This window comes from Urtica dioica, chromosome 5 (assembly GCF_054948205.1).
Source record: "Urtica dioica subsp. dioica isolate 48M chromosome 5, U.dioica_male_clone48M_v1_H2, whole genome shotgun sequence".
In the NCBI taxonomy this organism is placed as follows: domain Eukaryota; kingdom Viridiplantae; phylum Streptophyta; class Magnoliopsida; order Rosales; family Urticaceae; genus Urtica; species Urtica dioica.
This window is the reverse complement of record NC_142760.1, coordinates 11,526,300-11,598,388: the sequence shown is the minus strand read 5'-3', so window position 1 is coordinate 11,598,388 and position 72,089 is coordinate 11,526,300. Positions and strand designations below refer to the sequence as shown.

The following is a 72,089-nucleotide window of genomic DNA, read 5'->3' as shown; positions in this document are numbered from 1 at the left end:
TGATTCATTCAACATAAGTTAGAGATTGAGAGACTCTCTCTCTAGACATTGTTGGCCGAATTCCTCTCTCTCTCTCTCTAGTTTATTTTCGATTTTTTCTTGTCTTGGCACCTAGGTCCTCACTCGACCTAGCGTTTAGCTCTGCGACTTCGAGACTCGTTCTTAAGTCGTAGCGTTTAAAAGTGCCCACTCACTGATTCCTTCTTTTCGAGTGATTTAGTGATAGAAACTTTCGTGGTTGCTCGAGGTGCCGAGGAAAGAAAGAGAGACGTGCTGCGAGGGGAGACGAGCGTTGCAAACTTTCCACAAGCTTCTTCAAAGTTCAAGCTTCAAGAAAGGTTAGTAAACTTCTAGCTCATATTGGTTTTTAATTACATGTACTTGCACTTGTCTAGGTTAGTAAAAATTGTTTTACTTGTAAAAGAAAATTTTTAAAATTCCGCCGCTTACCGAAGCGTTAATTATTTTCTCAAACCCTAGATCGATTCCAACAATCGACTCATAGTTTTATGACCCTTGGTAATGTAGATAAGGGAAAAGTTGGTAAACGGGAAAACGAGAATGAAGACCGAGACCGAGCGCGTATTGCCTTGACCTATGGGCTATGGGGTTCCTTAATCGGGGGTTAGTATCTTCTGTTTAATTTCAGGATTGAGGTAAGCATGATGCAATTTATACGTAGTGACTTCGAGACATAAGAAGTTAAATGGTTTGTTCTTATCTTGTCTCTATAAGTGCGCTGATCAGTTCAGTACCTTCAGAAGATACCTAGAAGAACTATAGAGTCTCAAACTCTCAATGTCCCATAACCAGACATCTTAGATTCTCCTACCAATCGTACTGAGATCAATAGTCTTTTGATCCTTAGATTGTGAATATATTGTTTTAAGCAAATCATGAAGAGTTTGTTCATGCAAAATCTAAATTTGTCTCTTCATGTGTTGTTAGGTTTGTTTATGGACTAAAGACAAAGGTTTTATCATAAAGCTTCAGACAAGGAAGAATGAATGAATGTTCCAAATTTTATCAATAAACAAGCAATTACAAGCAAGAGTCTTCGTGAGACTTTATTACATCAAATGTACATAAGTAAAGACTACAACTCTTTTTGTGGGCACAATTGACAGCAATATTTACAGTTGTAGAGAAGCTTGAGGATGCCTCTTTGACTTTCCTTGAGCGGTAAAAGGGGACATGTCGTGTCATTGACCTTGGACCATCCAAACTGTCCTTGACCGGCGTCTCAAGGGGCCGACCAGAGCCTCTCCGGCTAGCGTCACAGCTGAGTGTCCAAGGCCCGACCTTGTGACCACACATAGGCCAAAATGGAACGAGAATCTCCAATCCTAAGCTCTACGCAAATGGTCGATACTCCAGCTTTTAAGTTCGCTCCACTTATCTGTATGTTCGCTCTAGCAATTTGTGTGTTCCTGAGAAAGAAAGAACATATGGGCTATTGGGGCCTGGAGACAATGCCTTTGATGCGCACTCCAACCTTCAACACTAGTATGATTACGTCGGGGACATAAGAATTCTCGAGAGATATATCTTAGCAAGAAGTGTGATTTTGGATGAGTGTATATGTAGAGAATGTTTGTTACTTCCCCTCTCACTGAGAGGGGATATTTATAGTTTTAGAGAAGATTGAGGATGCCTCTTTGACTTGCCTTGGGAAGAAAAATGGACTTTCCATGTGACTGAACTAGGACCGGTCGGACTGCCCTTGACCGGTGTGTCAAGTGGCTGGCCAGAGCCTATCCGGCTGGCGTGATAAATGACTGACCAGAGAATGACTGGCCGGGTGGCAGGAGGCCGATCAAGGGTTGCCTATCTAGGTGGCAAGGACCAATCAAGGCTGGCCTGACCGGTGTGTCAACAGGCCGACTAGAGTCTACTTGTCCGGGTGGCAAATGACCGACTAGGGTCTGCTTGGCCATGTGGCAACTGGCTAGTCAGGGTCTGCCTAACCGGGTGGCAGGAGGCCGGCCAGGGGTTGCATGTCCGGGTGGCAAGAGGTCGGCCAGGGTCTGCATGGTCGGGTGGTAGTTGACCGGTCAAACTCTCTTGACTGATTTTAACTAATTTTTCTGGATACAATGATTCATTCTTTTTTTTTCGGCGGGTAATATACTTGATATTACATATTCCACCGTTGATATTTTAATTCTTTTACTGTTATATCCGGGCAGATATACGTATCGGTGTGATGTTGTTATTAAAAAATGTTTAATAAGAAAAAATAAATCCAAATTTTTAAAGAAAAATAAAAATTGAAAATGTAAGGAAAAATTACCATTGTCTTCCACTCATGCTTTTAAAATATTCATGGAGTAATCATTTCTTTTTTTTCGGACAAAAATACCATTGTCTTCCAAATCTGCTCAACAACTATTGAAATTTGATTAACAGTTTTTTAAATCTAGTTAACAGCTATTAAAATTTGGTACAAAATATTAGTATATTGAAATCTGCTTAATAATAATTGAAATCCAGTTAACAGTTATTGAAATCTGATTATCAGTTACTAATGATAAAATGGACACTTCAAAAATTAAAACGGTTATTTACAAAATAAAAAAAAATGGTCAGCGGTTAATATTAATTTGTTTTATTTATTTATGAAAAACAGCTATTGAAGTCTATTTCCACTTAATATACTGAGATTGCCCGTACTTCTTAAAGCCCCAAAAAATTATTAAAAAGCCTAAAAGAAATACCCTTCTTCTTCTTCACTCTTGTGTTGTTTTCTTATACTTCTTGTTCTTGTTGAAGTAGGGACACATAACATTGCCCTGTTATGATTTTAAAAGACTTTTGGCTACTTACAGAAGGGGAATTGTAATCTGAATGACTCAAAGGAAAAAAAAAACCAACTAGTCCGGCCAAGAAGGGTCTCGCCAAAGTACCATCATTGAGAATCGCCAATCCAAACAACTCGATCATCCAAACCAAACAGTATTCTTTTTTAACCCGTCCCATTAAAATCCGAACAAATTTGCGTTGTAACCAATCACCGCAAGTGTTTCGGATTTGTTTGGTTTTTTATAGTCATGAGATTGGGTTGAACCAAACCAACCCGATGCCGTTAGATTAAAAAAAAAAATTAAAAAAATGTTTATCAATGTAAAATAAAATAAAAATACACCATATTAATGAAAATATAAATGCATTTTTTAATTAATTAATTATTCTATAGGTGTATTTTCATGCTCGCGACAGTTGGCAAAGAGATAATACAAATACTTGATGATAAAGATCTTTTTAATTTTTTTTTAATGGAGTGAAATTTGAGAGAAGACATGATTTATTTATTCTTAGTATCTGCATGGTTTTTGTTGATAATTTGATTCAACGATTCTATTTTGTACTTTTGTTGTGAAAAATTAATAACTCGAACAAACCAACATAAGCCACCCTAAATTAACCAAACCAAACCAAACCAAACCGACTGTTATCGGCTTGGTTTGGTTTCAATTAAGGATTGAAATACCATTACCGATACCGTACCGGAACTCATATTTTGTTGGGTTACCGGGAGATACCAATGGTTTACCGGGGTATCCAGTGAGGGTAAGGATAAACAGTACCGATGAAGTTACCGTTACCGACGTGGTTTATCGAAAAATACCGGATTTACAGAGGGGTATCCAATGAACACATCATTATATAATTTTTTTTTTAAACATAGGATAAAAATGTAAATAGTCTACAATATTTTCATTACAATACATCACGTTTTACACTTCAACATACCCATTGTTGCAATCAACCCTCTATTATTTAAGACTCACGATCATGAGCTTAAAATTTCAAAATTTTCAAAGGTCGGCCCACGATCATTGGCTGAAATTTTTAAAAATTTAAAAAATTGACCCATTTTTTTTTAATTTAAAAAAAATTGACTTGGTTTTCGTGGTTTCGGTAACCGATCCGGTTACCGGCAGTTTTTTCAGTATCTAGCGGTTTTGTTCATATCGCTACCAGTAAGTGCCAAAAACCGGCATACTTGCCGATTTTCTTCCGGTAACCTCGGTATTTCAATCCTTTTCAATACCATAAACGGTTTGGATTGAGTTATAAAAATGAAAAATCGAAAATTTCGGGTCGGGACATAAAACGTATAAACCCGAATAACTCAACCCTATGTACATGCTTAGTATTAACCTACTTGCAGAGTTGCCGAGCCATCTCCTTGCCGAGTGTAAAACTCGTAGTAAACAAGATTCATTATTCAAGCAACCTACTAATATTTTGCTTTCAACTGTCCAAGACCGAGATGGATGCTCTTAAATTCGGGATTGACTAACATCCCGAGATCTTCATTAACTTTTGGTACATGAGGCTCCAACAGGACCCCGTGAAAAATGAGCACAAACTTGAATAGAAGATTCAGTTGGAAACAAAACACTAATTCTAGAAAAAGGAAGGTGAGAAACAACCTTCTCCGAAGAGTATTAAAAAAAATTCATCTAATGCTCTTCTAATATAAAATTGCAGAGCGTTGTGCTGCAGAGAGATACAAGTATTAAAAAATAAAATTATATGTCAAAATCTCTCCAAAAAGGAAGCGAAGACCTCAATCACCAATAGTCTCCGCAAGAGCACGAACCGTCTCTGAAATGGTGGAACCGGTTCGCATCCCTGACCACGATAACCCTCCCCGTTATATTCGACATGAACTTAGTCGCATTATGGCAATCCAAACAAACCCGGAGATTCTTGATGATCCTGATCGTGGTCCCGGGCTCAGTCACGATGAGACCAAAGGCTATGGCCAGTTTCTCGCTGTGAACCTTCACCGAGAGCTCCTTCTCTTCTTCCTCCACGTCGTGCAGAGCAGAATCCGTCTCTGCCTGATACCCGGCCTCCCTCATCTTCCCCGTCAGCTTGTCCAGCTTCTCGTATATCTCCCTCTCTCTCGGATGGCTCCGATCACCGGCGGTGAAGAGGTGAGTCGTCTCTCCGATCTCGATCAGAGTCACTCCCGGGGTTTTCCCAAGCGTAACACTCCTAACCGAGGCGGCTTTCGGAAAGTTATTCTCGGTCGAGTAGATATTGGACAAGAGGACTTGGTACCCTGCATTTCCTGGGTCGAGCTCGAAAATCTTCTCGGAAGCCAACCCGGCGAGCCTCGTGTTCTTGTGGGTCATGCAGGCAGCGAGGAGAGAGCCCCAGACCACCACGCCGGGCTGGACCGGCATCTCCGCAATGAACTCGCGGGCCTCGTCCAAAAGCCCGGCCCGGCCCAAGATGTCGACCACACAAGCGTAGTGCTCGGGAAGAGGTTCGATCCCGTGGTCGTTGACCATCGACTTGAAGACTTCTCTTCCAGGTGTCACTAGCCCCGAGTGGCTGCACGCGTGGAGGACCGAGAGGAATGTGACTCTGTTCGGGGCAGCGGTTCCCGAGCAAGACATCCGGTTGAAGAGCCGAAGCGCCTCGTATCCCTCGCCGTGGAGGCCGTACCCTCCGATCATCGCGTTCCACGTCACCACGCTCTTCTCCTCTTCCTCCATCGACTCGAATAGATCCCGGGCCTCGGAGATGGACCCGCATTTCGCGTACATGTCGATCAGAGCGGTCTTGACGAACACATTGAAGTCGAGGCTCTGGGTCGCGATTAGGCGGTGGACCCACTTCCCAAGGGCGAGGGTCCCGAGCTGAGCGCAGGCCGAGAGGACCGTCGTGACAGTTGTCGGATTCGGGGTCAGGCCCGGAGTCATCTCATGGAACAGAGCGATGGCTTCCTTTGTGAGGCCGTTCTGGGCGTAGCCGGAGATCATGGCGTTCCACGACGCGAGGCTCCTCGTCTCTTCCGGAGATTCGTCGAAGACCCGCCTTGCGGTCTCGAGGTCGTTGAGGCGGGAGTGGAACGTGACGAGCGCGGTCGAGACCGCCGGGTCGGAGATGAGCCCTGTTTTCACCCCGAAGGAGTGGATCGAGCTCGATAATCGGACGTGACCAAACGGAGACGAGATGGGGATAAGGCTCATGATTGTGCTCCGGTTCGGCCTCATCCCCGATGTGAGGACCTTCTTGAAGAGCCTCACCGCGGATCCAGTTTTGTTGTTTAGAGTGCACCCGGAGATCATCGCGTTGCAGCTGATCAAATCTGGCTGGTGAATCTCCCCGAACAAAGTCCTCGCCAATGAGATTTCCCCGCATTTCGCATACATCGACGCTAAACCCGTGAGAACAAAAGCGCCGCTGTCAAATCCCGTCTTCACAGCAAGAGAGTGAATCGCCGAGCCGAGTCGAGAATCACCCGACTCAACCACCGCAGGAAGGACCGCTGCAAAGCTCCTCGAATCAAACCCCTCGCTGGAACCCACCATTCCGACGAAAACCCGTAAGGCATCCATTGAACGCCCATTCTTAACAAGCCCGGAAATAACTGCGTTGTATAGGACTCTGTCTCTGTGAGGCAATCTATCAAACACCTTGCGTGCATACTCAGGATTGTAAAATTTATAGTAAAGATCCACAAGCGCAGACCCAACAAACAAATCCCGACCGTACCCATCAACAATTATATGCGCATGAAGCAATGCGCCGTGTTTGGAATCCCTCAGTCCTGAAGCCGCGGAGACAGCGAAAGCGTAAGTGAAGTGGTCAGGATTCAGACGCGCTCTGGTTCGGAGGTGAGCGTAGAGAGAGACTGAGGAGGAAGGAAGGCCGTTGGATGAGAAGGCTTTGATAAGGACGTTGAAGAGGAAAAGGTCGGGGCTTTGGACGGAGAAGAAGAGGTCCGTGGCGGCGCGGATAGCCGAGAAGTCGGAGAGCTTTTGGGCAAGCTTGGCGATAAAGGAGAGGTCGTTGCCGAGGCCGTGGACGACGCACTGCGCGTGGGTTCGAAAGAGGTCAGAAAGGCTCGCCGCGCGGGTCAGAAGGCCGATCAGGGAGCTTCGGCTTGGGGCTCTCGCCGCGAACATCTGAGTTTTTCTTATATAACTTTTTTTGCGACCCTCACGACGACTGTATTGGTTTTGGCGGGTTTTAATTATTTTTTTTTTCATGTAGGATCGTACCAAAAACTAAATAATATTATTTAATATATAATAATTAAAGCAATTAATAAATTCGAATAAATTAAAAAGACGTTCTTATTCGAAACGCCTTGTGATCTTCAACCAATTAAGTTATATTGTTATAATTATATGAGATTTGTTAATAACTAGCCTATAGTTAGAGAGGATATTAAAATAGTAGCCAATCTATTAGTTTATTTAGCTAAATAGCCAATATTACACGTAGTACCAAAAATGCCCTTTTCTTTAACTTCATTTTCTCTGCCCGATCTCGCTAAAGATCATGGGAAGGACCGCTTCATCAGCTCCAATGGATCGTAGTTTCGAATCAGGACGAACCCTCCCATGATCGCCGAGGCGATGTTGTCCGTGTGGTATCCCGACACTTTCTCCTCCGATTTCAGCCCCGCCGCCACCAGATCTTCCAGCCCTAGCTTTCCGCCGAACATCTCGCTGACGACCACGGCGGCGGCGGTGGCGCTCGCGGCGCTGGATCCGAGGCCGCTTCCCAGCGGGAGGCGTTTCTCGAGCGTCAGGGAGAGCCCCACGGAGCGGACGCCGAGTGACTTCATCACCTCGATGGCGGCGATTCCCACGCAGTCCCACAGCGGGTTTCGGCTAAGCTTGGCGGCGTGGTCGCCGCTGATTCTGGCTATGGAGACCTCGCCGGGGTGGACCTTCGGGTCCACGGTGAGGGAGACGAAGTCGCCGAGGCAGTCCACGGCGCAGCCACCAAGTCCCCACTCTCCTCCAGCCGGCGTGCCTCCAAGCTCAAGCTCAAGATCGTCGCGCGCCTCGTCCTCACGATTCCTAGATCTAGATCTAGGAATCGCGCCCGATCTGGTGCGCTCGCTCGTGGTCGCTCGGTTCTGCACTTCCCAGCCCTCGCCGGACACGATCTCCTTCGCTCGCGCCACCAATCGCTCCGACGCGGCTTGCTCCCTGCCTTCGCCTGTCATCGGTTCCGTCGCGCGCACTCCCGATCGCCCCAGTGCGACTCGCTCGCGAGTTTCTCTCTCCGGCGCGGCTCGATCGCCGGTCTCCACTTCTGGCGGAATGGGGTGCTTGGCTTGTAGAACTCGCTCCACAGGTTTTGTGAGTTGGGTGAATTTCTCATCTGAAACGCGTTGAAGTTCCATCCCCACTTCGGCGTCGGCGATCGTCGCCACTGCCTCCTCCGCCACCAACCTGGCGGCTCCAGAGCTGGAGCCAATGGTCAAGCCTTGGATAACCTCGTCGAGCTGCTGGCCGTGGCGATCGCCGGTGCGGTCGAAGCGCTCGTCGGCGGCGAATCTCGTGTTGTGGACGTCCGCCAAGATATGCGCCTGGAGTGGTCCCCGGAAGAATTGATCGATAGCGCGAGTGTTCAACCGTATTTTTATATAAATAATTTATCATTGACTTTTTTTTGGCACCGTCGATTTTCATGATAAAATTATGAGAAGAGCGATATAACAGTAAATCAGATTTATTGTTATATTTGATTTACTGTCGGATTTTTAGTCATCGATTGTTCACGGAAATAATTAGTAAATCATATTTACTGTTAGATTAACTAGTCATATTTACTATAGAAACGAATGATTTACTCAATGGTTAATATGATTTACTGTCGGATTGTTATTCATCGATTGTTCACGGAAATAATTAGTAAATTGTATTTACTATTAGATTAATTAGTACTCATCTCTGATATTTTTCCTGTTAGATTAACTACAAAATGTTATGGTAAATAAAATTTACTTTTGTTCTTGTTACGGTAAATAATATTTACTGTTCTTCTTATTACGGTAAATAAAATTTATTTTTTTCTTGTTACGGTAAATAATAATTACTATTGTTCTTTTTACGGTAAATAAGATTTACTATTATTCTTGTTACGACAAATAAGATTTAATGTAGTTTTTGTTATTGTTAATTAGATTTACTAATTTTTTTGTTATGGATGATATTATTTATTATGATAGTTAATAATATTAACCTAAGGATATAATTGGAATATTGGAATGTTGTCATGATAAATTGGCTATTTTCCTAAATATGTTAATAGTTTGGCTATAATTTTAACAAAAAATTGGCTACGTAAGCCACCTAAACTATAGGAATTGTAAATTAGCCAACCTTTGGTAAATAATTTGTAAATAGCCAACTTGCATACGTGGCAGCCTATTAACTACCTAAAATATATGTTTGGTTGTGTTAAATAAGGCTTTTATTAATTTGTTAATAAGTTTACTTGGCTATTTACAAGAAATTAACCAAAGGTGTGCTATATCTCAATCCACTATATCCGTGTGGTTATATAACTTAATAACCCTAATTTTAAAGTAGGGGTGTCATTTTGGCTAGTTCTTTAGCCGGCCCTCATTATATTATATAATTAATTATTTATTTTATCAAACAAAATATTATAAATTTTCATAATAAAATATATAAATTATCTATAACCTAAAGTAATAGTTAAATGTTTCATATAATATTTGATCATTTAACATCATTGAGAATATTATAAAATGGATAAAACATTGCAAATTTCATATTAGTTAATGTTTGACGATATTTTAAAAATTTAAATAATATTATTTATATGTATTTAGTTATTTTTTAATATAATAAAATAAGATATATCAATTAAATGATTTTGCATATTTTTAATTTATTTCAATTAATAATAAGGTAATGTAGCTAAATAACTAAAATACTTTGTATACGGTCTTTTGGAAAGACTCGACAAAATATATGATGATGTCGTTTCTGAGCCTCAACAATCAAGAAAAAAAATTGTTTGTTTCGATTTGATTTAACTATGTGGAGCCCAGAGAGATTTCGTAGAAGAAAAAGGGTATTAAATATAGATAATAATAATTACAAATAATTAATTTAACTTCAAGGATTTTATTAAGTTACGATCTCAAGTACACTGGACGCGCTCGATTGACTATGAGGACAATCAACAAGCTCAAGAATACCGAGAGAGAGAGAGAGAGAGAGAGTATGCGGTAATAGGTTCAGGCGACGTGCAAATTTTCTCAAAAGGAGAGGATTTATACTAAGTCGAGATGCGATATCCTGTTGGTGATTATGCACCCATTTAATTATACGGAAAAAAATTTAATTACGCTACTTAGCTAATTAATTGAGGTTATATATCAAAATCTAATTTTGCTTAATTAATTTAATCATGAGAGCATATATGTCAAGCAACTAATTTAAAGAGACGAGTTATAGAAAACTTATGGGTTTCTCCTTAAGCTTTCTGAATCGAGATATCCTCGAGCTCCTCGTCTTCTTCTATTCTCGTCTCAGCCTCTTAGCATCGTCTTCAACGATCAGAGCTTCGAGATGTCCCTGAAACTCACGGGATCTCCTTCTTTACTCATCAATGATACCTTAGTTTTCCAAAACGTAATCTCCGGACGAACAAGAATAACGTGTGGACCACACTCTAAATCTCACTACAACTCTGATTTATGATTTCAGATCGTACCGTGTTTATGAGAAGAATTACGAGGGAGAGGGAGAGAAAGAGAATTTCGTCCACCTCAATGTGTGATGGGCGAAATTTTGCTTCTGCAAATTGTTATATTTTGCTTTATTTTATACCTCTATTTATAGTGGTATAAATGAGATATTCTAGGAATCTCCTAGATATATTTTATTCTTCTTTATTCTTTTCTACTTTGTAGTTAAACATGAACCGTTGAATCTTGACTACAAATCCTACTTTTTCTCCCATCCATCAGATCAGAATCTAGGATATTATATTTTCTTATTTTTCTCCTATATTTAAGGAATCTAGATATTTGAGAATAATGATGACAATATCTTATTTCCTTATTTAATGGAGAGAATATCTTCCAGTATTATTCTCCTAGATATTAGGAAATTAATTATGAGAGAAAATAAAAGACAACATCTTATTTTCTTATTTAATGGAGAGAGAATATCTCTACCATTATTATTCTATGTTTTATTTAATTAGTTTCCTAATTATTTTCATAAATCTAGCAACTAATTCAATAGATACTTACAGTGTCGATAAGTCCCAACTTAAAATTCAATATTGATTGGTACTGGACCAAGGAATTTCGAATTTTACAGTGTCCATAAGGCCCAACTTAAAATTCAATTAATTATTTACTTGATCCATAAATAAATAATTAATTCCACAATAAATATTTAATTCGTCAAATAGACAAATTTCCAAATGAATGTTGTTAAACAATTTACAGCTATGAGATTGTAATAATAATATGCATTATTACAAGAGAGTTCTTATTCGTCTTTATCGAAGCCGAATCAGTGACTATGGACCTAGTAATAGAAGCTTAACAAACACGATAAAAAAGACGAAAAAGTCATTTATCTTTTTTCCATCGATTCGTCTAATCTTGGTCAAATACTCCACCATGTAAGCCAAGACTGAACTCTCCTTCATACTAGAATTATATGTACTCATCGTGACTAGTGTCCACTGATCTAGTCAGTTCGTGATCAAGATCCTTTAGGTTCAACCGGTATTGAGAAAGGTCAATTATTCTATTATACATTTCTTGCTACATATATACGCTAAGCACCGTTGCTTCCCCGGCGAAAAATTCTACCAAACGTTACTTACTTCGAAAGTGCTAGCAATCTATCGGTTCTAAAATCACCCTTAGGTAAGTGAACATTTACCTTCTTTCAGGAAGGCTGAATTCTGTATCTGTCAACCACTATCTTCTCATATTATATTCCGAATTCCCAAGATATAAGTTTAATTAGCGTATCAGTAACCAAGCGACATCGGCTAGTGCGTCGTAACGGTACTTAAACGACACATCTACAACCAAAGTCTCTCTGGTCGTATACTTACCAAAAGTGCAGAATGCTCCCACAAAGGGATCATCCTTCACGCGTGTTCCACATATATGACTTTAGATATGGCTTTCCAAGTGTCTATCACTCATCGACCATGTTTTAACTCACCGCCCAAACTCAAGGTGCCCAGCACGTAGGGATGGCAATTTCGTGTTCGTGTCGTAATCGTGTCGTGTTAATCGTGTTTGTATAAATAATTGCTAGAACCAAATCCGACCATTTATTAATCGTGTTTGAAATCTATATCCAAATCCGACCATTTATTTTTTTTACAGATCCATAACCGTTTAAATTAAACCGTTTAATAGTCGTGTTAAATGGGTATTTAATCGTGTTTAGACATTCGGACTCAATTAGTTGCGATATAATTATAAAAAAACATAAGTCATAAGATCAGAATTGTACTAACTTCCGATACATTGACACTGTTTGTTCAACTGATTTAGAATCACAATCCATTTATAACCTGTAAAAAAATAAAAATAAAAACACTTACACCAAAAACAAACACACTTTAAACTCAAGCCAAAATCAGAAGTTCAACAATGCCCAAGACCAGAAGTTCAACAACACCGAAAATCAAAAGTTCAACAAGTACATAATCAATACCCAAATTCACATTCACACATTCAACAAATACACTATGAGTGACTCTCTAACCAATACTCATACGATTTAAAGAAACTGAATATGATACGTTATAATGAGACTATAGTTATTGCGACTGTCAATTATAAATTATGATTTTGCAATATGAATTTAATTGAGTTGAAATCAAACAAAATTGAATATGATACATTATTATGAGATGATAGTTATTGTGATTGTGAATTGAATTGAATTAAAATCACATAAAATTGAATATGATACGTTAATTATGAGATGATAGTTATTGTGATTGTAAATTGTAATTGTTCGATATGAATTGAATTGAAATAAAATAAAATTGAATGTGATACGCTATTATGAGACTACAGTTATTGTGGCTGTCAATTTCAAATTGTTATTTTTCAATATGAATTTAATTGAAATCCAATAAAATTGAATATAATACGTTATTATGAGATGATAGTTATTGTGATTGTGAAAGAAACTTTTCGATATGAATTGAAATAAAACAAAATTGAATATGATACGTTATTATGAGACTATAGTAATTATGATTGTTCGAAATGAATTGGGATTCTTATTGCTCCTGTTAAGTCAATTGGTATACTATTGACTATATGCTATCATACGTGAATTGATATTTATACGAATATACTTTATTTATTACATCATGTTTTCTAATATCTATTTTATGTTTATAAGTATAATTTTATGTTTATATTTATAAATTTATAATTTTACATAAATAATATTAATCGTGTTTAAATGGATCGTAATCGTGCTATTACTCGTAATCGTGTTAATTGGATCATATTCGTGCGGGTCGTAATCGTGTTTCGTGTCGACCATTTAATAATCGTGTTAATCGGTTTTTTATCGTGCCATAATCGGGTCGTTTTGAACCATTATTCAATCGTGTTAGCGTGTTCGATCCAATTAAGAACCGACCCATTCATTGAGATCCAAATCCGCTTTAAATCGTGTCGTAACCGTTTCGTGTTTCGTGTCCGGACCAAATTGCCACCCCTACCAGCACGTGATTCAGTTTTAAATGAAGGCTATGGAAGATAGTTGTTATTGATTCTGATTTCAGAACTCAACCCACTAATCATATGATGCTAATAAAATAGACTTCTTATCTAATTCTGTAATCATTCATGTTTATTATCTCCAGGTGGGCAATATTCCAAACATATCCTTAGAGACACATGTTGGTAAGTTCGTTTTTCATTATCTCATCTGCTGTCACGTTGCCTTCTCGTTTGAACAGGCTTGGTAGAAGTCGTCAAACCTCCGGGTTTCAAGGCGAAGTCCCATCTTTCGCGTTGACTTTGACTACGTCATAGTCTCTAGCGAAAATGTTGAATTCGTAAATGAATTTGGGCTATAGCCCAAATAACTTATTAAATTATTTTTAAATAATTTAATCAAACGATGAAAATTAAGTATAATTAAATAACTATTTAATCGGTGGCGTGTAAATAGGCTTCATGGGTATTGGGTTGGGCGGCCCAATATCAAATTTCATTAATGGGCTGAACTTTACCTCAACAATTAACTACATAAAATGTACGAATATAACCTTTCACACGTTGCCTTATGTAAACATAAAAAATAAAAAATAAATTATATTAAATGTTGTCAGTGGTTTTCGAAAATTATTAAATTCCTCGTGGCTTACGAAGAATCCCGCATCGAATTTCGAATTCGAAGGTCCAACGGGCAGGGCCACGAAAAAGCCCATTAAGGCCCACTTAAAACGAGCCCACTCTCGCCTGCGTCGTAACCACGCACAACGTAGGATGCGCGCCCCGCGCTATATCATAGAAGGTGCACGCGCGGTTGCTCCCGCTCCCCGCGCATCCTACGTTGGGCGGCGCGCGCGCTCCTAGAAGCACCTAGCGCGTATGCCTCAAAAAGGAGGTGCGCATACCAAAAGGCGCACCGTGCCCCATGACTGGCGTGGCGCGCCATAGCCCAGGCGCGCACACGGTCTGCTCTCGCGCCACGCGCTCACCATATTCCACCGCGAGCTCCTCGAAGTGCGTCTAGAAGCCTCCACATCCACTAAAAATACCTCATTCTTAGTGAGGGAGATTGACATAATCATTCATCACCAAGATTACTCGCTCTTAGAGTTCTAAAATGCTATCAGGGACTTTTTGCACACAATTCCTCTAATCGAGCGCTTAATCTCCCGGGATTCTCTACTGAGAATCTCCTTCATCTCCAATGCACATAGGCTGCGCCCAGAATTCTCCACTGAGAATCTCCCTCGTCTCCAAAAGAGAAAACACACATTCTCTTTCGGGTCACTTGATTGTAGAGTCCGGAGACGTCGCCGATGACTCCTTTCTGCTCCGTCTCCTTTGTCGAGCACACCCTTCAAGCTCCGGGCCTCAAACAACGTATACACACGCATTGAACTAACTCATGACTTTATCCGAAACTCGGGTACGTAGACAGCTCACAAGGAGTGCAGTCACCCCCATTCTTTCCTCATGGAATGCCTTCGAGCTAGGAGAACGACACTCGAGACTTTCGAGTTTCCACACTTAGCTCCGATGCGGCCACTTGGTCTGGCCTTGGGTCGAACTACCCGAAGCTTTCCACATTGTCAATTTTCGTCGACAATATTTTGGCGCTAGAAAGAGGGTACTTCCCGACTTAAACGACCCGAAATCCCCTCCAATCACCATATTTTCTTCTTCTAAAATTTCAATTTTCTCAGACATGAGAAAACATGAACAATCAAATCCACAATACATCTGACAAAGACGAGAACTCTTGCCCTGAAAGTGCCCGGTACAATCTGCGCCCTCTGGCTCAGAGGAACAATGACTTGCCTTCAAACGATATCAGAAGTCTAATCCTGGAGCAAGACCAGCGAGACTCTCGCATTGTCGAGCTTGGGGAAAGCCTCCATCGACTGACGAACCACCTCGCAAGACAATGAACCGATATAGCCACCATCGAGGGACTCATCGGCTTGGCATGGCAGGATCACAACTTCTTTTGCTCGGGAGGCTCCGAAGATGGACACACGAATGTTCACGCAAACGGAGACATTCATGGTCACACTCACTCTTGCACGGACGAGAGCGAGGACATAGCCGACTCCAACGCTCGGGGTCTCGATCATGACATCCCCGATGTTGGGGAAGGCACTAACAGGTGCACTGTTCAACGTGAATCCCGTAGCCTTACGATTTCATTGATTTCAGGGACACGAATGAACTGGGTCCAAACCGCGGCCCGTGGGCACACTAGCGCCACAATTCTGGAACAACGGAATAGTAATCAAGAACTGTCCCCTCGTCGTCTACGACTTGAGGAAACACCTCCGTCCTTCAGAGAAGCTCGGAAAGCCAGCTTACTTCTGAAAACGGGGCTGCAGAGACGGCGGCCAGACTCAGTCGAAATAACGCCGCACCACCTCGTACGACACCAGTCAACTAGGCTTCTAACGAAAAAGGGCAAGACGGTCTCCCTGCAACACATGCAGATGTGGTTACCATGCTCCATGACTTCAGAAACAAGGTCCACAACCTCGTAGCTGTGCAAAACATAAACACACAGGTCCGGGGAATGATGGAACTTACAGCTTCCCCGTTCACAGCAGACATCCTCAATGAGGAATTCCCGGTCAACTTTCGTATGCCGGATCTCCAGCGCTACGAAGGAAAAACAGATCCCCTTCACCACATCCAACAATATCGAATATGGATGGCCTTGAAGTGACATTCGCCGAAAATCTTATGCCAGGCATTCAACGTCACCCTAGGCGGACCCGTCTTCAAGTGGTTTGGAAACCTGAGGTTCGGGTCGATTAACTCGTTCCGGGTGCTGCAGAGATCTTTCCTCACTCGCTTCAGCGGATCCCATGAGAGAATGCTTGGGAAAGCTCACTTGAGATCCCTTAAGCAAAGAAAAGGAGAATCCCTCCGCGCATACCTTGTTAGATACACAGAAGAGTCTAACAGAGTAGACAACTACGAGGAAGGAGACACTATCACGACTATCCTCAAGTGGCTGCAAATGGGGAACTTCCTCAGCTCACTCGTCAACCGAGAACTACGAACAATGGCCGAACTCTTGACCCGCGCAGAAAAATATATGTCATTAGAGGACTTCATTCAAAGCCGAAAATCCCACGACGACCGTCGCAGGGAAGATGAAGACTCTAACAACTGCGACTTGAGGAGAAAGAGAGCTAAGCCTGATGACAACCCTCATACACCTTCGAGCCAGCCTCGAGACAAATTCCGCAACAACGTGCATTATACGTCGCTGAACACGTAGCTGAAAAAATTCTCGACCTAAGGTGCGAAAAATTTCATAATCCCATTCCGATGAAAGCCAGTGCGCATCGCAATATGACCAAGTACTGCGCGTTCCACAAGGACCACAGTCACTTGACATCCGTATGCAAATAGCTAAGGAGACAAATCAAAGACCTCATCCAAGCAAGGGAGCTAAAAGAGCTCGTGCTTGAGATGCTCGTCGATGTCAACGCCTCCGCATGCCAATAGGCCACATTGGTTCGCCAAGCACCACTCAACATCGTCACCTAGACATCTAAATGGTGTTATTTATTTTCTCACTTTCAATAAATTCATGTCTCGAGACGAGACATTGTGATCCCACATGGAAATTAAGTGAAATCTATACGGATTAATATATATCAAATTCCCCATTTTATAGATAAAGGTAGACACGATCCCACGCGCTAGCTTGTACGCCCCGCATTACTCTATCTCGCAATGACGCTTCTTGTCACAAATGACTAAGCGATTGCGCTTCTTGGCCCAGACGCCTAAGTGATCCCGTGCGCTAGCTTGTACACACCGCGCTACTCTACCTCGCGATGACGCTTCTTGTCACAAACGACTAAGCGATTGCGCTTCTTGGCCCAAACGCCTAAGAAATCCCAAACGTAGTTTGTATGTCCCGCGCTACTCTATCTTGCGATGACGCTTCTTGTCACAAACGACTAAGCTATTGCGCTTTTTGGCCCAAACGCCTAAGCGATCCGCGCGTTAGCTTGTACTCCTTGCGCTACTCTATCCGAGTGTTAGCTTGTATGCCATGCGCTACTCTATCCCGTGATGACGCTTCTTGTCACAAACGACTAAGCGATTGCGCTTCTTGGCCCAAACCTCTAAGCGATCTGCGCGTTAGCTTGTACTCCATGCGCTACTCTATCTCGCGATGACGACGCTTCTTGTCATGAACGACTAAACGATTGCGCTTCTTGGCCCAAACGCCTAAGCGATCCCGGGTTAGCTTGTACGCTCCGCGCTACTCTATCCGCGGTGATGCTTCTTGTCAAAAACGACTAAGTGATTTCCCTTCTTGGACCATACGCTAAGCGATCTCATGTTAACTTGTACGTCCCGTGCTACTATATCCGTGATGACACTTCATGTCACAAACGACTTCACGATTGTGCTTCTTGGACCAAACGCCTAAACGATCCCGCGTTAACTTATACACCCCCGCGCTACTCGCGATGACGCTTCTTGTCACAAACGACTAAGAGATTGCGCTTATTGGCCCAAATTCCTAAGCGATCCCGTGAGTTAGCTTATACGTCTTGCGCTACTCTATCCTACGATGACGCTTCTTATCTCAAACGACTAAGCAATTTCCCTTCTTTGCAAAAACGCCTAAGCGAGCCCGTGCGTTAGCTTGTAAAGCCTTCGCTACTTTATCCGCGATGATACTTCTTGTCTCAAATGACTAAGCGATTGTGCTTCTTGTCCTAAGCGACTACGGTTCTTGGCCCTAACGCCTAAGCGATCCAACGCGTTAGCTTGTACGCTATGCGCTACTCTAGCCAAAGACGCTCCAAGAAGCACAACAAAAATGTCTAACGACGACACGCTAACCAAAAGACGAAGACTCAAGACAGCAAAATTCCCTCAAACAGCCTGGAAGATTTTGAAAGTCCGCCACTCGGAGTTCTCCAACAAACAAACTTGGGGCTAATGTTATCGGTGGTTTTTGAAAATTAATAAATCCCTCGTGACTTAAAAAGAGTCCCGCATTGAATTCCAAATTCGAAGGCCCAACGGGCCGGGCCACGAAAAATCCCATTAAGGCCAACTTAAAACGGGCCCAAGGCTACCACGCACAACGTAGGATGCGCGTCCCATGCCAAAGCACAAAAGGCGCACACACGGTATGCTCCCGCTCCCCGCGCTCGACGTGCGCGCATGCGACCTGCTCCCGTACCCCGCGCACGCGGTCTGCTCCTGATCTCCGTGCTCGACATGCGTGGGGAGCAGGCTCCTAGAAGCCCCTGTGCGCCCACCTCAGAAAGGAGGTACGCCCGCCTAAAAAAGGAGGCGTCCGCACGCCCGACAATTCGACGCACCGCGCCTAACAAGTGGCGCAGTGCGCAGACTTGAAGGCGCGCACGCTATAGCATAGGCGCGCACGCAGCCGGCTCCCATGACCCGCGCTCGCCAAATTCCACTGAGCGCTCATGGAAGTGCGTCCAGAGGCGCTCCCAGGCCTCCACATCCACTATAAAGCTTTGTGAGGGAGAAAGACACATTCATTCCTCCTCAAGATTACTTGCTCTTAGAGTTCTGAAACGTTGCAAGACACTTTATGCACACAGTTTCTCTAATCAAACGCTTAATCTCCCGCGCATGACTGCGCTCGGGAGTCTCTACTGAGAATCGCCCTCATCTCTTACATACGGCTCTACTAAGAATCTCCCTCATCTCCCGCTCACGGCTCCGCCTGGGATTCTCTACTGAGAATCTCCTTCATCTCCAATGTACACGGCTGGGCCCGAAATTCTCCATTGAGAATCTCCCTCGTCCACAAAAGAGAAAACACACATTCTCTTTCGGGTCACTCGATTCAAGAGTCTCGACGTCGCCGAGGACCTCCACGCTCCCTCTCCTCTGTCAAGCACACCATCTAGGCTCCGCACCTCAAACAACGTATACACAAGCATTGAACTACGTCATGACTTGATCCCGCAACTTGGGTACATAGGCAGCTCACAAGAAGCACATTCACCCTCCATTCACCCATTTTGTCCTCAAGAAATGCCTCCGGACTAGGGGAACGACACTCGATACTTTCGAGTTCCCACACTTGGCTAGAGTGCGGCCACTTGGTCCGGCCTTGGGTCAAACCGCCCGAAGCTTTTCACGTTGTCGATTTTCTTCGACAACATTAAACGTCAATAGTACAAAGTTTGCGCTATTTATTTGACATTGAACTGAATTTAAGTTAATTTATACTACCTTGTTTAGTTTTGTACATTGATTTTAATTTGCACTTAAAACGTTATGGATAGCAAAATCAGAAATAATTGATTATAAAGTATACATGTAAAAATGTAGGTAAAATAAAACAATTAAGAAAAGTTGGGTATTTTACAATTTGTAATTCTTAAGTGGCTTATTGCAAGTAAATTTTCTCAATAACACGAGTTTTAATTTTACACAATATACTGTTAAGATGGTGATATCCGAAGGCTAATTTATCAATTTTTTGTTTGAATGACTTTTTAATGTAATTTCTCAAACGACATTTTAAATGGACAGTTCAAATGGCCAGTTTGAATGTCCAATTTATAGTGGAACAGTTTGGATGAGATGACCAGTTCAGATGGTGAGCCAAACAAACCCTTTGTTCTTTCAGCCAAATCAAACACTAGATATCTTCTCAATAATAATATACTCTTTTAGTTAGAAGCAGAGATTTACCTTCATTGTAAATAAATTCAACTCTATTCTTTAAGATACTATTTTTATCAACAACAATTACAATAACAACCCCAACAAATCAGCTATGAAATTCAAGATTTCATAATTTCGTGATCTGTCGGTCACGGAGTTTGAAAATTTCGTATTCGATAATATTACATTCTTTTTAGAACTCATTTAGTAATAGACGTGTCAAATTTTGCTTTATGGTTGATTTTAGTAAAGTGTTATGAGATTGGTAATATTCATGTCAATACCCCATATTTTTATGGGAAAGGCCTCAACTAGTAGTAATTTTGATAATTTAGACCAAATTAGTAGCAATTATATTTTTCGACACTTTTAGTAGTAATTGTAGACTTATATATCTACAATTTTTGTTAATTGTAGAATTGTAAGTTTATGACAACTGTATACTTTTATATCTATAGTTACTACTAAAAGTGTCCAAAAACATAATTGCTACTATTTTTATCCAAATTATCAAAATTGCTACTAGTTGAGACCATTTCCCTAGTTTTATTGACAATGTTAAACTTTGGCTATTTTCTTTCAAGGTCCATTAGAGATATATTCATATTTACACTATGAAATTTTTATTTAGCCAACATTTTGTTAGTATTTGGTAAATAGTCACATCCAAGTATTTACACTTAAACTGGTGTAAATATCGCACCTTTTTATTTCAATGAAATGGCAAACTAAAAATGTCACGTCATATTTATGAATATTTACCAAACTTTGACAACCAAGCATGTCAACCAACCCTTTTTTTTCTTCCTTAAATGACAACTCTATCTCGGACGAACGTGAAAGAAAATCCCAAGCATGGTTCAGGAGTCAGGCCATGATTTATCTGCAACAAGTTCTCCAAACAGGGATATTATATAACCTGGTTATGCAAAAATACTAACTGTGAAATGTCGATGCAGCGACACATAGTACATAGTATATGTATTTAAACTTTGTCATTGTAAAATACAACTTTTGGAAGGCTATAATAATCAAGCAAGTTTTTCAAAGACGGTTTAATTATTCAACAACTTTGAGTAACATGGATATTAGGGTCTTTTAGACTTGCATTTACTTGATAAGAATGCCTACATTCAAACTAGAAATCCAAAATAAAATGAGCTCAAAATATTGCCTGTAATTTGATCTTTAAAGACTCACATATTTACCCAAATGCACAATATGACCGAAACTTATTTATGGGTTAATAGTGGCCTGTATAGTGTATTCGATTCACAAACCTGTGTAACATGTGTCGATAGTTAAAATTCTCCGAGAATTACTAATTCTCGCAAGAACAAAAGAAAGGACCCAGAGAGCTTCAACGTCACCAGAAGTCACCGCAAGAACACGTCCCATCTTTAAACAAATGGTAACGCACAGAGTCTCGCACAAGTATCTCTCTTTGCGTGATCTTCGAGATGTATTTAGTGGCACTGTGACAATCACCACAGACCCTGAGGTTTTTTACCACCCTTATCGGAAGCCCTGCCGGCACAAAAATCAACCCGAAAGCAATGGCGAGCCTCTCGCTGTGATAGTTGAGCGACTTTCTCTTCTCGGAATCTTCGATGTCGTGAAGAATGTAGCTCATGTCAGGCTCATAACCCTCCGCCAACATTTTCTTGTGCAGCATTTCGAGCTTGTCATATATTTGATCAGAAAACGGACTCGACCGGTCATCGGCCGAGAAAACATGGACTCTTCCTTTGTACTTAATCCAACTAAATCCAGGTTCTTTTCTCACACCCTTGTTTCTCATGCCTCTTCTCAATTCGGCTACTTTATCCCATTCCCCTTTTGAAGCGTAAATGCTCGAGAGCAAAACATAGCTTGCGGGATTTTGGGGCTCCAATTCGAGGAGAGACTCGGCGGCCCATTTTCCAATCTCCAAATTCTGTTTGTTCCTGCACGAACTCAGCAACGTGACCCACCCGAACACGTCGGGTTTTCGAGGCATTTTGGATATGAACTCCCTCGCTTCTTCTAACCTCCCGGCTCGGCTCAGAAGGTCGATCATGCAGGTGTAGTGATCCGAGACCGGTGTGATTCCATGGTCTATCACCATCGATTCGAAGTACCAACGTCCTTTTTCGACCATCCCCGACCGGCTACAAGCCGAGATCATTCCGATAAAAGTAACCCCATCGGGTTTTAACCCATGTGATAACATCCTCTCGAAAAGCTCGATCGTCTCTTTGGCCTTTCCAAACTGGGCGTACCCGGAGACCAGAGCGGTCCAAGAAACCTCGTCCCGGATTGGCATTTCGTCGAAAAGCCTGTGGGCTTCGAATATGCTCCCGCATTTCCCATACAAAGTGACGAGTGCATTCGAGACCGTCATGAACGAGGAAAGACCAGAGACCGTGGCCCGGCCATGGAACTGAGCGCCTTCTTCCAAGCTTGCGAGGTTTGCACAGGAGCTTATCACGCTCCCGAGGGTAAAATCGTCCGGTTCAACTCCATTCCTCTCCATTTCCAGAAAGACTCGAACGGCCTCTTCAGATAGCCCGTTCTGGCCGTACCCGACAACCAACGAGGTCCACGAGACCACATTCTTCTTTCGCATTCTCTCAAAGACCGATTCCGCATACTTCACGCTCTTGCATTTGCAATACATGTCGACGAGAGCGCTTCCCACAAAGACGCTGCCTTTTTCTCTCTCCTGAGTCTTCACAATAAAGCCGTGGATTTGCTTTCCCTGTGGCAAAGCCGAGAGCCCACCGCAAGCCATCAACGCGCTCCCGAACGTGAATTGATCCATGATCAAACCCTGTTGACCCATCTTCCGAAACTCACCAATGGCCTCTTTAAACAGACCGTTCTGCGTCAAACCCGTGACCATGGTGGTCCACGAGATCGAGTCCTTTTCTGGCATCCCATCGAAGAAATGCCCCGCATCTCCAATCATCCCGCTACGTAGAAGCCCAGAAAGCATAGTGTTGTAAACAACGAGATTCTTCTCTGACAACTGTGCGAAAACTCGCTTGGCTTCCCTTATGAGCCCGGATTTCGAGTACATATTCACGAGAGGACCAACAACGAACGAGTAAAGCTCAAACCCGAGTTTCACTACTTGCCCGTGAACTTGCCTCCCCAGGTCAACACAGCCCTCGCTGGACGCCATAGAAAGCACGGTCGAGAATGTGATACGGTTAAGATTAGCCACTCCGTTTTCCAGCATTGAACAGTACGCTTTGACCGAGTCGTTGACCGAGCCAGACGACGAATAACCGGAAATGAGGACGTTCCAGGACACTCCGTCTCGGCTCGGCATTCGATCGAAGACGCTTTGCATTTCGGTGAGACGACCTGATTTGGAATAGGCGCAGAGAATGGTATTCCACGAAAAGAGGTTTCGTAGGGGCATTTCGTCGAACACCTGGCGTGCGTATCTGAGGTTCCGCAGTTTTCCATAGGCGTCGATGAGTCTGTTGAAGAGAAACGTTTCGGGCTCGGGGACGGTCCTGATTACACGGCAGTGGAGTTTTTTGAGCAGCGTTTGGTTCTGTGTTTCACAGCAGAGTTTGAGCAAGCCGCTATAGTAGTTCGAATGACGCCAAGCCATGGAAACCGAAATAAAATTGCACTCGATTTTAAGGTTTAACAGACGTTCATGGCTCGAGAAGGGAAAACGACACGTCGTTTAAAATTTAACAATGTTTTATTCTTTCTTTCAATATAATAAGAAAATCGATACTTTTGCCTTTTTTTTAGTTACTAGTTGCTGTGCCATGCCCCGCATGGCATTGATTTACTTATATTTTGTATCTATAACCATTATTGATAATTTTGATTGGCATATGTTATAAAAATTAATTTAGTGAAAAATAATATAATCTCCCAAAAAAAAAATATATAATATAATATGTGTGAAAACTTAAATGTCTTTAAATTATGATATTTTCACTTAATATATAGTAAGTTAGAATTAAAATTTAAAATTTATTTTAAGTACAATAATAAAGAGCAGTAAATTTATACAAATAAGAGGTAAGAAATTGATAAATCAAAATGGGAAAAATCCATAAATCTTTGATTAGAGAGTATAATTTATAGTGATATAGTTATTGTGTAGTATATTATAGATTGAGAAGTTGATTATTTTGTGTTTTCAAGAAATATATAAAAGTGTGACTGATTAAATGTCTGCGTTCAACATTCATTTCAAGAGCAGAGTGTTTTGATACGGCAGGTAAATGATTTTTGCAACGTTTTCCTTCGTCTCATATCCAACATGCGACGCCTGTTTTGACGAGCGCACCAAGTGCCATACTTTCTTTGGAGTCACAGTGTATTTTTGCTGATATCCTTTTGCATAGTATAACGAGAGTCGTTCGGTGTAGTAGTGTCATGTTCGGATAGATGAGTAATAGAATGATTAATTTGAATACTATTGTCGTCAATAAGATGAAATAACTTGTTTGGTTCTGCCATTGAGAATAGTAGACAACCTTTTCTGAACACTCCTGAAGTAGTTGACGAAGCCGAATTTCTTAAAAGATGATCGTATTTAATTATTGTGCGTCAAAGAGAATTAATGGCCCTGTAATGTAATTTATTTTTAAGACCCAAAGCCAAAAGACATGTCTTTCAGATATGAATAACATCAAAATTAGGACGGTAAAAAAAATCACCTCATTGGAGATATTGTCGACAAACATCAACTTCATTTCAAATGAGCATCTTCCATTAACTTAACCCATCATGGATATCTGTAGTGAAATTAAAACATAATCAAATTTCATACTACAAAACCAACATATTAATACAGAATTGTGTACTAAATTTAAGCCAGCGGTGAAATAACAAGACTTATTTTTTTGTTTTTTTTTTCCTTTTGAAATAGCTATAATTGTGTTAGCGTTCTTTATCCTTAAAAAGCATTGCAGAGTTTGAGTCATGTGAAAATAATACTTGTTTACTGTAAATGTATTAATCGCATAATTTATAAATTGTAAAACTTAGATATGTAAAAATTACCTATTTCTTTCCTTATCCAATTATCTCAGCCCATTCAATTATTTTGGAGGTAGCATCTTTGGTAGACAAACTATTAATATCAAGTTCAGATATTGAACTCGAAGAATTTACAACTACGCATTCATTTGAAAAGCTTTTCTAGGGTCATAAAGTTTTTTCATCTGATGTCACAACCCATCGAACCGGGATATCATGAGCAGTTACCGCCATGATTGATCTCGTTCCATAACTGCATGAGCGACTAAATCATACTTGAGAGTTATAACTAAATATTCTTTTCTAGCAATAACATAAAAGTAAATATGGTACACTATTACATTATAAATAACAAATTTTTTTTCGTTTCAACTACATAATCTACAATCCATATAGGTATTGATTCGTTGTTAATTGGATTTCTAGCATAACTATTAAAGACCCTAGTTGAAATTGAAGTTAAATGTTATGAATGTCATTTAAATCATGGGAACATGAGTTTTTAACTGAAGTAATATAGTTGGCGAATAGATTATTAACGGAAGGAGTTGGCTGAAAAATAAAATTATTAATAACCTGAACTATGTTATCTACCTTGGTCATCTACAACAACAGTGCAGGGTATGATCTAAGTCTCAGTGGTAAAGCTAAAAAAAAACGTAGACATCAAAATTTACCAAGTACCTGAGCATCCCTTGTGTCAATTGTACCTTTGGGCGTAGCCTCAGTTGTATGGCCTTCCTAATATCCTAGAGTTACACACATAAAAATAAAATGATGAAAAACAATTTGAATATAAAAATAAACCCCAATATACTCATGTGTAAGGTTATATAAGATTTCAACGTTCATGAAAAAGTTACTCTTTAATGACCAAGGGTTTTTTTTTTTTTTTTTTAATAAAATATTGATTTCATCATTCAATATAAAATCTGTTTATATTTAAAAGGGAAAATGAGTTACCACAACTGTGTACACATTTTATCAAACACCTCGTGAGCGTTCATGAACAAGTTAAATTCGAGTTTTAAACTAAGTGATTGAAATTCACAAATTCCAAGCTTAATGTACAAGAATCTCAGAAAACCTATTTTAGTGAAAGCAAATCCAAGAAAAATCACCAAATAGCCCTCTGACTAAAGAATAGTACCGTAAACAATGAACGAAACTCATGAAGAACACAAATTTTTTATACCTCTTTCTGTATTTCAAAGTTCGTCCTCTTTCTTTCCCTTCCCTCCTTCTTCTTCTTTTCTATGGCTCCGCTCTTTATCTGGCGTTCTTGCTCTCGCTCGTCCTCTTAATTCGTCGTCTCTTGGTCTGTGGTCTAAGTCTATTTTTTAAGTGGAAAAACGAAAACAAAAACTGTATAAAAACTTAATAAAAACAGTAGTGACGTGGCACACGGAAACGTAAAAAAACTTACGAAACGTATTGACATACGCTCTTTTATAGTATGTTAAAGATGTGCATCTATTTCCTATTCCAAGATTATTTTCAAGTCAATGCATTTTTTAGCGTAAAATTATATGTAAACATGTAATGTGAAAAATATGCACTGGACATAGAAGTCTATCACACTAAAAATATATAACGTTAATGCTATTTTTAAATTTTAACAAATGTTTTGTTACCAATTATTAAATTTTAACAAATGTTTTGTTACAAAAATATACAACTTACACTCCAATTTTTAAACACAATTGACCACAGTCTCGCCGAGTCTCTAATTTATTTTTCTAAAAAAATGATGAAATTATTGTTTATTAAAAATTGTACGCAATCCTTAACCCAAGGAAGTTGGTTTGTGTATACAACATTCTTCCTTTGAGTATTTATTATTAATCTTAGAAAATGTCTTTAATATTGAAGGTGTATTTATAAGTTTTCTTTGTATGTGGACTAAGAATGTTCAACATAATTCATTTGTACACAACTAGACAATCATCGATGTAGTTGATTCTTCAGTGATGAGGACATAGCAGTTGGCGGAAGCTCCGAGGTTTAAAGTTGTTGACGATGTTGTTGGAACTTGTACTCACCGTAGTAGAAAAGATAGTCTTATACTTGTATCCTGCCTGAGTATGGCAGCAGTTAGTCTCATGGTAAACTTGACATCGATTTTGGCGAGCGACGTAGTCGAATCGGTGCTTTGGAGGGAAGGAGGATTTGGGAGAGGAAGAGTTGGACGACATAGATCTTGTGATGGCAAAGCAATGATCAGAGACATGGATGGTTGGAGGGTGTAACTTGTTTTGCAATTCTTGACATGCAGATCCCTTATATTATAGAGGTACATTGGAAGAAAGGGTAGTTTAGAAAGGTTCACTTTTGGGGAGAGCTTGGCGGACAAACCATGTCACTCAGTTAGTTTAGAATGTTTACAGGGGTTCACCAACGGTGGAGACGCGTGTGGCACAGACATGAGGCCCAATCTTGTAACAAGTTTTGACAAGGGCACGTTTGATCTACATGGTTGTGAGACGCTCTTTATGGTGGTGTCTTTTCCGAGTATCTCAAAGCTTTCAATGGCTATTGCCTAGCAAAATCTGTTTGTGACTTTTATTTTTGGTATAAAATTTTGTTTTGTGCAACCATTTATTTGGACGTTTGTTGCTTCTTCTTCTTCTGTAAGATCATCAACAACTATCACTATTAACAAAAGGCTTCAATTTCTTATCTTCGACTCTAATATTTCCCCAATTATGAAATGAATCATCTTTGTTCACACATCCATCCTTGATATCAAACTCTTTTTCATGCCGCGTTCTTCTTCATACTTGTTTATATTCATTAATAATCCAAGAATAACCTGAATCGATCTCTTACACATTTTCGGATCGATCCACTCTAAAAACCCACATCCATTGAAATTCTGCGAGTTTCATTCAGTCAATCGAAGAATTGAGAGGAAGAATTTAAACATGTCGACTCCACAACAACATACCTTACCATTGAGAACAGCCAAAAACCTGTGTCCCAGGTTCTCATTAGTCCATGTTGTATATTTAGAACTCGGGACTCCGTAAGAACAACCCGGCCCTTGACGATCTTGGCCCGAAGACTGGACTTCATTGTTGGTTCCAAGTTGAGATCGACTTCGCGATTTGCTACTCCTAGACCTACTCGCATCCATTTATATCAAAGGAAATTGCTCGAATTTAATAATTCCCTAAGGAAATTGCTTGGATTTAGAAGCCCTAGGTCGAGAACAGGAAGATAATCGAATTTGATTTCCCCCAATAGTCTCCCCTTTCATTTATTATTAGTCTAGTAAACTATCTAAATCGTGCTTCACTTTTCCAATAGTAAACTATCTAAATGCATGACAAAAAACAAACTCACCAAAACCAGCACATAAAAAATCGTGCTTGTAAAGCTCTTTCTTTTCCATTTCTTAAACCTTGGCATCTACAGTGTTTCCAAATACTTCAATATCTCTCTTTTTTTCCATTTTCTTTTTAGTTGAATACAAAAGAATTACATATGGGGGAAGCATAGAGCCACTAGCTCTATGCTCTGTCAAGATATAAAAAGATTGATTAAAAGAGGATAACATGGAGTTACAACAAAAATTAGGGTAGTAAAAGAATAATACTAAGAACTCAATTTACATTCACAGTGAATCGAGACACCGCCGTTTATATAGTGGAATAGGTTGAATTGGCCAGTGAGATTTAATTAAATATGTCTTGGTTGTTGCCACCATTGGCTGGTCCAATTTCCCAGTTCGTCTTTGATTTGTATCAGATGTGTACTTAGACTATATTCCTCTGCCTGGTTTGGAGGGAAAATGGCGATCAAGATAAAACAATACACCAATGAGAACAAGATACCGAATAAAACCAAAGGCATATTTACAGAGTAGTTTACATGGCAAGATATTTACCTGCATGGCTTCTGTTGAAGATAGTAGCGATTCACATTCGTTAAGCATCGATTTCTCTCGTGCTGCCACGACAGCAAGTTCCGAGACCAAGCTGTTCATACTTTCGACCTATAAGTTATCCCAAATGAGAGTACAGACAGCGAGACAGAGAATTGTTAACATCAGAATGATATGTTGCCCATATAAGCGCCTTGATCCGGGGGAAAAAAAAAACTGAAATGTTATAATGAGAGAAAAAAAAAAACAAAGAAAGCTCACCCTTGGAAGCAAAGAACAAGTAGAGGAAGCCATTGCCTGCATTACGTCAACAGCTGAGCAAATAGCGACCTTCAAAGAATCAATATCTGCCTGAAAAAAATAAAAAATAAAAAAATTAAAGTGGGAAAAGTAAGTGGGAGGCCGAGAATTTTCTACCCAAAAGAATGAAATAAAAGTGACCCGAACATACATACCCTTGCGCCTCCAGTTACCGGAAGACGGAGAGTGCTTGCCTCCAAATCTTCAACCGCCCCCGATAACGAAGCGATGTGATCTCTCTCTACCAACGCCCAATCGTCAAGGTAATCCATCTAAATATCATCATCCCACGAAGAAAGGTCTTTTAGGAACATGAGCATCATCACATTTTGATGAAGAGTGAAAAATAATGGGTCTGTGATCGAGGTATGACTTACTTGGTCGTTCAAAACCGAGTTGAGCTTAAGCTCAAGCTTCATTTGCTGGAGACTGATCCTTTTCCTGATCACGGAATCCCATAGACCAAGCGTAGCACTCCAGACGTTAAACAGAGTTCTCTGCGCCATCACATATATATTAGAACTAAAAATTGAACCAATGCAAACAACACAGTTTTAGGGAAAATTTAGGATGACTTTAATATTGGTGTTCTTAAGAAAGCTTGAACGACTTCGGTGTCGTTTTTCATTATACATAGATTATCTTTCCAATAGAGTTTATTCCAAATATATAACGGAAACAGAAAAGGTAATGAACTCGGAAAAATCCTACCTCGGCGGTAACTTTCTGAAGATAAAGAACTCTGCGGGAACGGGCATTGGCGAACCTCCATTGCAGATTTCTGTTGTAAAGCAAGCGAAGCTGATGAGCGTCCTCGATGTAGCCCGAGGCCTTCTTGCTCTTCTTGAAATCGGCGATGAAGCTGAGCACGGAGTTCGAGCTGGCGGGCTGACTCGAGGACGGCCTTATCCGAGACGGGCTGGACCCTCTGCCGGGCGGCGGCGAGGCCGGCCTCGAACGAGACGGACTCAGCCCTCTCGACATCATCATCACCGGAGCCCTGCTCGGAGACGCCGGCCGCGACAAGCTTGGGGAGACGAGCTTGCTGTAATCGCTCTCACCGAACCCATTCTCGAGCGACACAATCTTCGAGGCCTCGCTGGAGGCTCGTCGGAGCGAAGAGACGCCGAGGGGCGTGGCGAGGCTTCTGGCAGACCTGTCTCCGAGATCTACGCTCCGTGTGAGCGAGCTCGACGAGAGCTTCGCGTTCCCGGCTCGGCTCGGCCACCGGTGCTGGTCGATGAGCCGGGCGTGGGACCCGTCAATGACCGGCCGGGAATTCTCCGACTGCTTCATCGGACTCCTCTTCCTCTCCGGTGTTGGCTTCCTCGGGCTGCTTCCCTGAGCCACGTTCGACGAGGACGGTCTTAAGGTCCGCTCCGAGAGGGCGTTCCCGGTCGGAGCTCTCTCCTTTTTGCTGACCGGGATCGAGATCGAGTCCGACTGGAACGACACGCTCAAGCTTCGCATCGTCGACGGCCACAGACTCTCCGGCGCCCTTCCGCCGCCGGAAGCCGCCCTACGGCCGTCCGCCGACGAGTCCTGCACCGGAGTGGACGGGCAGGCCGCCGGAGTAGGCGGCGTGGCGGGCCGTCTCCGGTCGACGGAAACCGATCGTTTCGCCGCCGTGGGAGAGGAGTTCGGGCCCGACCGAGTGAGATTTGGTGACGGGAATCGCCGCGGCGTCGCCGCGGCGGCGGAGGGAGATTTATATCTAGAAGGAACTTCTCTTGTCCGGTGACGAGTCGGAGGGACGACATTGTTCTTCTCCGCCGGAGCTAACGGTGGTCTTGGGGTCTCCACGGCCGTGTGCTGCTTCCGAAACGCCAGCTCCGATTTACATACATCCATTCACGAAGCCACACAACATTGAACGCATAAATAGACTTAGATCATCAATCGCTTTACACAGCACACGCATATATCTCTGATTGCAGCGAAATATTTTTTTCTTTCTATTTCCGTTTTGAATCTCCGTGATAAATCTGCGACAGAATGCACAAGAATAAAAGAAGTGAGACGGTATGGATGAGAAAGGAAGAAGAAGGGAAAAAAAAAGCAGGCATTATGAATAAAGAATAGAAAAGCGTACATTTTTACAGAGATATAGATCTGATTCGAGTATCGAAATCGGAATTACAGGTAAGATAGCAAAAGGAAAATGGGTATCGTTGTGTTGGCAAGATAAGCCTGAATCCAAGCAGATCAGACGATCGGAAGAGAGAGGGAGGGTCAAAAGAATTGTGGGAAAAATGTCAAACAACGTGCAAAAGAAAGAAAAAAAAAAACCGTCCTATATAATTTCTCTTCTTTTTTTTTTTCTCCCTCTCTGAAACAGAAAAAGGAAAAAATTTCGGTAATTACAACTTTACTTTTTGTTTTTTCTTTTTTGGGTTCGGTTACGCCATGAAAACGGCCATTGAAGTGGGACTATAGGGAGGGAAAAAAGAGTGGGCTACTAGGTTGTGGCCTGTGGGGGAGGGAAAAGTGCGTGCACGATAAGCCGCACAGGGGTGCGTAGGATAAAGGATTCTTTTTTTCTTTTTTTGTTTCTTGTTTTATCTTTTTATTAATAAAAAAAATTGCTTATATTTTATTTGTTTTGTCTCACGGGAGAGCCAAGGTCTGTCTAGGCTGGAATTGGGTCTCACTCTCTAAAACACAACCCCACTCTCACGCCTATAAACTATTTTGATTCCCATCCCCTCTTTCTTTCTCTCCCCTCTCTCACAACTCTCTTTCATGAAAATGAGAACCCAAAATGGAAGTATTTCAAGACAATTCGCTTCTAAGCCTCTACTTTTTTTTTTTCCCACCTCTTTTGCAATTGAAAGAGTGAGACAAAATTATCTTTGGAATCAACTCTTTCTAGTTCTCACTAATCACTATCACTATCTAATATTTTTTTTGGCTGATTAATATACAATTGAGCAACAACTTTTTTTTATTTTTTTTTTTATTTATTATTTTTATCACGGTTTTCTATTCCTCGCATTTTCCTATATTCTGATCATTGGAATTTGTAGAGAAGAAGAGACAAGAAGGTCCACGTGGCAATGTAGATCATTGTCCATCCCCATGGATTTTTTACAGCTGCAAAAAAATACACAAGAAATTTTGCACCCCAAAACATGAAATTCTGATAGAATATTGTTTCCCATTTGACTCTTACTACTGCTCATTGGATGCTGATTAAAACCATAAAGAAGTTCTCAATTTTGTAATAAGAAAACACAAAATCGAGGATTTTTTTTCATTAAATAACATAATTGTCTTCGTGTAAACAGGTCAATTGTCTCTCTTATGGACGACATCGCTCAGTGTTTCACTGCTCGTGTAATCTTTATACAGAGGAAATATTCAGAATATAAAGAAAGAGAAAGCGATTGAACACTGAAACTCAATTACGTACATATATGTATAGGTATTTTATATTAAAATCAGCAACTAGACAAACCACGTAAATCATATTTTGCTTATCGCATTAAAAAAAAGAGATCACAAAATTGTAAGTAATAAATGAAGTGAGAAGTAAAATTAATTGATAAGATGAACCTATGTGTTTCAGAAATTGAAATCCTACCGAACAAGAATAATAAAGCCAAAGACCAAACAACCAATATCTAACTTACGAATTCAATCACATCCAATAAAAAAAAATCTGCAGAATATTGAAATCCAAACTGAATAAATAACATCATTTAAATATAATATTCTTACATCTGAATCAAGTATTTTTTTTAAAAATCAAGTATTTTTAAAAAAATCAAGTATTGCACAAATGAAACATAAATAACTTCTCTTCTCCAAGAACACAATTGCTTCACGGAGAAAACATGAAAGGTAAATGATCCAAATCCAAACAACACAGAAAATTCAATAAAATTGCCGGATAAATATGGAGATGTAGCAATTGGTATGATTAGATCGCTGGAGATTTTTGTGATAAGGCTATCATAGATTTAGAAATTTTCGGCGAGAAATTTTAGATCGATGCAGTGAAAATAAAATAAGAAAAAGAAAGAGGTGGATTAAACTGTGATGGTTGAATAAATAATATATATTGTAATTGATTACAATTTCGATGGTAATGACTAATGAGAATTGATTAAATTTAAATCATTATTAAATAAGCAACAGGAAAATGTTAATATCGGGAAAAAAAAAACGGTTTCGTTGTGGGGAGTCTGACTGTGTAAGAAGTGGTTAATTTCGCGCCACCTACTTTTCTTGATTTTTTTAGTAGTTTCTTTTTCTTAACTAAACCTTCCCTGTCATTATCAATGACGTATCAATGACATTTTGAATGTACTAGAGAAACTTCATAATAAATAATATATATGTAAAGAAATTTTTTCAAAAAACAAACTGTAAAGAAAACCATATGGCGATGTTTATCCTATTATTATCAATTTATTCACCAACAACCAAAAATCCTCCAATTTTTCCCCCACTACGACCATTTATCTCTCGTAATATGAAACAAAATTAATTTATCTTTCCATCAATTAATTTATCAAATTTAATCACATTTGTACACGTCATAAAAACAAGGTGGAATGGAAATTCCATCCCGTGTATTGTAGGATTTCGTCTAGGAACAAAGGGACCAAATCCGTTCTTTTTCTTGGACGGATACCGCTTGAGCGTGGATACCGGAATGTCAATAGTGAAATTTCGGGGTCTATACAAAATAAATACAATACCAAAGAATAAATGATATATCGATAATTAATAGCTCCTCTATTATATTATGCTGCTAAACAAAGCGCTGCCCTCCTAGGCGCGCAACACTAAGTAATCCAAGCCAACCCACATTACTGACTAACGGTGGATAAGAAAATTTCTTAGAGGTACTAAATACAACTCCATGAATGAGCAAAATGAAGGTTGCATTAATGATAAAGATCTCTGGGGAAACCGCTAAAAAAAGATTGAACATACAAAAAAAAAGACTTACTTTCAAAAAGTATGTGAGCTATAAACAAAGAATCTATGATAGATATGTTGAATTCTGCTCTATGGCATTTCCCCCGATTGATTTTAGTTTTAGTATTTATTTTAGCACTGAGTTACAGGCATCTGTGGAAGATGTGTTACTCTTATTCATTACCAGCTTTTCTTGAGGCTCTGGTATTCATAACAAGTTCTGTTCTTTCTTTAATGGGAAATAGTTCGTTCTTCAATTCAAACATTTAATGGCATCTATTTAATGGCATCCTGGTGTTGTTCCTGCATTGTATTACTCTCATAACTCTCTTTCAAACATTCATTAGACGATAACCATCATTGATATAACTGCACATTGCAACACATGGCTAACATTAAATAAAGATATGGATTATGTCCCATTGATATAGATAACTCCATGCATTATCTTCGATACCTATTCAATGACATTCTAAATAAACAAAAGCATGAACTCTAGAAACCATAATACAGATGAACCACATAACAACCATAAATAATGAGAGCCGGAAGAGTTAATACAAGAATAACAAGAAATGACCTGAGGCGATAGAAGGCCTTAGAAACAGAAACTAGCATAAATGGGTTGATATAGATAACTGCATCAACATCAACAAGCATTATTCCAAGAGAAGAGTTAAACAGCATTCAATGGTACCTGCCGTAGGAAAGTGTTAAAGGTACATCGATTAATGTTAGTTAATTAAGAGGTCAGGTCGTCTTTCAATGGATTAAAGTAAGTCTTGGAAAGCTATTAATGCAGGGGAGTTAATAGTCTGTCTTGTCTCTATTGGTATTAGTTCTTTAAAGGTTAAGAGTTCTAGATTTAATGTATGATCCCGATATGAATGTCATCAAGTTCTTTATTTAATGCTTTCCCGAAGAACATAATCATAATGCTTTCCCGAAGCACATAAAGAAAAGGTACATCGATTAATATATGACCACATAACAACGATCATAACAAAGAAACAAGGTATCGAAATGACGGAAAGAGAATGTGAGATACTCATAGGTACGAGGCACCAATCGAAACGAAGTGAGATAATGACGAAGTGAGATAATGACGGACATAAAAGAGAATGTGAGATAATTCATACATTGTACCAACATTCTATGACCGGGGCCTGTTATAAGACCTAGAAAATGATGCGATAGAAATGATGGGTATTAATAGTATGCTCATGACTGGCATTTCCACGATTAATAATTAATGCACTTTCATGCCCATTGATGAACTCTCTTTAATTCATTGATTTATTAACTCTTGAGATACCATACCTTCATTGGCTAACATTAAACAGAACTCTATACCGGACTACGGAATAAATAGCATTAAATAGAGACTGTTTCTTGTTGTAAGTGAAATGAAACATTCCACCGTAGGGGAGTTAATGCAGTTAAGAGGTATGCATATCAATGATGGGTTCTATAATGCTTGTCAGGATTGTCTTGAAAGGTTAATAAATTTAATGAAGGTTCTATAATGCTTGTCGATAGAGTTAATAGTTAGTTAGAATGATAAGAAATGCTATCTTGTTATTCAGGGAATTCTCATCGGAAACCATAGGTCTTATCTTAAACAGAGGATACCGAATTCATTGACTAGAGTTAATCGTTAGGTGTTACAATGGCAGCAACACCAATCATACAATCAGGACTGAAAGAGCGGAACTCAGTGAGCTAGGGTTAGAACTTCAGAACCTTGGCAGAAGAGAAGCAGAATAGGATTCTCTACTGGTAGCCTGATTATAGAGATATTATTTAGAATGGGATCTAACCCGCCCGTTACGAGTCTAAGGGTATGGGTATGATTCTTAGTTCTTAGGCTCATCAGTGCAGGGCTTCAAGAGAAGTAGTGGAGTCGCAGGTACAGGTATTTGTATTGTTGTTGTATTTAAGAAGAAATAGGACAGTTCCTATAGACCGTTTACCTATCACTAAAATCTTTCTTTGGTTTTCGCACAAGTTATGAGTTATAAGCCGAAGGTAACACCGAAGGCGCGTTATAAGAGTTCATAAGCCGAATTCAACGAATAAAGGGAATTTGGGAAAGAAATATGACTGAGTCCTGTCCTCCATCATTCGAGAACCCAATGTCCACGGATCTACTCCGAAACCACCATCATTGAAATGGGAATACCGTTGGATTCCGAGGAAGTAATGCCTGAAGCCTGAAAGAGGACTAACATAGCTAATAACGATAATAAGAATATCGGAATAACTCCCCGGGGAATTATTATCTTTTGCATGAAATACAACAAATACAACCATTTAATAGGCCAAGGACGGGGTCGAACCATCATTTCAGGATTTCCAGTCCGATACATTTCCTCGAACGCAGTGAGATAAAAGAGAATGTGAGATAATTGTATTCTTTGTAGTGATTCATAAAAGTCATATGATATGTCTTATATGTCTTTAATGAAATGATACAATGCTAGAGAAAGAAGAGTCTCTTTATTTAAAAGAATGGCCCACAGTCATTTCTTTATTTAATTAAGAGCGGCCTATAAAATGAAACAGCAAGAATCATCCTATAGTACTACTTCAAAGACATACAAGGCTTCAGTGAGAATATTACTACGATCGGCATAATCTGGAGTAAAAGGATTCGAACCTTTGCATGCCGGTACCAAAAACCGATGCCTTACCACTTGGCTATACTCCTCGAAGCTCATGTAGGTAGGGTCATTACGGCCATTTCAAGACGCTTACTCTACCAAAGAACCACAACCACCTATTCTGCTTCGTATTTGGGTACCCAAGAACAATAATCTTTCCTAGGAACAGCTTCTACGACGATAGATAGGGGTCAGCCCTCCAAACAGTATGGGAGCCTTTCAGCTCGTACTGCTCACACTCCTAGTGTGTAGTGTGCACCCTCTTTCTTGCTGCTATTTTTTTACCGCTTAACGGCGTATTTAATCGTGTCCTTATACAAGTGATCATTTACAGCTGCTTTTTCTTCCTCACTTTAATGGCAGTTCTCTTCATGGTTTTATTTAGTTCTATGCAACCTGAGGCTGTATTTATGGTTTATTTCATAGCGCCTTCGGATGACTGACTATATGTCCTATTGTCGGTTGTTCTTAACAACTACTATACCTCTTCCTCCTGCATGCATTTATTCAGCAGAGTCGATACCTGATAGGATCTTAAATGCTTCTTAGCTTCTTACAGACCTGATAAACATACCTGAAAATGCAGAGATAATCGTTATAGCTAACCGTTCATAATGTACCGTACCGCAGCCGTCCGTAGGGTGGGTTCATAATGTAGCTCGTATCTGTTTTCTCAAGATTGCAGGATGCTTAAGAGACGAGACTGATTAAGGGATTGGTTGTAGCTCGTATCTGGCTGGAGGGTTCGTTCATAGGCTCTTTCATGAGAGCATCAAATAGAGAACCCGATACTACCTCTCGGGTTTATCTTATCTGGCTGGTCTATATTATGGATAGCTTCTGGTTTCTATGTCTTATGCACTGGTACTTGTTTCTATAAGGTGATTAATCCTTATAGTTTCAACAAAAAGGAGCGGCCATCGTGCCCTCCCCACCACGTACCCATCCTGAGAATTCCAATGGAGATAGAGCTAACAAAGGCTCTACTTCCTTGCACATATCATGCAAACGCCATAAAAGACCATATTTGAATACCACAGGGTCCTCATAGGTGACCTTCCACGACGTTTGAACAATAGGTGCATTTAAGAATTCACGAAGGACAGAATCCGGATTGAGGAATAAGGAATAGTACCAATGAATATATTTTAACCAGGACGACATCCAATTCCGGTATAAAGTATTCTCAAGGTTATCAGCTTCCCATTTACACTACAATAAATAATATTTTTAGAAGCGATTTTTGAGTTTTAGATACGATTTTTGTCGCTACACCAATAATATTAAAGACGTGATCTTTTGAAGTAGAATATTTTGAGAATATAAGCGACAAGTGTCGTTTCTAATATTTTTCGTGCTACTTAGAAGCGACATGTCGCTTTTAATGTCACTTCCACATTTGTTAAAAATATTGAGCGGTTCATTTTGTCCGTCTTTTATTTCATTTTTCAACGAAACAATGTCGTTTTAGTCATTCTAAATTTTAGAAGCGACATGTCGCTCATAAAGTTATTTCGATATTAGGACTCAGACTATAAAACACGCTTCTTCTTCTTTCACCGAATCATTTCAATTTTTTTTTTCAAATTTTCAGAACTTTCATTCTCTCTCTTCGACTTTCGTCCGCCTCTGGTGAACCGAAGTCTTCCTTTCGCCACCCCCAATTCCGATGACTCTCTCTCTCTCTCTCTCTCTCTCTCTCTCTCTCTCTCTCTCTCTCTCTCTCTTTCTCTCTCCTTGGTAGCTACGGCCACTACGCATGTGCCATCGCCTCCTCCGTGTCGCCTCGAGTCCTTGCCACTGCTTGCCTCCACCTTACATCCACGCTCCGGCGAGTTGCTCTCTCTCTCTCTGAAATAAATACAATATTTTGTTCTTGAAGTACCTCAAATGGATGGATGTATAAGAAAATACCTAACATCTGACGATATTTAATCGCTTTTTTTACCGTTATAATTCATGCATATACTTGTTGGAATTGATCTAGGGTTTAAGAAAAAGATTAAATGCTTCGGGAAGCGGCGGAATTTTAAAAAAATTATTTTCAAGTAAAAACAGTTTTTACTAACCTAGACAAAGAGCAAGTACATGTAATTAAAAACTAATATGAGCTAGAAGTTTACTAACCTTTCTTGAAGCTTGAACTTTGAAGAAGCTTTGGAAAGTTTGCAACGCTCGTCTCCCCTCGCAGCACGTCTCTCTTTCTTTCCTCGGCACCTCGAGCAACCACGAAAGTTTCTATCACTAAATCACTCGAAATAAAGGAATTAGTGAGTGGGCACTTTTAAACACTACGACTTAAGAACGAGTCTTGAAGTCGCAGAGCTAAACACTAGGTCGAGTGAGGACCTAGGTGCCAAAACAAGAAAAATCGAAAATAAACTAGAGAGAGAGAGAGAGGAGTTTCGGCCAAAGTTCTAGAGAGAGAGTCTCTGAAATCTCTTAAACTTGGATGAATGAAATGTGAGGAAATGAGGCTCCTATTTATAGGAGAGGTCTCACCTTCAATAAGGTAGTTTCCTCTTCTATAGAATATCACATATTCATGAGCTAATTTCCCTATTTCCTTTATTGAGTCACACGGCCAAACTAGGCTTCAATAAGCCTTGGATTTGTTTCCTATTTTGTTCCATGCCTTTGACTCTCTCTTGCTTGGCCGATTACCCTAGTGCATCTATATGCAAATTTGTTTCCTCTTTTTCTTTTGGCAAGTATCTAAATACATTTATGCACAAAATAAACTCTCTTTCCTTGGGTATTATGGGCGCCTATTCTCATCTAGAAGGAGCTTCTAGAAGCTTCTTCATTTGTTCATGACAACATGAGAAAAGCCCATTAAGAATTTTCAATAAAATTCTTATGAAATGAAATTAATTCACAAGGCCCAATAATCAAGTTATGGCCGAGTGACATTAAGTCATCAAATGAACTTGTCAAAAAGATTATTGACATTCATTTCATCATATGTCTCAAAAGACAAAAATACCCTTTTGACTATTTTCGTTCTTGTTTTGACTTAGCTTCCAGTTTAACTATTCCTATCGATGTGATTCGTGATAGTGACCTCATGGACCCAAATGAACAAAGCTTGAGCTAAACACTTGGACTCAAAAGTTCACAAACCTTTTCCAAGTTTAGCTTAATGCCAACTGACTCCACTAAAGAGCTGACACTGAAAATCTCTCGGTTCAAATGAATTTGTTTTCTACTCAAGAATTCGACCTAATTATGATGAGCGGATCCACTGAATATTATCTATGTTTACCCTTCATGAATGTCATCAGCTAGTCGGGATTTACTAAATTACCATTTTACCCTTCTAGCTGTTATTTCCTCAACTCCTTTGTCGCTTGTGAATAAGTTAGAAACAATGTATTGACGAGGAGCTAACAAGTCACATTGTTTCATCCAAAAGAGTCAGGACTCAATTTGGACACTGGCCAGTTCATTTATTCACACTCCAAGGAACAAAGCATGAGGTGACATACATTGCATTTCAGCAATCTTGTACATGAATTCCATATCTATGAGAACTTCACAAAGTTACTCATGACAGACTCACAACTTAGTACTTCACCAATAGGCCTTGTTCGGAATCACATAGTGAGTCCGAACTTTGACTTTCTCAAATGAGAATACTAAGGTGTGAAATGGCATGTCTCATTTCAGGATTAAGGTAAGCATGATGCAATTCATACATAGTGACTTCGAGACATAAGAGGTTAAATGGTTTGTTCTTATATTGTCTCTAGAAGTGCACTGGTCAATTCAGTACCTTCGGAAGATACCTAGAAGAACTATAGAGTCCCCAACTCTCAATGCCTCATAACCAGACATCATAGATTCTTCTAACAATCATACTGAGGTCAATAGTCCTTTGACCCTAAGATTGCGAATATATCGTTTTAAGCAAACTACGAAGAGTTTGTTCATGCAAATCTACATTTGTCTCTTCGTAAGTTGTTAAGTTTGTTTATGGACTAAAAGACTAAGGTTTTATCATAAAGCTTCAAACAAAGAAAGAATGAATGAACGTTTCAACTTTATTAATGAATAGATAGGCAATTACAAGCAAGAGTCTTCATGAGACTTTATTACATCAAATGTACAAAATAAAGACTACAACTCTTTTTGTGGGCACCATTGACAACAATACTCTCTTGCCTTTTTGAACTATGATAGCATGCTAGAGTCCAAATAAAGAGTTACGCTTCTTCTTCATAAATATCTTTGATTTTACATAGTCTTTCATGCAGTTTGTAGTGGTTGTTGAAATGTTTATGCCATTTCCATTCAAGCCTATTCAATCACATTTAGGATTGTATTTAGACATAGTATTTGATTACTTGTTACTAAAACTTATAAGATAGTATTTATTTTTGAGAAAATGGCGGCAAAAATATTCAATATTTACGGATTGTAACACTTATATACTCAATATTTAGAAGTTGTGAGAATGATATCCAAAGTACTCAATTTTTAGTACCTCCGTTAATACTCGAGACATTAAATCGGATTGAATAAAACATGTCAAAATTTGATAATTTTAACAAAATTAAAAATAATTAATAAATTTTAATTATATTTAAATTTTTAAAAAACCTCTATCTGGTGATTTATGTTCTTACACATATTGAATTGATTTATAGTATTAAAAATATTTTCATGTGATTTTCTCATTATTGCTCTACACAATTTGTGAACATCTACAATCAACTGCGAACACCTATGATCAACTTTGCAACATGCGAACATCTTTGGCCGTATATTATATATAAATACGGGGCAAATTACGACCATTTGCAATTTTTTTAAATGCATGCTTGCGTCTTTTATAATTTTCAAATTATATGCAAACAAAACCCCTTGGTTCTCTCTAAATTTTCGTATAGTGATTGCTATGTTTAATGGTACTTGAGAGATAAAGGATGGACAAATGCGCTATATTAGAAAGAGTACCACCAGAGTCATGGATAAAAATGAAAAAAAAAAACCTACGTAAAGTTATTAAAGAAATTGTAGAAAGAGTTGACATGATAAGAGCAACATCAAAAATCAAAACATGTCAATGAGACAATCTCAAATACAAAAGTTCAAGACTTTCATAGTTTAAGTCAAGATGAATTAAAAAAAAATATAAATCTTGGCATTGGCTGATCTACATTTCTGAAAGAAAAATGCTTAATTCACCATCTAAGCAATTGAAGAGATGTTTAAGAAGCAAAAAAAAAAAAAAAAAAAAAAACAAAAGTTTCATTCTTCAACATATTATAAATGGGCATGACGTTTGGGCTTCTTAAGTCTTTTAAGGTTAAATTAGTGGCTTTTAATGGGTTGAAACAATTGATAATTGCTTATTTTCGTTTTATTAGTAGGCTGAATGCAAAATGTTGTATTTGTTGGGTTTAAGAGGTGTCATTATGTGGTCCGATCACTTAGTGGGTTTTAAATACGCTTTTAATTGTGTTAATGAGTTTTTGGTTTTTCTACAATGAAGGGTTGTTTCGTGCTTATAAATTCCTCTTCATTTTTATGAAAAATAGCCAGATTTTTATAAAAAAAAAATGAGTCTTCTCTTGAGTTTTATATGAACTTTTATCGAACTTATCAAGACTAATCTTGTGGCGTTCAAACTGACTTATCAATCGGTCTTCTGCAGCCGATCGTGGAGTCATTCAATCCTGACTTATGAAACAAGCTTCCACCATCGTTTGTGGCGTCTTCGTTATTCCAAGGTTCACGTCTCTCTAGGTAGTTGGGTCGCGGAGTCACCAAACTTGTGGAGAAAACGACCCGTTCCGTTGGAAATTGTGTTCCTCGCGAATTGGTTCGCGTCATTTGGTATCAGAGCGCAGATTTCTCCCATGTTATTATGAGTAATTGTTGATAGTTTATTTTAAAAAATTGATTTTGATAAGCTTTTGAGTGAAATGAAGGATATGATTTCAAAAGAAACGACAAAGCTTGTGAAGAGACTATATCAAATTGAAGAAAATTTACAACTGAGAAGTCTGACAACAGAAAATGAGGTCAGAGTGGGTTGTTTTGATGGAAAACATTTACACCATGTTTGAACAACCGACTCAACAACAAGACAAGGAAGAACGTGTTCAGCATGTTGAAATTGTCAAAGAAATGAAAAAGCCCACATAAAAGGAGTATGTGACTACACTGAAAGAGGAGCCTATTGAATTAAACTTAGAAGGGTCAGACTCTGAAGGTAATGATTTTGAAGAGAACAAGAAACTGGAAGATAAATTAATTTCATCTCAATCAAAGGAGTTCAAGATATTCCCAATCCTGCAATCTACAACATGCAAGATTTGAGGACAAATCTTCTCCAAGAGAGACGATATGACATGATAAGAGCAACATCAAAACCAAGACATGTCAACGAGCCAATTCCAAATACAAGAGTTCAAGAATTCAGTGAATACTTTCATATGGTTTAAGCCGAGATGAATGGAAAAAGTATAAATTTTGGCATGCGCTAGTCTACACTTCTAGAAGAAAAAGGCTTAATTCATCATCTAAGCAATTGAAGAGATGGTTAAGAAGCCACAAACGTTTCATTTTTCATCAAATTATAATTATAAATTGGCATGACTTTTGGACTTCTTAAATCTTTTAAGGTCAAATTAGTGGCATTTAATGGGCTAAACAATTTGTTATTCTTTATTTTTATTTCATTAGTAGGCGGAATGCAAAATTTTGTATTTATTAGCTTCAAGAGGTGTAATTACGTGGTATGGTCATTTAGCGTGTTTTAAATACGTTTTTAATTATGTTAATGGGTTTTAAATGAGACTTTTGGTTTTCCTACCATGAAGGGCCCTTTCATGCCTATAAATTCCTCTTCATTTGAATGAAAGGGGTCAATTTTCTTAATAAAAAAATGAGAGTCTTCTCTTGAGTTCTGCTGTCTTACAAAAATGAACAACAATTTAAAGCTTTGGGCGGTTCGGCCTAAGGCCGAACCAAGTGACCGAAACCCGAGCCAAGTGTGTGAACTCGAAATGCTAGAGTTGAGGTTCCTCCAGTCGGAGGTGTTCTCTGAGGAGAGAAGGAGGTGAATTGGGGGGGGGGGGTATGACTGCGCTTCTTATGAGCTGCCTTTGTACCTGAGCACATCAGGGTCAAGTCATAACATAGTTCAAGGCGTGTGTATACATTGTTTGAGGTGCGCAGCTTGGAGGCTGTGGTCGACAGAGGAGATGGAACGCATAGGAGTCTTAGGCGCCATCTTGGGACTCTAGAATCGAGTGACCCGAAAGAGAATGTGTCTTTTCTCTTTTAGAGAGGAGGGAGATTCTTAGTGTAGAATTCCCGGAGCAACCGTGTGCATTGGAGATGAGGAAGATTATTAGTAGAGAATCCCGGGCACATCCGTGTGCACGTGAGATTAAGCGCTCGATCAGAGGACATTGTGCTTAGAAAGTCTCTGGCAGCGTTTCAAAACTCTGAGAGCGAGTAATCTTTGTTGTCAATGGTGCCCACAAGAAGAGTAGTAGTCTCTATTTATGTACATTTGATGTAATAAAGTCTCACAAACACTCTTGCTTGTAATTGCTTAATTATTAATAAAAGTTGAAACGTTCATTCATTCTTCTTTGTCTGTTTGAAGCTTAATGATAAACTATAGTCTTTAGTCCTTAAACAAACCTAACAAAAAATGAAGAGTCAAATATAGATTTTCATGAACAAACTCTTCATGGTTTGCTTAAAACTGCGTATTCACAATCTAAGGGTCAATGGGCTATTGATCCCAACATGATTGTTAGGAGAATCTATGATGTCTGATTATGGGACATTGAGAGTTGGAGACTCTATAGTTCTTCGGTATCTTCAGAAGGTACTGAATTGACCAGTGCACTTCTAGAGACAGAATAAGAACAAACCATTTAACCTCTTGTGTCTCGAAATCACTACGTATGAATTGCATCGTGCTTACCTCAATCCTGAAAATGAGACATGTCATTTCATAGCTTACGTATTCTTATTTGAGAAAGTCAGAGTTCTAGATTCACTATATGATATAGACATGACCTATTGGTGAAGTACTAAGTTATGAAGATGTCATGAGTAACTTTGTGAAGATCTCATAGATATGGAATTCATGTATAAGATTGCTGAAATGCAATGTATATCACCTCATGCTTTGTTCCTTGGAATGTGAAAAAATGAACTGGCCAGTATCCAAATTGAGTCATGACTCTTTTAGATGAATCAATGTGGCTTGTTAGCTCCTCGTCAATACATTGTTTCTAACTTATTCACAACCGACAAAGGAGTTGAGGAAATAATAGCTAGAAGGGTAAAATGGTAATTTTGTAAATCTCATCTAGCTGATGATATTCATGAAGGGTAAACATAGATAATATTCAGTGGATCAACTCATCACAATTAAGTTGAATTTGTGAGTAGAAAATAAATTCATTTGACCGAGAGATTCTCAGTATCAACTCTTTAGTGGAGTTAGTTGACATTAAGCTAAACTTGGAAAAAGTTTGTGAACTTTTGAGTCCAAGTATGTTAGCTCAAGCTTTGTTCATTTGGATCTATGAGATTACTGTCACAAGTCATTTCGAGTAGGATTAGTTAAACTAGAAGCTAAGTCAAAACAAGAACTATACAAGTTTTACGAAAGTTGTCTAAATGGTATTTTTGTCCTTTTGGACATAGGATGAAATGAATGTCAATAAATAAGTTTTTTTTTTACATTCTCATATGATGACAAATGAACTTAAACCACACGGCCATTTCAATAAATTTGGGGCTTGAGGATTAATTGTTGTCAATGGTGCCCACAAGAAGAGCTGTAGTCTTTATTTTGTACATTTGATGTAATAAAGTCTCACGAAGACTCTTGCTTGTAATTGCTTATTCATTAATAAAAAGTTGAAACATTCATTCATTCTTCCTTGTGTGTATGAAGCTTTATGATAAAACATTAGTCTTTAGTCCATAAACAAACTTAACAACTTACGAAGAGACAAATGTAGATTTGCATGAACGAACTCTTCGTAGTTTTCTTAAAACGATATATTCGCAATCTAAGGGTCAAAGGACTATTGACCTTAGTACGATTGTTAGGTGAATCTATGATGTCTGGTTATGGGGCATTGAGAGTTGAAGACTCTATAGTTCTTCTAGGTATCTTCCGAAGGTACTGAATTGACCAGTGCACTTCTAGAGACAAAAATAAGAACAAACCATTTCACCTCTTATGTCTGAAGTCACTACGTATGAATTGCATCGTGCTTACCTCAATCCTGAAATGAGACATGCCATTTCATAGCTTACGTATTCTCATTTGAGAAAGTCAGAGTTCGGACTCACTATGTGATTCCGAACAGGACCTATTGGTGAAGTACTAAGTTATGAAGATGTCATGAGTAATTTTGTGAAGTTCGCATAGATATGGACTTCATGTACAAGATTGCTGAAATGCAATGTATATCACCTCATGCTTTGTTCCTTGGAATGTGAATAAATGAACTGGTCAGTGTCCAAATTGAGTCTTGACTCTTTTGGATGAAACAATGTGACTTGTTAGCTCCTCGTCAATACATTGTTTCTAACTTATTCACAAGCGACAAAGGAGTTGAGGAAATAACAGCTAGAAGAGTAAAATGGTAATTTTGTAAATCCCGACTAGCTGATGATATTCATGAAAGGTAAACATAGATAATATTCAGTGGATCCACTCATCATAATTAGGTTGAATTCTTGAGTAGAAAATAAATTCATTTGAACCGAGAGATTTTCAGTGTCAACTCTTTAGTTGAGTCAGTTGACATTAAGCTAAACTTGGAAAGGTTTGTGAACTTTTGAGTCCAAGTATTTAGCTCAAGCTTTGTTCATTTGGATCCATGAGGTCACTGTCACAAATCATATCGAGTAGGAATAGTTAAACTAGAAGCTAAGTCAAAACAAGAACGAGACAAGTTTTACGAAAATTATCTAAAGGTTATTTTTGTCTTTTTGGACATAGGACGAAATAAATGTCAATAAATTTTTATTTTGACATTGTCATATGATGACAAATTAAATAAATTTTATTCGGCCATATTAGTGTAATTGGGCCTTGAGCATTAATTTTATTTCATAGAATTTTACTTGAAAATTCTTAATGGGCTTTTCTTATATTGTCATGAACAAATAAAGAAACATCTAGAAGCATGTTCTAGAAGGTCAATTTCGTGCATACCATAGAGAGAAAGAGAGATTTCTTTTGTGCATTGATGTATTAAGATACTTGCCAAAAGAAAAAGAGGAAAAAAATTTCCTCCATGAGGAAAGGGAATTTCGGACACCAAGCAAGAGAGAACAAATGAGGAAACAAATCCATGTGGCATGAGGAATATGTTACACGCCCAAAATGAAAAAGGGAAACAAGGAATTTGCTCATGAATATGTGATATTCAATAGAGAAGAGGAAACTACCTTTTGAAGGTAAAACCTCTCCTATAAATAGAGCACTCATTCCTCTCATTTTATTCATCCCACATAAGTTAGAGATTGAGAGCTTCTCTCTCTAGACCTTGTTGCCGATCCTCTCTCTCTCTCTCTCTCTCTCTAGTTATTTTCGTTTTTTTGTTTTGGCACCTAGGTCCACAATTGACCTAGTGTTTTAGCTCTTCGACTTTGAGACTTGTTCTCGAGCCGTCATGTTTAAAAGTGCCCACTCATTAATTCCTTTTCTCTCGAGTGATTCTTGTGATAGAAACTATCGTAGTTGCTCGTGTTGCCGAGGAAAGAAGAGAGACGTGCTGTGAGGGGAGACGAACGTTGCAAATTTCCAAAAGCTTCTCAACGTACAAGCTTCTAAAAAGGTTAGTAAATTTATAATGCTCATAATAGTTTTATTTACGTGTACTTGCTCTTTGTCTAGGTTAGTAAAATTATTTTACTTGTCAAAAGAAAATTTTTGATATTCCGTCGCTTACCCGAATCGTTAAAACTTTTTCTTAATCCCTCAATTCCAACAAATGGTATCAGAGCTATGGTCAAAGATATGCATGTACATGTAATTAAAATTATGAGCTTGAAAATCGTTTTTGAAAGTTTACTAATTATGACAAATTAGAATTGTTTTCTTAGATTTTTTTTTTAATTTATTGCTCTTTCCTTTAAATTAAAACCATATTGATTTTCTATGAGTTTGGGATGTTATTAAAACACATTAGAATAATTTCTAAAAGTTTTTAATTTTTTATAATAAAAAAACGTGTTTTTAAGTTTGAGAAAATTTCGAGTAAATTTTGTGACTAGTTTTCTTGTCTTACTAGTTTCTTTTATTTTCTTGAATCGTTTTATGCTTGTTGTTATTTCTTTTATATCATGTCATTACCATGTTAATAAAACACAAATAAAAGCCTTAACAACTTCCTAAAACGTTCGGTTACACTCGATTCTTTTTACACACTAAAAGACCGAACTTTAATTATTTCTGTTTTCTTTGAGCTGGAGTAAAACCCGCAGTAAAAGTGGCATAACTCTCTGCTCAGAATTCTAAATTTAATGATTTTTGAATCAAATTAAAGGTCTCTCTGTCCTCTTTCCAATTTCACCGGTTTTGGGTCAAAAGGACATCTGAACTGCCAGTATGGTGATTTTACTCCGAGGTGCGCGGGTGTTCCGAAAGTCCAGTTTTTTAGAAATCCGGATTTTCAGCCCCACTACCATGAGTTATAGAACTCTAATGAGAAAATTTTCTTGAACAATTTTTTTTTTATAAGATTATAAACATAATGTGAAAGATTAAAATGTTTTGATTTTTGAAAGTTTAATTGAAATTGAATTTTTACAAAACTAGTTTGAATTTTGAAAAACCGTTTTCGTTTTCAAACTTGAAAATATTTTGTCATCCAAATCAAATAAGTTTTCAAAACTATATCTATATCACATATGTTCAAAATCTTTATGCTCTTGAAAATTTGAGTGGGAGGTCTCCATGTAGACAAGCCGAAAAATAAAAAGATGTGTAATCTCAAACTTTCAAGTGTTCGAGTGAGTTGAAGTTCACACTTCCCTCATGCATTTTCCCAAATAGAAAATAGGAAAAGATCCGAGTATGTACCTTGTGCCTTTATGCACTAACACTGCTCTGAACATGAAGATCTAGGATTCTTTTCCAGTTGTCCGCTCTGTCGCTCTGTAACTAAGAAATCCGTTTCCGAAATTATAAGAGTCGATGTACCAACTCCAAAAACTAAGTGGGAGGGTTATACTCGTTGTTTGTAACCCACGATCCCCAACACTAATGAAAAGAGTAATTGTCGCCAGACTAAGACTCACCCGTATGACCCTCTCTTAAATGAGAGTACTCAACGGCGCTTTGCTCTGATCATTGCTCAATGAGCTACGTCCGACAGTTAGACAATGAGACAAGGCCTCCCCTAGGTGGATTGGTTTTTCAAAGTCGATCTCTTGGACTATGTGGTTGGTTACACACTTAGACTCAATCCCTAGTAATCCTCCCTCGAGGCCCTGCGAAAGGATGTGAGTGATCAAACCATTTTAAAAGGTGTCTAGTCAAAATTGGTGTATTGACATCTTGGCTAAGCATTAATGATGTGTCATTTACTTATAAATGGAGATTTTTTGCGGCCTTCTCTTGAGGGAGTAAATTATCGTTTGATTTATAACACCTTTGGTTTTATCAAAGTCTTAAAGAAACTTAAACCCTAAACCAAAGACTAATCATAAACTTGTCTCGACTTTATTAGGCAATATGTCTCTCAACCTTCTCTATATCATCATTTCCTCGAACAAACTAAAAAAAAACTACGTAGATTCGAAACATAACCTCGATATCATCCTTACCGTTAACAAGCACAAATGGGTACTCACCACCCCGTGTCCTCCTTTGACGAATGATGATTCGACTCAAGAGGACAAAGACGCCTTAGCGGCCTGGCTTCGATCTGATGAGATTGTGATGTGCTATATCTTAGCATCTATGAACAATATGCTGAAACATCATCATCGTGACATTGAGACTGCCGCTGACATGCTCTACAATCTCCATGAGATGTTTTGAGGGTAAGGGAGTCAAACAAGGCAACAAGCAGTCCGACAGTTTATGAACTGTCGCATGAAGGCTGGGACTCCTATTAGGGAACATATGATGCTGATCATTAGTTACCTAAATAAGATAGAAATCCTAGGATCTAAGATTAACGAGAAGACCAAAATAGATATGATCTTGGAAACTCTCCCCGAATCTTTTGATACCTTCAAGTGGAACTACTCCATGAACAAGCTAGAGTATATTGTTACCGAGGTTATACAAGAGCTTTACACTGCTGAAGGTCTCACTATGAGAAAGAGGAATCAAGAAGAGGCACATGCTACTGAGCACAATGCCTCCACCTCTGGATCTAAGAAGAGAACTCACAAGGCCGAAAAGAAAAACTGTCCTGCCTCTCTCAAAGCAAAAGAACATAGTATTGTACTAGTTACCGAAGCATGCTTAGTAGATGATAATGTATCAACGTGGATTTTTGACTCCGCTGCTACTAACCATATTTGTTGTTCCTTGACTGGTTTCAAGAAAACCAAAAGCTTAGAGGAAGGCGAGTTCTGTTTCAAATAGGGTGATGGGAGCCTGGTGTATGCGAAGGCTGTGGGATCCGTGACGCTGTCTTTTGAAGACCACACTTTAAACTTGAATAATGTTTATTTCGTTCCTTCCTTTGAGAAGAACTTAATATCTGTTGCTCATCTTCGTGAGCAAGATTATTGTTTAAAGTTCATTAAGAATGGAATTCGTATTTCGTTTCCTGATAATTCTTTTGTCACTGATGCATGTATGAAGAATGCTCTTTTCTACATCTATCCCACTCAACCTTCTCTGTTAGACACCGAAATAGATAATGATCTAGTTAGGGAGCCAAAGAGGATCAAACTTTCTGAAACCTCCGATCTAATAAAATCAACATATCTCTGGCACTTAACACTTGGTCATATCAGTCTAGACAGGATTAAGAGACTTGTGAGGGACGGTCCACTCCAAGACTCTGCAATAGGTTCACTACCTATTTGTGAATCTTGTATTGAAGGAAAAATGACTAAGCGACCTTTCTCAGCCAAGGGTCGAAGAGCCACTGAGTTGCTGGAACTAGTACATTCTGATGTATGTGGTCCGCTCAGTCAACGGGCACGTGGAGGATACGAATACTTTATTACCTTCATTGATGATTACTAAAGATACGGTTTTGTCTATTTTCTCAAACACAAATCCGAGACCTTTAACGTATTTAAGGTCTTTAGGGCTTTAGTGGAAAAGCAAACTGGCAAACAGATCAAAACCCTTCGATCCGATCGAGGTGGTGAGTATATGTCTGGAGAGTTTGATGACTTTCTTAAAGAAGAAGGTATCGCTTCTCAGCTTACAGCACCTGGCACAGCTCAACAAAACGGAGTGCAAGAGAGAAGGAACCGAACTCTAATGGAAATGGTTAGATCAATGATGAGTTACTCATCATTCCCTCTTTCCTTTTGGGGGTATGCCCTCGAAACAGCCGCTTATATTCTGAACCAAGTTCCGTCTAAAATGGTTCCTGGTACTCCTTATGAACGATGGACTGGCCGTAAAGTAAATCTTGGCCGCATCAAAATTTGGGGTTGCCCTGCACACGTGCTGAGGCAAAAGACTAGCAACACTACTACAAATTAGGGATTCCACAATGGTACAGAACCGTTGTGGAATCCTCCGCTGTGGAATGTTTCCACAACGGTACTCATCCCGTTGTGGAAAAGTATTGATTCCACAACGAGACAAGTCTCGTTATAGAAATTTCCATGATTCCACAACGGGACCATCCCGTTGTGGAAAAATTGCACAAATTTATTTAGTTCGCCGCTGCAACGTGTATCGTTCGCCGTGGCGAAACTTTCCACAGCGGGACATTTGTACCGTTGTGTAATATGTCGCCGCGGCGAACTATACACGTTGCCGCGGCGAACTAAAGTATTTTTTTTCACCTAACTCGCCGCGGCCACGTTATGTATTCGCCGCGGCTAGATCTTCCACAACGGTACAATTGTCCCGTTGTGGAATACCTCGCCGCGGCGAACACGTAACGTGGCCGCGGCGAGTTAATGTTGATTTTTTTTAAAAAAATTCATCGCGGCTAGGTTCATGTTTCGCCGCGGTGAGTTGTATTCCCAGGAAAATTTGCCGCGGGACGACATATCACACGCCGCGGCCAAATTGTACCTGAGAGCTATTTTTATAGTTTTCCAATTAAAAAACCTGAAAATGAAATTATATATCCAAAACCAAATATCCAAACATCCAAAACATATCAATTACATAAAAAAAAAGTATATATAAAAAAACATCCAAAAGATAAAAAAAAATATCTACATCATCCAAAATCAAACTAATATTCACATTCTATAAGAGTTTGTACGTAAAATACCCACTCTTCTCGAACTTTTTCTAAGTTATCCGGTGTATATGACTTCTTCAATTGTAGTTTATCTAGACCAACTCCAACAATATCACGCATATAACTTAAGACATAATACCCGCATTCCGTGCTAGCAATCAAAACTTTGGATTAATCAAATTGTATGAAATCTTCTTATCGTCTTCGGCGCTAGGTTCACTATCACCACCGACCTTCAACACTTGTGTGACCACCGGACTGCGACTCTCTTTTGCAATTTCGGTTTCTACTAATCTCTTTGGCCTAAGACGAACCCCCTACGGCTTCTTCGATAGTCTTGGCTTCATCGGTGGGGATCGGCAAAAAAGCTTTCTTAATCAAAGCCGCCGCAATGCTCACTCGTACGTTTACATCCTCCAAAGATGAGAAATATACGGATTCGACTTTCATGTACGCTCGCCCATTTGCTACATGAACCGTGCCTCCATTCGCAAAATCATCAAGGAGGAGAAGGCATTCGATGCTTTCATCCGAAGACGGTGTCACCGGCGTTGTTGGATTCATTGAGCAACTTGTTCGAACACTATCGGGTTTGTCGATAATTAGAGGATCGACACGCGAACGCTCTACGACACTAACATTGAGATCTACGGCAACGTCATGTTGAGATTGTTTATCTAATAAATTCACTAATGTTATTAAAAAAAGTACAAAAATATTTAACTTTATTCCTTGTATTAAAAAATTGAACATTACCTAAAGACGTCGCTTTTTTACCCATGTCATCATCGCCATCTTTAGGCATGTCTTCATCACCACCCTTAGTCATCTCTTCATCATCACCTTTAGCCATCTCTTCACCGTCAACAATCTTTTCATACTCAACATCTTTATTTGTGGGACATAGAACACTCGGCAACTCGTCATTAGCATCTTTGAGGCTCAAACCATTTTGAGTTAAGGCTTTCATGATGAAAGTTTTTTAACTCACACATTTCTCGACGTAACTTAGTTACCTCGTCGGTCGAGTTTGAAGGGCGAGATACGGAATTGCAACTTGACGAGTATTTAGATTGCCCACGAACACGACCGGAATGTTCCTTAGTTCCCAAAGCGTTTTGCAAGACACTTCCCATTGATGATTTCATAATGAAAAAACTTACGATTTTTTCTCCCATTGACTTATCTTTCTCATCCTTGTAGTTTATTTCGTCCTTCATTCTCGACTCAACCCATAATACCTCCTTTGTAGGCCATTGACCCGTCTCCTCGTACTATATATTATATATATCAAACAATACCACAAATTAATTAATTAAATGCTATATTACAAAACAAGGATAACAAAATGAAACATGTAATAAATCTAACCTTTTTTTGATCAAGTTTGCGATATTCATTGCGACCGGTTCTAGATTTGTACACGTTCTTCCCGGCTAGTTCTTTCCCATTTTTCGATGATTTTTTGAACACTTCGGAACCTCTATACTCAACGAATTTTATCCAATCCTCTTCGGTGATATTTCCATAGCGTTTTAAAACGTATTCCGACCTCTTCAAGGCACTTGGATCATTGAGGATATCTTTGACATGATCGTTGTATAGCTTGTGACGAAATAATCTCGCCACTTCTCCAACTCTCATAAGAAAATTATGCTTATATATTATAGGAACCGTAAAAGCTTCACATATTTCATTCCAAATCCTTTCTTTTAGTTGTTTATGCTATTTTAGTCTCCAATCGAGCATCGTAATCGGAACGTGTTCTCTAGCTAAAACGCCAAAATAACTCGACAACTCATCTCCCTCCTTATTCATTGGTTGATTTTTTTCATCAAATAGTACATTTATTTTCCTACCAAGAGTTTTACACTTATTAACCTTGGGCATAAGTGTATTTCTTCTTTTCCCGGGACCATCGATATTGGTGGATCTCCGTTTACCGCTAACGGTACTAGTGGAGGTAGTAGACATAATCTATGAAAAAACAAATCAACACAAACTCAAACCGAAATTCAATCTAATATTCCAACACAAACTCAAACCGAAATTCAATTTCAATTCAAAACAATTCCAACACAAACTCAAACCGAAATTCAATCTAATATTCCAACACAAACTCAAACCGAAATTCAATTTCAATTCAAAACAATTCCAACAAAAACTCAAACCAAAATTCAATCTAATATTCCAACACAAACTCAAACCGAAATTCAACTTCAATTCAAAACAATTTCTACACAAACTCAAACCGAAATTCAATCTACTATTCTAACTCAATTCCAACTCATACTCAAGGTAATCAAATATTCTAACACAAAACCAACATTAATTTAGACACAAATACACAATTCTAACTTAATTTCAACATAAAAGTACAAATTAAATAAAAAACACACTTACCCGGAGTGAAGACGACGAGCACGGGGCGTGGGAGTCAATGGAGTTGTTGGAGATGGGTGTTGTGGTCGGAGATGTTGGTTTGTGTGGGTGGGAATGTTTGGTGGGTTTGTGAAGGGTGGGTTTGTGAAGAGTGGGTTTGTGTGGGTAGGAATGTTTGGTGGGTTTGTGAAGAGTTGGTTTGGTGGGTTTGGAAGAAGGGGGGCGGAGGAAGAAGAAGAATGGAGGCGGAGAAGAAGAAGGAGTGGCGGAGGAAGAAGAAGAGAGAGGGGAGAGAGTGAGGGCGGCAGAGGAATAAGAAGAGAGATGGGAGAGTGAGGGTGGCGGAAGAAGAAGAGATATGGGAGAGTGAGGCGGCAGAGGAAGAAGAAGAGAGAGGAGAGAGTGAGGTCGGCGACGGCGGCGGAGGAAGAAGGAGGGGGCGGCGGTAAGGGTTGGAGAGAGAGAGAGAGAGATAGTGTGTTTGGGTCGGAGAGAGAGAGAGAGAAGAAGAAGAATTTCTGAAATTTTTGAAAAAAAATCAAGAGGGAAATTTATAAGTGTGCAGTCTGCGACATTTCGCCGCGGCGAACTTTATACGTCGCCGCGGCGAAATGTGTTCCATAACGGGACAAACCGTCCCGTTGTGCATGGCTCGCCGCGGCAACGTATAACATTTGCCGTGGCTAACTCATCTCGCCGCGGCGAATAAAAGGCGTCACCACGGCGAGATTCCTCCCCAGAAATCCAGAGACTCTGTAACTCTTTCGTCGCGGCAACGTATATAGTTGGTCGCGGCGAAAATAATTCGCCGCAGCTAATATAAACGGTGGCCGCGGCGAGGTCTTACCCAGAAATCCAGAGACTCTGGAACTATGTCGCCGCGGCCACATGTTTTTTTGGCCGCGGCGACATTGTCTTGCCGCGGCCAAAGTAAGCCTTAGCTGTGGCGAGACTTTTTCCGTAGTTTTACAACATGCCAGTTGTCCCGTTGTGCAATAGTTCACCGCGGCCAGGTATACATTTGGCCGCGGCGAAAGTTCGCGAGCTGGTCATATTAATTAAATTTTCTCGTCATTTTCAGTTTTTTATCTCAAAACATAACTCGGAAAAGCACTCCAAACACAATTCCGACCCGTTCTGCGCTATCCTTGGTTACTACTCTCAACTACACATCCAAGTCTTGTATGTAATTATCTCCTACTTGCTTTGAATATGCTTCTCTAGTATAATATGATAATTAGAATGGGTATTTGTTTTAAAATATAGGGTTTTCTATCATTGAAGATGAAAAAATGGATGTGGGAGAATAGATTAAATGAGATATATCGAGGAGGTGTAGACGAGTTTTGTAAATTTGCTAGAGAGAATATGGAGGACGTGAAATCTATTCGTTGTCCTTGTGTTCGATGTGGAAATCATATGCATTTTTCGCTTGATGTTGTTCAAACTCATTTGTTTGTCTACGGAATAATGATCTCCTATCAAAGATGGTATTACCATGGTGAGGTTTTTCGTCCAACGATAAACAATAGCAACAATGATATGGAAGATGATGTTGATGATATGCCCGGGATGATGAATGATTTGGAAGACGATTTTGTTGAACGCCCGCAGTTGTTTGAGTCGATGATGATGGATGCGGAAACACCATTATATGAAGGGTGTACATGCTTTTCGAAGTTGTCGTTTTTAGTCACATTGTTCCATTTGAAGGCGTCGGGTGCTTGGACAAATACTAGCTTTACAAAATTGTTGGAAACGCTTAAAGAAGCCTTTCCGTAAGGCAATAAATTACCTTTAAGTATGTATGAGGAAAAGAAAACTTTGGGAACATTAGGTATGAAGTACGAGAAGTTTCATGCGTGCCCGAATAATTGTGTTCTATAGAGACACCAACATGAAAATCTAGATGAATGTCCGACCTGCAAAGAGTCGAGGTGGAAGAAGGGTAAAATACCACGTGATGGGGTCAAAGGAGTTCCAGTTAAGATATATGTATTTACTAATCTATTATCAAATACATATATAGTCTATAATGATATGTTTCTTAGTGTTTTTTTTAATGATTACAGTCGTTATGGTACATTCCTCCAATGCCACGCTTCTGAGGAATGTTTAATAGTGCCAAACACGCCAAGAACATGGTTTGGCACTCCGAAAAACGTGTCAATGATGGTGTTCTCAGATATCTTGCCGATGCTGCCCAATGGAAATCCTTTGATTTAGAGTATGAGGATTTCATTGTTGATCCCTGAAATCTTCGTCTTGGTTTAGCCACTGATGGTATAAACCCGTTTGCATGATGAGTAGTAAATACAGTGTTTGGCCGGTTATATTGGTGAACTACAATCTCCCTCCAAAACTGTGTATGAAGAGAAAGTTCTTGATGTTAACGCTTCTAATATCAGGACCGAGTCAACCAGGTAATGATATCGATGTCTATTTGGCACCGCTTGTTGATGATTTGAAGATGTTATGGGAGACGGGTGTCAAGGTCAAAGACGCTTATCGTGGAGATTCTTTCAACTTACGGGCAATGTTAATGTGGACTATTAACGACTTTCCGGCCTATGGGAATTTGTCAGGATATTATGTGAAATGCTCGATTGGTTGTCCTATTTGCATGAAAGACACATCTTCCCTCCGGTTAAAGCATGGGAAGAAGACTGTTTTTCTCGGGCATAGAAGATTTTTACCAAGAGACCACCTATTTAGAAAGTTAAAACAAGCATTTGGTGGCAACACAGAAGAACGGTTTCCTCCTCGAATTTTGTGTGGTGAAGATGTGTACGAGATGGTAAAAAACGTAAATGAAGTCCTTGGAAAGGGAAAGCGTCGTGCTAGTACTAAAGAGTCGTTTCAAGAGAATCCTTGGAAGAAGAAATCGATATTCTACGACCTTCCGTATTGGAAGACGCACTACGTTCGAAATTGTCTTGATGTTATGCATATCGAGAAAAATGTTTGCGAATCCCTTATAGGTACGCTTCTTGATGATCCACATAAATCGAAAGACGGAATAAAATCTAGAAGGGATCTCAAGGAGCTGAACATAAGAAGTATTTTGCATGCAGACGAGGAGTGCGGACAAAAAACAAAATTACCAGCGGCAAAGTACACTCTAGATCAGAAGGAGAAGAAGAAGTTGTGTAAATGGTTTGCGTCTATCAAATTTCCTGATGGTCATTCTTCAAACTATACGAGATTTGTATCTATGAAAGATTTGAGACTTATTGGAATGAAGACTCACGATTCTACAACAAATGTTACCTCTCGCCTTGCGTGGAATTTTGTCACCCGATGTGAGATTTGCAGTATCCAAGATATGTGTATTCTTCAACTCGATTTGCTCGAAGGTTATCGATCCTATTTGCTTGGATTCACTGCAATCGGAGTTGGTTAAAACTCTTTGCATGCTAGAAAAGATTTTCCAACCTTCATTTTTTGACATCATGGTTCACTTAACTGTTCACTTGGTACGTGAAGTAAAATTATGTGGGCCTGTATTTTTACGTTGGATGTATCCAATCGAACGTTACATGAAAGTGTTGAAGAGTTATGTGAAGAATTACAATAGGCCGGAAGGGAGCATAGTGGAAAACTATATACAGAGGAGTCCGTTGAATTTTGTTCGGAGTATTTACCTAATGCAGACGCGATTGGGTTGCCAAACAACACAAGTCATGAATCAAAAGCTCTGTCTATAGGTATTTTTTGTGACACTTTCTTTTGTGTATTTAACTTATTAATGAAAGGACAACTATTTATATGAGTGGTTATTTGTAGGTACTTATTCTAGCGTCAATCGGAAAGAGTGGGAGCAAGCCAGTCTCCATGTTTTGCATAACGTTTCCGAAGTCACGCTGTTTGTGGATATTCATTTGAGTGAATTGAGAGAAAATAATCCAAAAAAATCTAAAAATGAAAAATGGTTACAAGAAGAGCACAATCGTTTGTTTTAGAAGTGGCTTGGAAAACGATTAGTTCGAGAATCTGTACATTCGGAAACGTTGAGCAAAATATCTGGCGGGCCTTCCTCAATGGTTACAAGGTACACTGCTTGGTCTGTTAATGGTTTTACTTTTTACACCAGAGAAAGAGATCAACAAACATCCCGTTCAAAATAGTGGTGTCACATTACTTGCTGAAGCATTACATGTTTCTTCGGCAAAGGATAAAAATCCAAAAAAAGCTTTCATGAACTATTATGGTTACATTGAAGACATTTGGGAACTTGATTATTGTGGGTTGTGAATCGCTTTTTTTAAGTGCAAATGGGCCGACAACAATCATGTTAAAGTTGATAAAGACGGAGTTACAAATGTTGACTTTCGGCGTACAAGTTACGAGAATGATTCATTTATTTTGGCCTCACAAGCAACTCAAGTGTTTTACGTATTAGAACCCGTCAATCCAAACTTGTCATTAGTAGTTCGCATGAAAGCGAGAAATATTGACAAAGATGAAGACGAAGACATGTCTAATATACCCTCACTCACATCCGGCTTACCACTTGTTGATGAAGAGATTGAAGATTTTGATGATGATGATGTTTCTCATTTACTTCGTTCGGATATCAATCGTATTTTTGTGTGAAAACCAAAAAACTATATGTATTTTATGATTCAGATTATGATACATTCATGTTTTTTTCTATGATATATATTTTGTAAGGTTATTTATTTGTGTAGATGTTATTGATAAACACTAATCTGGAACATATTTCGCCGCGACCAACAATGCACATGGCCACGACCAATTGTACAACCGGCCGCGGCCAAGTATATATTTGGCCGCGACCAAATAATTTCGCCGCCGCAAACATTATACGTCGCCGCGGCGAGATAGGTTCCAGAGTCAACATATTCCTGGGAACTGATTTCGCCGCGGCCAAATATAGATTTCGCCGCGGCTAAATAGTTCGCCGCGGCCAACATCATACGTCGCCGCGGCGAGATGAGTTCCAGAGTCAACATATTCCTGGGAACTGATTTCGCCGCGGCCATGTATAGATTTCGCCGCGGCTAAATAGTTTGGCCGCGGCCAACATCATACGTCGCCGCGGCTAAATGAGTTCCAGAGTCCACGTATTCCCGGGAACTCATCTCGCCGCGGCCACGTATGTTGTTGGCCGCGGCCAAACTATTTAGCCGCGGCGAAATCTATACTTGGCCGTGGCGAAATCAGTTCCAGAGTCAACATATTTATGGGATCTCATCTCGCCGCGGCGACGTATAGACACTAGTACAAAAAACAGCATTGGGTGCGAATTTTTTCGCACCTAAAGGTCGAAAGTCGCACCCATTGATACCTTTAGGTGCGACTTTAGGTGCGACAAAGTCGCACCCGAAAGTTCGCACCTAAAGGTCATGGGTGCGAATAGTCGCACCCGATGGTCATGATTTTTAGGTGCGACTTTTAGGTGCGGATATTCGCACCCATAAGTCAGAAAAAATGTGCGAAAAAGTCCGCGCGAAAGCCATTGGGTGCGACTAGTCGCACCCATAAATTTGGCGGGTAGGCCAACGGGTGCGACTAGTCGCACCCAAATTCATTCGCGCCAAATCTTTGGGTGCGACGAGTCGCACCCAAATTCATTCGCGCCAAGTCGTTGGGTGCGACTAGTCGCACCCGTTGGCCTACCCGCCAAATTTATGGGTGCGACTAGTCGCACCCGATAGCTATTTTTAAGTTTTTTTTATTTATTATTTAATATTTATTAATTAGAAATTCATTAATTACGAATTCTATAATTGTAATCAAATAACTAAATAGTTTATTAATTAGAAAATTCATTAATTAATATTTATAATCATAATAAAAACTAACCATTTGTTGTTCGATTACAATAATTATATAATGTACGACAAATAATTAAAATAAATGTTCATTCTTTTCCCTTTCCTTTTCCTCGGTTTGTAAACCAATCCTTGAACATTTTACTCCCTCTTCCGCCAAATCTTCCTCCTGAACTGCTGCTACCTCCTCGTCCACTTCCGCTCGTACGCTCACTGCCGCTCGTACGCTCTCGCTGGTAATCTGCTGAACCTGGCGGCGTCGTCTGAGCATCTGCCATTGAAACTGATGGCGGCGTTGTCTGATGCATAGGATGCATCTGAGGCGGCGGCGTCGTCTGAGGCATCTGTGGCATCATGCAGGGTGACATCTGCGGCATCTGTGGCATCGTGCCGGACGACATCTGAGGCAAGGGCGAAAACTGCTGCGTGAACGCGAACATTTGTCGCTGCATCTCCTCCATCTGCTGTTGTTGTGCCGCCATAGCGAGTTGTTGTGCCGCCACCTGAGCTTGGAGCTCGCCAACCACTGGATCTGGAACGCGGCGCCGCGACGAGCCTGAGCCTGACGACGAGCTTTCGTCCTGAGCCTGAGCAATAGCCCAAGATGTTCTCGGGACCGTTGGACCTATTCCAACGTACCAATCTTGACGGTTCCCGAGAATTTCTAGCATCGCGTGCTCCTCTGCGGCGTCCTGGTCAAAGACTACGCCTTGCTCTTCTGCTTGTCGCTGAAGATCCGCCAGTAGAGTAACTATCCGCGCCTTTACACATAAAAAAATTATTAAAAATTAATTATTATGTAAGTATCGTACTCTTAATTATAACATATGACTTACATGTGCTCGTCTCGCCCAATCTGTCGTCCATTCACCTTTTCTATTATGGTGTTTTTGCTCCCACGTCGTTAACGCGGAGCCCAAAGTCCCATCATCCTTACTCTGTAATTGTTATGAAAATATAAGTACTGAATTTATTTCAACTTAAGTATTTCAAAATTAGAATAACTTACGTTCAAATGACGATGAGCCAAGAAAGAAAGAGATCCTTGAGTCGACCTCGTCTTCTTCTTCTTCGAATTCTCCTTGTTGCGAGTAGATTTTTTCTACAAATAATTAATTTTGTCATTATTCAATCTGATAAAGATATTGTGATTTATTACAATCATACATTACGTACCTTCCAATCGTCAGTCGCGAACTCGTCTACCACCGCCTCCCAATCCTCTTTCTTATATCCCGGTGGTGTTTCCGCCTTAGCGTTTTCAGTGCTCCCACAAAACTCCAATCTGAACTTCTCTGATAGCTTGGACTTCTGGTTGCGTCGCCTGATCTTGGCATTCCGAATGATAGCCTGATCAATCGTATTCTGAAAGCAATCCGCAGGCAGATCCTCGCCGGTGTCAAGATCCGTGTACACAAATCTGAACTCGGAATGAAGTGCGCTCAAAATAGCAGCCAACATCTGTGGCGTCACTTCACTCCAATCACGAGTCGTAGGCGGGATATGTGCTTTCACCAAAGCACCGAGGCGGTTGTTAAATAGTCCAATTTTTTTTATTTTCTTTCCTTATCTCTTGATAGAATGTTTGGTTTATTGGGTCCCACTTGACCACCTTCGCACCCGGTACCCCCTGTGTTGCTCGCGCCGACGTCGAGCCGGTTGTTGGTCCCCTTGATTTCTTAGGACCTTGGGACTCAGGTTCCTGTGGCGGACCTTGAGAATCCGGTCTCTGTGGCGAATCTCCACCAGAACCTGAAGCGGTCGACATCCTATAAAATGAAAACAACATTTGTAAATTGACATCGTATAAAATAAAACAACATTTGTGAACATACATCACAAAACAAAAGGAAACAACATCATACAAAAACGTGGGTAACACCACGGATATATTTTATTATAAAACCTCACATATGGCGGAGGAAAACCGTGGTTACATAGATAGTTCTCATTCATCGTCATCACTACCTATATCAACATCAACATCAACATCAACATCTTCTCCCTAAAAAACGATGCATTCCTCATGATCATCATCGTCTTCCTCACCATCGTCAACGATATTTACTAGCTCAGCATCTTCGATTTCATGTCGATGATTCAGACGATCGATGTTTGACAATTCTATTGTCAACGGAATCGAGGCTGAGGTGGTGGGGTCGACTTCAGGAACGTCCCAAATCCCTCGATGATTGCATTCCTGAACGATTTCCCAGTTACCACCTAAAACAAGATCTTTGATGTAAAAGACTTGTTTCGCTTGAATTGCGAGTATGTACGGTTGTGGTTGTGGCACAAAAGGACGAATACCAACAGCCAACAATCTTTGCAAGATCACGTGGCAATCATGCGACTTCAAACCTGTGAGCTTTCCATCAGTTGTCACATTTTTTTTTAAATTCCCAGCGAGACCATCGGGAAATTTGACAGATTTTAAGTACTCTGTAAATCGCTGTCTCTGCTCAAGGGTCAAAACGTACGACGCTCGCGGTTTGTAATACCCACTCCCATTTGGTTCCAAGTGCAAAGCGGTCTTGATGCCCAAGTCCATCAAGTCAAGCCTCGCCTTCTCGGTGTCATAGTTCTTCTTTTCCAAGCTGAGCATCGTCCCGAGAAGATTCTCACACACGTTCTTCTCTACGTGCATCACGTCCATGTTGTGTTTCAACTGCGACTCAGACCAGTACGGCAACTCGTAAAAGATGCTTTTCTTGGTCCAATTCAGTTCGCTCTCAGCTCGCTTTCGTTTTTTGCCTACAGAGGCAGCGTGTTTGCCAGTAGTCGTGCAAGAAACACCAGCCAACTGAGCGAGTATGTCTTGCGAAGTCAACTTCTCGGGTTTATTTCGTTTCTCGTGCTTATCTTTGTAGTGATCGTTGCTTTTCCTCAATCGGTGACGCCTTTTTAAGAACCGACGATGGTCGTAGTAGACGATCCTGTTTCTGATTTTTAGGGACGGCGTGTCAAAGTTGCACGTAGGGCAAGCGAGATACCCCTGGCCGCTCCATCCCGATAAATACGATCTAGCCGGAAAATCGTTTATCGTCCAAAGTAACGCGGCACGCAACCGAAACACTTCATCTCTGGCTCCATCACGAACGCGGACTCCATTCTCCCACAGTTCTTTCAACTCTTCAACCACAGGCTGCAAAAAAACGTCCATATCTTTTCCTGGTGAATGGGGCCCCGGGATCAGAAGCGTTAGCATCAGGTACTCTTTCTTCATGCACAACCAAGGCGGCAAGTTGTACGTCGTAAATACTACAGGCCACATGTTGTATGATAGGCTCATATCCCCAAACGGGTTGAATCCATCCGCAGCTAGCCCAAGCTGCACGTTCCGAGGCTCTGCAGCAAAACCTGGGTATCTCTCGTCCAAATTCTTCCACGCGGTACCATCAGCAGGATGTCGTAGAACGCCAGCTTCCCTGACGCGATCTCTTTCGTGCCACTCCATATGAAGCGCCGTGTGTCGAGATGCGTACAGTCGCTTCAATCGATCTTTCAACGGAAAATATCGCAATATCTTCTGCGGTATCTTCTTACCAGTTGGCTTCCATCTACTCTCGTTACATATCGGACACACGTCGACGTTCGCGAGATGTTTTCGGAATAGGACACAGTCATTAATGCACGCGTCGATCATCTCGTATCCCATGCCAAAACGCTTCAGCTTCGCTTTTGCCTCGTAGTGCTTCTCCGGTATTCGATTACCGGCTGGATGAGACTTCCTCAAAAGCTGCAATAGTTCTGTGAACGACTTGTTCGTCCAATGGTTCGTGACTTTAAGGTGCATCAACTGAACCAAGAATGACAACGACGAAAACTCCTTGCATCCAGGGTACAATTCCGCTTCCAACTCAGCGAACAAGTCTTCCACTTGCTCCTCCGCACGCACATCGCTCGGAGCCGGCTCCGTAACACCATCGAAATCCTCGTGATCTCTTATATCCTCCACAGCAGCATGTATTCCTCCTACTCCTCTCTGGGTTGTTTCTCCGATGGGGACTTCTTCAACATGACCGACGGAACGCACGACCTCGCCATGATGATACCATTCTGTGTAACCCGGGGTAAACCCTTTGTTTAGCAGATGATGCCTTACAACCCCAATGTCGTGCCATCTCACGTTGTTGCAAGGCTTGCATGGACATCGATATTCGTAATTATCATTCGAAAATCTTCTTGCAGCGCGGATAAATTCATTAACTCCGAGTTTATACTGCAAGGACAACCGATTGTTCTCGGTGATCCAATCTCTACTTGGATTGGACATTGATTTCGCTAAACGAAATGAAAAAAAGAATAATTATTAAGAGTTGTTGCTAAGTGACGAAGACGAATGAAGTCGATTACTTATTGCTACGGGACGAAGATCAATGAATGAAGATGAGATTATGAATTTTATGTTATCTGAGAATAATATGCTAGAAACTCAATCTAAAATTCGGCAGAGTTTCCCCTATAATACTAACAAACCAAAAACCTGCAAACTCATTTAAAAGCATATACAAATCATCTAAAACTATCATAATAATCAACTAAACCCTAAACAGAACCTCCGTGGCTCGTTTACAACAAACTAACTAATTATATCAACTTAAATTAATTCAAACATAACATATGTTAATTCAATCCAAACATATCATTTACTAAATCACAAACCTAAGCATGTTACTATACAATCTAAACATGTTATTAAATTAATTCAAATTATAACATTACTAAAATTAACATAACATTTGTTAATTCAATCCAAACATATCATTTACTAAATCACAAACCTAAGTATTTTATTATACAATCTATACATGTTATTAAATTAATTCAAATTAACATAACATTTGTTAATTCAATCCAAACATATAATTTACTAAATCACAAACCTAAGCATTTTACTATAAAATTTAAACATGTTATCAAATTAATTCAAATTAACATTACTAAAATTAACATAACATTTACAATATAACATTACTAACTAAACTAAAATGTCTAATTAACATTTCAAATTAAGTAAACTAATGATATCATTTACAATTTACTAATGTTATATATTAAGTAATAATTTCAAATTACAATTAACATATAAAACTAACCTAACTAAACTAAACTTGCTATCTAATTAACTTTCTAATTAATAAATGAACTAAACTTTAGTAAATTATTACTAAACTAAATGAACTAATCTAAACTTTCTAATTAATTAGAGTACATATAAGAATATAAATAAATGAACTAACCTCTTGAAGAGCCGACGAGCAAGGACGGTGGCTTGAGGTTGCGGTGAGGCGTGCTCGGACGAAGCGAAAGAGGCTGTCGGAGTGGGACTGTCTCGCAGCGAGAGGCACCGAGAGCCTGTTTTGGGCAGCGAGGCTCGGCAGCGGGACTAGGCTGAGACAACAAGAGACGGGACAAAGAGTTAAATTGAGAGGAAGAGAGAGAGAGAGATTGAGAGGTACACTAAGAGAGAGAGATTACCGGCTGGAACTGAGAGCAGCGTCGACGGAGAGAAGCGCGGAGCTGGGGTTCGAAGCTGTTACGATGAGGGTGGGTGCGCTCGAGACGGGGCTGGTCTGTTTGACACAAAATTAGTAACGCAATCGAAATTACGGATCATTCAGCACAAAAAGCAAAGGTTTTTTTTTAAAACGAATCCGATTCCAAACCGACTAAAACGGTTAATGTGATCCATGAATGCTGTAAATGCTCAGTTGCTATTATAGATTAAGAGAGACACAGAGATATAGATTGAGAGAGCTTACCCGAGCGAGAGAAGGCACAACCGAGCACGAGATAGCTCGGTGGTCGGAGTTCACGGTGGAGGCACGGCGGTGTGTAGCGGCTGAGAGAGAGAAAGAACGTGAGACCGAGAAAGCTCTGCACGGCGGTGTGGGCGTGTCTGCGACGGGGTGGCCGGAGAGAGAGAGGGCAGTGGCGGCGGTCCTCGTGACGGAGGCTGAGAGAGAGAGGGTCGTGCCGGTCGGAGGAGCGTAGTGGTGGCGGCGGCGACGGGGTGGCCGGAGAGAGAGAGGGCAGTGGCGGCGAGAGGTTGGAGGTTGAGAGAGAGAGGGTCGTCGCGGCGGTCGGAGGAGCGTCATGGTGGCGGCGGCGACGGGGTGGTGGCGGCGGCGACGGGGTGGTGGCGGCGACGGTGTGGGAGAGAAGGAGAGAGTCGGGAGATAGAGGCGTTTGTTTTTTTGGGCGAATTTGAGTTTTCGAATGAAAACCCTTCGAGCATGTGCTTTATATAAAGACTTTTAAATTTGGGTGCGACAAAGTCGCACCCAATGAAACCTTTGGGTGCGACATAGTCGCACCCAATGACATGTGTCAGTGGTTTCGGGTGCGACTTTGTCGCACCCAATGACATTTTGTAAAAAAAAAGGGGGAAGTTTTGGCCGCCAAATTTTTTTGGACATTTAGGTGCGACTTAGTCGCACCTATACCTTTGGGGACAGTATTGGGTGCGACTTAGTCGCACCCAATAGTAGTACCACACTATTGGGTGCGACTACTCGCACCCAAATTCAAAAATTTCCCGAAAAATTTTCAGCGCTTAATTGATTTTTGGGTCCGACTATTCGCACCTGAAAGTCTTTTTGGTGCGACTTTTAGGTGCGAATAGTCGCACCCAAAAGTCAACCGCACCGGAAAACTGTATTTGTAGTAGTGAGATTTGGCCACGACTAAATAGTTTGGCCGCGGCCACCATTATACGTTGCCGCAGCGAAATGAGTTTCAGAGTCCACCGGGAAATGATTTTTGAGTTATTTTACTTACGAATACCCTAGTTATCATGTTTTTCTTAAATAACATCAAACACTATCAATACATATATTTCAAATACTCAATCATCTATAGTACTCTATCAAACACTAATTCAAATAACCATAACAATCTCAAACACAAAATAAAAACTAAACCGAGTATCAAACAATATCATAAAACACATAAAACATAAATATTTAAGTCTCACACATATAAAAAAAAACTTGAAAACAAATATTAAACTTAGAAGGGTTCAAAAAACACATTAAAAAAAAGTTTACTCGTTGCCGTCGTTGTTATTCCCAGGTGGTTATGGTGGTGGTGGTCCCGGGTACTGAGGAGAGGCTTATGCGGTGGCCATTGCGGTGCTTGGGTCGGATAATATGTGTATTGAGGATATGGAGGGAACTGGAATTGATTCTCCTGGTTGATGTCCCACCGACCTATGAGCTCGTTTAATCCCTCGAAAGCCACGGTGCCATATTTTCCTTGTCGGTGCATGTAGTCTTGGGTGTGTTGATACTCGCCGATGAGATAGTGGTTACACCGAGCAATGCAGTCTTGGGTGGCGGGATCATACCCCGGAGGTGGTTGTAAGCACAACAGTGGCTCGTTGAGTGACGGTTTGTCCTCCTCTTCTTCATTCTCTTCCTCCTCTTCCGGCTCTTTTACTATGTATCTCTCGATCGTTTTGTCATTAATAGGCGCCGCACACTTCTTGGTTGTGTCATGTTTTGAGCCTCTAACACCGGCATTCAGACACAAGCCGTAGATGATTGACGGATACAGCAACCCATTTTTGATATTCTTGAAGTCGATTCTCTTCATCCAATTGTAGATGAATCGACCGACATTGATGGTTTTTCCACGTATGACACAAAACAGAAGGTGGACATGTTCCTCGTCGAGACGGGTGAAGTGCTTTATCGGAAAGAGACGAGAGCAAATGAAATAAATCCACGTTTTTACGAGCCTGTAAAATAAACACCGTTATATTGAAAACATGGCAATAGACAATAATACACACACAAAAGAAGAAAAGTTTAACCTCGTCAACGATTTCGGAGAAGCTTTCTAACTCCTCTGTCCATGACCCAATTCTCTCCGGGAGTAGTCAACAAACTCAACATTTCGTCGAGGTCAGGATCTCTCAACCATTGTCAGTAACCCTCATTCTCGAAATCGATGTCCGGAGTTCCTAGCAACGCGTTGATAGCTCCGACACTTCAGTCGCCCTCTACACCGCGAACCGTCACCACATCATCCACTTGATCAAGTAAGTTCGCGTAGAATTCATACATGAGAGTGACGTTTGCTTTGTGCTCGGGTGTGGCACAAAATTTTCTCCACGAGAAACCTTCGATGATGTTATGGATTTGACCCCCTATAGGCGTGCTTGGGCTTACCTTCAACCCTCGTTCAAAGATCGGACTTCGTTGAATGAGAATGTCATATCGATCTTTGGCGGCCTTATTAGTGAATATCCGAGTATTATAGTTCACTTCGGTTCGGGTTCGGATTGACGAGGCATCTTACTTTTTTTAGTGGGGGGCCTAGAAGAGCTAGGGGCAGCTTCTTTGTAACCGGCGGGGGTTTTTGATCGGCCCATTTTCTAATTGAACAAATGAATCCAAACTTAAATTCAACAACATTTTCAAACAATAAATCATTTTCAACACAAAATTAAACTCAATTCAACACTAAATATCAAAATTCAACACTAAACACATTATATTCAAATAAAATAAGCATAAAACTCATCAAAAACACAATTCAAACTCAAATCCGAAATAAATTTAACCACAATATCAAAATAAAACTCATTTTCAACCTAAAATCAACATTATACATAAAATCATAAACTACAAAATAAAACCCAAAACAAAAAACCCTAATTTCGGCCAAATCTACAATCCAATATCATAAATTACAACCAAAATCCTAAATTAGTTTATAAATCACACAAAACATTCATGGCATTTAAGATTTTGATACGAAATTGAGTTACAAACATACCTCTAGGTCGGTGGGAGAAGGACCGAGAGAGAGAAAGAGATGGCGTCGAGAACTGGCTTTGGCGAGGAGGCGCGGCGAGATTTGGCGTCGGCGAGAACGCGGCAAAGTTTCAAGGTAGGTTTAGGAGAGGAAATTGCACAAAAACGGCCTAAATGAAGGTCTGAGGCGAGAGGAAGTGAAAAAATGGAGAAAAAAATCGAAACGAGGCTTTTATAGTGATGACCTAAAATTTTTACGACATTTCACCGCGGCGAGTGTAAGCCTTGGCCGCGGCGAAATGTTTCCACAACGGTACAATAACCCGTTGTGGAAACATTTCGCCACGGCCAAGGCTTACACTCGCCGTGGCGAAATGTCATGATTACACATGTTCCCGCAACGGGTTATCGTACCGTTGTGGAAACATTTCACCGCGGCGAGATGATGCCTTGGCCGCGGCGAGATTAAACAATGGGTCACAATCCCGTTGTTTAAATTTTAAATTTTCTTTGAATTCCACAACGGGACAACTGTCCCGTTGTGGAATCATCAGAATTCCACAACGGGACAACTGTCCCGTTGTGGTAACATGATGATTCCACAACGGGACAATTGTCTCGTTGTGAAATATCCATTGTGGAATCTAACATTTGTAGTAGTGCAAGTTGGCTAGTAGGTCAGAATTGTGTCTGTTCGTTGGATATCCAAAGGAAACCAAAGGTTTTATTTTCTATAGTCCCGAGGACGATAAGACTTTTGTTAGCACGAATGCTCGTTTCCTTGAGGAGGACTTTATGAAGGATGCAAAACCTAGAAGCGAAATTGTGCTTGAAGAAAAGTTGGGTGAGGAAGCTTCTACCTCATCTGTAAGAACTGTTCTTACCCCAACTAAAACACGACCTAACTCATCAGAATCTCGTCAAGTAGTACTTCGACGTAGTGGGAGGGCTACTCAAAAGCCTGACACGTACATGTCCTATGGAGACTCTCTCCTAGCCGTCTCTGACATGGATGACCCTGTTTCCTATAACCAAGCAATGGCTTGTTCTGAATCAAACCTTTGGCTTGACGCCATGAAAGTTGAAATGCACTCGATGTATGTCAACAAAGTCTGGAAACTTGTAGACTTCCTGAAGGGATTAAACGTAGGGTGTAAGTGGATATACAAGAAGAAAAGGTGTCCGGATGGGAACGTCGAGACGTTCAAAGCACGAGTTGTGGCTAAGGGTTATACCCAACAAGAAGGGATTGACTATGAAGAAACCTTCTCGCCAGTCACGATGCTTTAATCCATCCGCATACTTCTATCCATAGCTGCAGCTCTCGACTATGAGATATGGCAAATGAATGTCAAGACGGCCTTCCTTAATGGCAATCTTGACAAGCGCATTGACATGGCTCAACCAGACGGTTTCGTGGAAGAAGGTCAAGAAAACAAGGTTTGTGAGTTGCTTAAGTCCATTTATGGACTAAAGCAAGCATCTAGGTCATGGAATATTAGATTCGATGAAACTGTGAAAAGCTTCGGCTTTGAACAGTAAATAGATGAGCTTTATATTTACAAGTTAATACACGAAGGCAAAGTTGTGTTTCTGGTACTATATGTCGATGATATACTACTCATTGGTAATGACGTGGGTAAGTTATCTGAGGTTAAGGTCTGGCTGGCAAAGCAATTCGATATGAAGGATCTAGGAGAAGCAGCGTACATTCTGGGGATCCAAATCTTTCGAGATAGGAAGAACCAGACTCTGTCGCTCTCTCAAGCATCTTATATTGATAAGGTGATGGATCGCTTTTCGATGCAAGACTCCAAGAAGGGCCAAACACCCTTTAGGCATGGAGTTTCACTCTCTAAGGACAAGTCTCCCAAGACTACACAAGAGATTGAAGACATGAGAAAAATTCATGACGCCTCAGCCGTAGGAAGTCTCATGTATGCTATGCTTTGCACTAGACCTGACATATGTTTCGCCGTTGGCGTAGTTAGCCGTTTTCAATCCAATCCTGGACCCGAGTACTGGATTGCTGTTAAGCATGTTCTCAATTATCTTCGAAGAACTAGGAATTTGATGCTTACATACTTAGGTACTAACCTTACTATGACGGGATATACCGACTCCGATTTTCCAGCGGATAAGGATTCCAGGAAATCCACTTCGGGATCTGTGTTCATCCTTAATGGTGGAGCTGTTGTGTGGAGGAGTATTAAAGCAATCTTGTATTGCTGACTCCACAATGGAAGCAAAATATGTGGCTGCTTGTGAAGCATCCAAAGAGGCTGTATGGCTTAAAAAAATTCCCTAAGTATTTGGAAGTTGTTCCAAACGTCGACGAGCCCATGACCCTTTATTGTGATAATAGTGGGGCTGTCGCTAACTCAAAGGAACCTCGAAGCCATAAGCGCTCGAAACATATTGAGAGGAAATACCATTTGATTTGAGAGATCGTGCAGCGCGGAGACGTGGAAGTGAAGAAGATCTCAATGGTGGACAACCTGGCAGATCCATTCACCAAGGCCCTAGCGAACAAGGTCTTTGACCAACATCGAGAGGGATTAGGCATGAAGGACTACACACATCTTCTTTTAGTCATTGTTGTCAATGGTGCCCACAAGAAGAGTTGTAGTCTTTATTTTGTACATTTGATGTAATAAAGTCTCACGAAGACTCTTGCTTGTAATTGCTTATTCATTAATAAAAAGTTGAAACATTCATTCATTCTTCCTTGTCTGTTTGAAGCTTTATGATAAAACATTAGTCT

At 40.0% G+C, this 72,089-nt stretch overlaps 4 protein-coding genes across 5 annotated transcripts; all 4 read right to left on the bottom strand.

Moving 5' to 3' along the window:
* Positions 1–4,316: 4,316 nt before the first annotated feature.
* On the bottom strand, positions 4,317–6,965 carry MEF29 (Pentatricopeptide repeat (PPR) superfamily protein). Its single transcript, XM_089615271.1, has one exon. The coding sequence runs from the start codon at positions 6,930–6,932 to the stop codon at positions 4,581–4,583; it is 2,352 nt and encodes a 783-aa protein (XP_089471397.1). The 5' UTR covers positions 6,933–6,965; the 3' UTR covers positions 4,317–4,580.
* Positions 6,966–20,913: 13,948 nt separating this feature from the next.
* Positions 20,914–23,810, bottom strand: LOC149395175 (pentatricopeptide (PPR) repeat-containing protein). 2 transcript variants are annotated; one of them, XM_089615272.1, is made up of 2 exons: positions 21,484–23,810; positions 20,914–21,122 (listed from the first exon to the last, which is right to left on the bottom strand). In XM_089615272.1, the coding sequence occupies exon 1, from the start codon at positions 23,808–23,810 to the stop codon at positions 21,570–21,572; it is 2,241 nt and encodes a 746-aa protein (XP_089471398.1). In that variant the 3' UTR covers positions 20,914–21,122; positions 21,484–21,569. The 2 variants fall into 2 exon arrangements, with proteins under 2 accessions (XP_089471398.1, XP_089471399.1); XM_089615273.1 differs by having other exon boundaries at positions 20,914–21,098.
* Positions 23,811–28,559: 4,749 nt separating this feature from the next.
* On the bottom strand, positions 28,560–32,135 carry QWRF8 (QWRF motif protein (DUF566)). The gene is made up of 7 exons (XM_089615739.1): positions 31,480–32,135; positions 30,099–31,372; positions 29,765–29,884; positions 29,543–29,659; positions 29,349–29,438; positions 29,091–29,198; positions 28,560–28,978 (listed from the first exon to the last, which is right to left on the bottom strand). Exons 2-7 carry the CDS (start codon positions 31,236–31,238, stop codon positions 28,883–28,885), a joined length of 1,671 nt encoding a protein of 556 aa, XP_089471865.1. The 5' UTR covers positions 31,239–31,372; positions 31,480–32,135; the 3' UTR covers positions 28,560–28,882.
* A 3,895-nt stretch (positions 32,136–36,030) lies between these two features.
* LOC149395173 (uncharacterized) lies at positions 36,031–62,047 on the bottom strand. Its single transcript, XM_089614243.1, has 6 exons — positions 61,737–62,047; positions 61,570–61,662; positions 37,922–38,035; positions 37,541–37,553; positions 36,499–36,598; positions 36,031–36,100 (listed from the first exon to the last, which is right to left on the bottom strand). The coding sequence occupies exons 1-6, from the start codon at positions 62,019–62,021 to the stop codon at positions 36,031–36,033; spliced, it is 675 nt and encodes a 224-aa protein (XP_089470369.1). The 5' UTR covers positions 62,022–62,047.
* Positions 62,048–72,089: the final 10,042 nt, after the last annotated feature.

Coding starts and splice junctions, on each gene's coding strand:
- LOC149395173 (XM_089614243.1), bottom strand. CDS start 62,021: ATGTTGGCTGCTATTTTGAGCGCACTTCATTCCGAGTTCAGATTTGTG. Junction 61,663..61,736: donor TCGCGACTGACGATTGGAAG/GTACGTAATGTA, acceptor AATTATTTGTAG/AAAAAATCTACTCGCAACAA. Junction 38,036..61,569: donor TGGCTCATCGTCATTTGAAC/GTAAGTTATTCT, acceptor ACGTCGTGGAAG/GTCACCTATGAGGACCCTGT.
- LOC149395175 (XM_089615272.1), bottom strand. CDS start 23,810: ATGGCTTGGCGTCATTCGAACTACTATAGCGGCTTGCTCAAACTCTGC.
- MEF29 (XM_089615271.1), bottom strand. CDS start 6,932: ATGTTCGCGGCGAGAGCCCCAAGCCGAAGCTCCCTGATCGGCCTTCTG.
- QWRF8 (XM_089615739.1), bottom strand. CDS start 31,238: ATGGATGTATGTAAATCGGAGCTGGCGTTTCGGAAGCAGCACACGGCC. Junction 29,885..30,098: donor TTCAGAAAGTTACCGCCGAG/GTAGGATTTTTC, acceptor GTGATGGCGCAG/AGAACTCTGTTTAACGTCTG. Junction 29,199..29,348: donor CTTGTTCTTTGCTTCCAAGG/GTGAGCTTTCTT, acceptor GATAACTTATAG/GTCGAAAGTATGAACAGCTT.